This window comes from Sander lucioperca, chromosome 2 (genome assembly GCF_008315115.2).
Source record: "Sander lucioperca isolate FBNREF2018 chromosome 2, SLUC_FBN_1.2, whole genome shotgun sequence".
Lineage (NCBI taxonomy): Eukaryota > Metazoa > Chordata > Actinopteri > Perciformes > Percidae > Sander > Sander lucioperca.
Genome location: NC_050174.1, coordinates 43,738,743 through 43,799,690, shown reverse-complemented (window position 1 = coordinate 43,799,690; position 60,948 = coordinate 43,738,743). Strand labels below are relative to the sequence as shown.

The 60,948-nt window shown below is 39.3% G+C and overlaps 1 protein-coding gene across 2 annotated transcripts; it reads right to left on the bottom strand.

The window, feature by feature from the left end:
* Positions 1–269: 269 nt before the first annotated feature.
* LOC116050630 (nuclear receptor subfamily 5 group A member 2-like) lies at positions 270–31,131 on the bottom strand. Of its 2 annotated transcripts, none has more exons than XM_031300852.2 (7): positions 30,898–31,131; positions 27,673–27,791; positions 26,746–26,887; positions 24,884–25,539; positions 5,939–6,058; positions 4,745–4,892; positions 270–1,796 (listed from the first exon to the last, which is right to left on the bottom strand). In XM_031300852.2, exons 1-7 carry the CDS (start codon positions 30,917–30,919, stop codon positions 1,543–1,545), a joined length of 1,461 nt encoding a protein of 486 aa, XP_031156712.1. In that variant the 5' UTR covers positions 30,920–31,131; the 3' UTR covers positions 270–1,542. The 2 variants fall into 2 exon arrangements, with proteins under 2 accessions (XP_031156712.1, XP_031156713.1); XM_031300853.2 differs by having other exon boundaries at positions 24,884–25,527.
* Between the last annotated feature and the right edge of the window lie 29,817 nt (positions 31,132–60,948).

The following is a 60,948-nucleotide window of genomic DNA, read 5'->3' as shown; positions in this document are numbered from 1 at the left end:
TCAGTCGGATCAGTCGATCTAGTCCACATACAGTAGAGTGTGTTGAAAAGTGACACAAATGTGAGTGTGAACATGACACCTTCGGGTTGTTTTTTTTGAAGATCCATTGTTTCTTAAGGCATTGACCAATAAACAAAATCAAATTTTATAAAGAAACTTGAAACCAATGTTACCATATGCATCTTTGCCCTTCCCTGTGCAGTGTCTGGCTCCTCGGTAAAAAACAAACTGAAGGGCAAACACTGATGGATGCTGCCTTTTGTTACTCGCATCTTTACTTAAAGAAAGACAAATGCTGTCTTTGTCATTCATCTCTCCCTTATCATTTGCACATAGATGTGTCTTTTTCCCCTCCTCTTTATGCTTCGCTCTGCTTTTTTTTTCATCCATAAGGCATTGCTGTGTGCAGTTTCCTCTCTTTTGCCTTCCCTTTTTTTTTATCTCCCCCTTTCTTTGTCCGTGTCCCTCTTTCTTACCTGTCTCTCTCTCCCTTTCATTTACTCTTTCTTTTTGAGGGTTTGATGAATAACTAAATAAGAATACGTTTTTGTTAACATGTCTGGCTTCTATATATCAATATATTAACATCTAAATAGATTAAAACCAAACTATATTGAATCCCATAGAGCTTTCATATTTCATTTCTTTTTTTAACACTGGCGGCAAAACGAACAAGTGTAGAGATAAGAGCAGTCTAGTCTGACGAGACCACAGTGTGTCATGTTATCCTGAAGTCTGTCTTCATCTAAAATAAGAATAAGAATAATCTAGGGACAGTGTTGGTCAACTTGGAATCATAAAGTTGCAACTGACATTTTCGATCAAAAATGACTCATTTATCACTAAAATCGAATTTCTGAAAAGAAGCTACAAAATCTGTCTTCACACACACAGTCCCATTTTTGTGATGTGTCAGTTCAACATGCCACCCAGCGCCAGATTTCACAATAGAATTCCTAAGTTGGCGTTGGAAACAGTTTTACAGTGATATCAGAACGACATTTAGGTGTGGATGTTTCAAAAATGATGCAGGTTGCAGCTTCGGACAGATATCTCAACAGTCCTCTTGACACCGTGTATTCATGACTGTTCAGCACTGATGCAGGCTAAAGATTCCTCCTCTGAGTCTAAATGTTTGCTGGGCAGCTCTTGTGGGATGTAGAAAATCTTTGTCTGTGATTTTGGAATCATGTGATATTTAGTCAAAGAGGATATAATGTAACACTACAGGCAGATCTAATTTTAGATGTTTGCAAACAGGGTAGCAAATCCAGTTTATAAAGGTCACGTTAATGTAGCTCTGCAGGATATGAAAACATCACCATTCAAAATCTGAAAACTACCTCGAGATACAGATGGAGCTTTATAATTCCAAACTCTAAAGAACATTTTTCTCCTCTCCAGCTCAAACAAAAGACCTCGCAAAGATGACCCACCTGTCTATCTTCATTTGATTTTTCATCTCGCTCACACTTTCCCTCCCATACACAGTCTCCGCTAGAGAAACAAACACATTGCGACGGAGCACCCTGCGTGCACCTCTCACACACACGCTCGCTTGGCGTGCAGCATCTCGATGAGCAGGTTGTTGCAGGGCACCTCGCCGCTCAGATGCATGTAGCACAGGTAGTCCTCCGCCTGCGTGCTGAGGGAACGCAGCTCCGGCAGCCGCACAACCAGCTGGCTGAACTTCTCCTGGAACTGAGGGTAGGTGGACAGGGTGTACTCCAGCAGAGCCCCATTCACCTGCTCCTGGACGCCCTCCACGAATGCCTGGTCCTCCAGCAGCTTCACATCTGCACACACACACACACACACACACACACACACACACACACACACACAGAGGACAAACACAGATCATGACTCAGTGAGGGAAAATTTGAAACTGTTGATGTGTCCGGAAAAGAAATACCATGGATAAAAGGGCCATGGAACATGGTTTGCCGTGGCCATTTGATTAGTACAAAAAAAAAATCCACGACGATTCATTTATCGTCGGAGGTTCCGCCGGATGTTCCGCCGGATGTCCCTCATTTTTTCGATTTCTGAGGACTATGGTTAACTGCTCTTCAGATCTCTGCAGGGTAAATCCAGAAAGCTAGCTCTGTCGAATCAAAGTTTTCTCTTACACGACTAAAACAACCTTTGAACGTACACGTTCCACCAAAACAAGTTCCTTCCCGAGGCTATTTTGCAAAGGCACCGTGGCTCCGTCCAGCGCTTAACGCCGCCCAAGACGATTGTGATTGGTTTAAAGAAATGCCAATAAACCAGAGCATGTTTTTCTCCCATCCCAGAATGCTGTGTGGACTAGCCAGACCCACCTCCGAAGCGCTGTGGAGGAAGGTCTGGCAATGCGAGACATATACAGTATGTACATTTCTATCCATTTTATTTCTATGGCCAGCCCACACCACCTTGTTTACTCTTACTAATAAACTTACATTTATCCAACTTTGTTCCCTTCTTCATATTTCTTCCCCAGCCGGGGTTGTAACTCGTCCAGGATATAATTTCAGATGTTGGTTGCTCCCCTAGGTTTTGGTCGCTTTCTACTTTGTTTGGTTTTCTAGTGTCATGTGGTGGTAAGCAGCCTGTTTGTTGCGCAGTGGGGCATGTTATTTCTGAGTTTAAAAGAAAATCCTGGTAGGTTAGGTACCAAGTGAATCCAAGGAAGGGTTCAAATCAAGGGCAAATGAACTTGGTTAAAGGTGCTTTGAAGACGTTTTGTCTCTCATCCGGGAGACTTCTTCAGTTCTAAATAGCTGGGTTTCCCTACCGTTCAGTCAGAACTGAAGAAGTCTCTCAGATGATGGACGAAACGTACAGGTAAGGTACTAGCCTTCTAGAAGATTCCTGTTTTTCTTTGCAGATTCTTTTAACAAGTTGCAACATTTACACATATTTGAATGGAAGCTAGTTAGGTTCCGGCCAGAAAGCGGTTTTTGAAGGCTTACGTAGATAATATATTTGCACTCAAGCTACTGAAAGCCAATATTGAGTTTACAATGTGACCATTTTCATTTAGAGAAAAACTAGCTTGCTCTAGTATGTTAGTATTGTAATGTTATATAAGTTAGTTTATATCAGAAAGAAGAAATAAAACTGTGTGGGTGTGTGCACGCGTGTGTGTGCGTGTGTGCGTGTGTGTGTGTGTGTGTGTGTGTGTTTGTGTGTGTATGCGTGTGTGTGTGTGTGTGTGTACGTGTGCGTGTGCGTGCGTGTGTGTGACAATAGCCAAGCCCTCCGTTGGACCGGCATTCAGCATCAGCTGAGCCCATCTTGGAGAATCCATTCACACAGTAATTAAATGTTTTGAATCAATGTACTGAATCATCTTTTCAAACTGCTTAAGGGCAATTAAATTACCCCCGACAAACCTGACTCTAAAGATGAGGGAGAGCGAGAGTGCGAGCAAAGAAGCCGCAGGCAGACACACTAAATATTTTCTGTCTATGACAAGTGCTCTCCCCATTCAAAAGCTTTTTGTTCCCCGCTTGCCAGCGCTAAACAGCAAACACTTCTGAGAATCTAGGCAAGCCACATCTATGCTCTCTCCATCTGCGAAAGCCGCTACATGAATGTCGGACCCATCAAATGATAGACCCATCCATTACGCTTCTTTTGAATGCCATTTGTGGACAATGGAGGAGGATGTCTTTGTTAATATTTGTTTTGTCAACCCTAGAAATTTAATTAAGTGAATTTATTGGAGAGAAAAAGGCCAGTTTGGAAAACACTTGTAACCTTACAGATGAAAAGGTATTGCAGATAATTTTTTCATTAAAATGTTTGTGTTGCTATTCAAATTCCGCCAAAGGACAGCATCAGTATGGCCCTGCAGCCCCAACAAATTGATTGATTTATACCCACCACTCTTCTGAAAACACCCAATCTACAGACTACACGCGTAAGCTCAGGCCTATGTTCAAGATCACATTTATTTTCAGATAGGTCAATCAAAGGGTCAATCTTTTAATCTCTTATTTATACTAATGTTTAAAGAGATACTGTTTTCCCATTTGAGCTGTTTAAGCCTAACAAACTGATATTACCTTATCAAAAACATCACAATTAGCAGCCTTGTCTCCTAAAAATTAAGTTCCCATACAACTACAACATTCTTTATTACGTTTCGAGGGAAACATATTTTCTTCCCGGATTACGTTTGTTCTTGACGTATCTTTTTACATGTTTATATGTATACGACAACATTGATTTTTTTTGTGGGGCATTTTAGCCATTAATAGACAGGACAGCTGTAGACAGGAAAGGGGGGAGAGAGGGGGAAGACATGCAGCAAATGGCTGCAGGTCGGACTCGAACCCTGAGCCGCTGCGTCGAGGACTGAGCCTCTGCATATGGGGGCATGGGTAGCTCATGTAAGTTAACTTACGTCACGTAACAGCCTACGTTATGTAACGAACATACAGTACTTATTTTAAACCAAACCGTGATCTTTGCCTGGACTTAACCAATCCACAGCGTTAAATACGTAAATACGTTGCCAAAATGTATACGAAATATAATTGAGAATGCAGTTTAGTTGTATGGGAACGCAATTCTTTAGGAGACAGGGCTGCAAAAAAATCAGATACAAGCTATGATGACAGCATCTCTTTTCTCAAAATATTTCTGCCAGATGATGACCACTGACTAGCAGTCATTATTGGGTTTTTTTCATTCAACACTATCTGCACATTTATCACAGCGATGAAGCACAAACGTGCAGCGGACTCACTGGGATTGAACAGGAGGAGGAATTTCAGACAGGCGATCTCTCTGCGATCTAGCTGCAGCGCCCGCAGCCTCGCCGCCAGCTCCTGACCTCTCTGGACCATGCTGGACAGAGTCGCCTCAGCTTGGGACAGGATGAACGGCAGCTCCACCTGAAAACACAGGCTACTGGTTATTTTTCTCACTACAGTACATGGGCGTAAATATTATCCAACAGATGGGGAGGACAATAAACACAAAATGTCTTAAGAGCAATAATTGAAAGGGACACAACTAATAGCTTACATACAAAATTTACTACGTAAGTAGGCTGGCAAGGCTATTTCATTCACTTGAAACATCTGATGAAGTGACTCTTTTCTCCTATACAGATATGCTGAGATGAACTGAGAACTGAGCCTCCTAGCAAGCAAGCTAACTAACTAGCTAGCCAGCCGGCCACTAGATTAGTACAGTTTAACAACTTAATTTTTCATTCACACACTCTTGTCACAGCGTAGAAAAGCACAGCGCTCGCACCAGTGACACTTTGTTCGGCTCATTTTCAATAACCAGTGTGTAGCATGAAAGCATGGTGGGTGGAAATAGCAAGCTAGCTAACTAACTATCCAACAAGCTACCAAACAAGCTAAGTAACTTTATAACTGCTAGCATAGCGTGGAAATAACTCGTGCAATTTTTTTGACATGACTAATTTATTAATGACTCAGCATCATCTGTATTAGAGAAAAGAATTACTTCATCCAATTTTGCTTATATCCGTTGTCGCTCATTTCCGTTGTTGCTTTTGCGTTTGTGTTGTAGCTTTTGCATTTGTCTTGTGGTTTTTGCATTTGTGTTGTGGTTTTTGCATTTGTGTTGTAGCTTTTGCATTTGTGTTGTGGCTTTTGCATGCGTGTTGTAGCTTTTTTTATTTGTGTTGTAGCGTTTGCATTTTTGTTGAACCGTCTCGGCCACTGTATTCAAGCCTTACAAATGACTGTACATTGGCGAAAACCAAAAGATTCCAAATGTATCTGGTTTTACAACTGCTCCATTTCATAGATGTACCAAACGCATTGGACTCCACACAGGAACTACAGTCCAAAGATTTGGAAAAAAGCCCAATCCTTAACCACATTTTGAATGTAGTGCAGTGGAAGTGAATGAAGCAGACTGTGCATTGTGCTGATGGGAAGTTGTGTGAGGGAGTTGTTACCTCCTGGCCGGTCACCAGCAGGATACTGTCTTCCTGTCCATGTTGCACTTGTCTGAAAATGTGATCCAGGACCAGAAGTTCAGACCAGCAGTTATGGAGCAGCTTCATTTGATCTCCCACCTTCAGGAAACACACACACACACAAATACACACACACACACACACACACACACACACACACACACACAGACGGACACAAAGGGAGAGTTAAAGACAGAGACAGAGCGACATTATCTTAAAGGGCAACTATTATATAGCATTTTCAGGTTCATACTTGTATTTAGAGTTTGAACTAGGACATGTTTACATGCTTTAATGTTCAAAACACACTTTATCTTTCTCATACTGCCCATCACTGCTGCACCTGTTTTCACCCTCTGTATGAGACAAAAAAACTGTTGAAACTGGCGCGTTTTAGCTCATGGGAATTTTTCTAAAATATGTTTACCTCATTATTTGAATGCTACGTTTAACATTAAAATCCAACATTATAACATTGGACATATGACAGAAAATATGGAAAAGCAAAATATGTCCACTTTAAAGCAAGTCCACAGTGTATGCTCACTCAGTAAATACATGTATACACAGTAGCTTTTTCTCTTCTCTTTGTTATATAAACTCATAATCCTGATCGATATTCTGCAAAGCCTGTCAATAGTCCTGATTATTTCATTGTCACTGTCTCCCACAGCCTCTACGTTCATGTTGTATAGAAGTGAAAATCAATATCCTCTTTTTAAATTGTGTTTTCTATAATATTGTGTTTTGTTTATGAGGGTTTATGAAACCATCGCACATGGCTGATCTTCTTTTGATGTGTAACCTCACTCGGCCATTCAATTTGATTCTGATTCAAAACAAATACAAGCATATAATCCAGAGCCGCATTTCACCGAAATATGTGACAAAAACTGATAGTGAAAGTGAAAAATGGGAAGACCATTAAAAACAAGGAGAAAAAAGAAGAGATGCTTGTTGGTATTTGTGTGTCAGTGTGTGTGCTCATGCGTTGGGTGTTTGTGTTACTGTTATATGTCCCACGTTGTGTATTTACGAGCGTTGTCTGAGACCTCTTCAACCTGCTCACCTCTCCCTAACCCACCCCCACCTCTCCTCAGTCACATCTGTTCTGCACTGGGGGATGGGTGTGTTTTCAGATTGAACCCCCCCCTTTTGCTGCAATAGTGTCTGTAAACTGAAGGACACGGCAGTCAGTAATTCTGCAGCCGCAGCTGCTAATAGGCCCCAACACACATCCATCTGACACCGAGCTGACAGAATTACTGTCCATCTGAATGAAACTATATATCAGTCGCAGAGAAGAGGGTCCAATCTTGTTGGTCGCATCTGGAACGGTGCAGTGGTTGGGGGTTCTGGATGTACAGTGATCAAGGAAGGGGTTAAGGAAGCAAGAGGTCTCGGTGACCTCCCGCGCTTCCTCTCCGAGAGGAGTTGGACACTCAGCTGCAGCCAAAAAAAAAAAAAAAAAAAATCTCAAACTTTGCTGAACGTGGGGAGAATGGCTCTGTTATCTCCCACATGGATTCTCAATGTTTCTGTCTGTCCATGTAATAGCGTGGAACTGGGTTCGACTGATTCCTCAGGTTATAGTATACCTGTCAAGTTTTATGTTTTACCTGTGAGAGACACATTTTATCTCACAGCCATAATGAATGAATGAATGAATGATATTTCATTTACATGTCCTGCCACTAAGTGGCCCATCTCACACGGAATTACATGACACCAATACGAAAGTAATTTCATCCACAGCTTCTTGTCCAATGCCCCACACACAACATACTCTGCTTTGCACAAAATAAAGAATAAAGAAAACATATTACAGCAGCCACAACATGATTGTGTAACCCATAAATGTGATTGTGTAACTACATTTCATACATAAAACAAAACTACAGCCACAGAAAAGTAATTAAATACAACAGGGAATGTCACTTCCAGAAAGAGAATCATCGATACAAAGCCGTCTTCCTTTTAGACAAAAAGACCAAAAGTTAAAATGTCTGGGATTGTCACATGGAATCGTAATCCTGTGAACCTAACGGTATGGCTGCTGCCAGCTGGCCAGCAGAAAGGGAAGAGCTACCAGAGGGCGTCATGATAAAAGCAGAAAGTATTAAAGAGTGTTGGTCCTGAGCACTTCTTTTAAGGTTTACTTCATTTTTATTTCTCTTCACCCTTTAATATTATATTATTATTCCCATAACTGAACTCTATATTAGCAGCATTTTTGCATTTCATCACATAGGCATGTAAGACCAATCAACACTATTAGAGGCCTCCATATAAACCCTCGCTCCCACACCGACCAATGTATTTGGACCATTTTAAATATTTGTACTTTTTAAAAGTTTTGCAAATAGGACAGCTTCTATAATCTTTTTACTGCCATTTCAGCTTTCTAAGAAACCTTAAAACATTAGGTCAGACAACAAAACAGTTTAAACCAATTTTTACATTTGGGAAGTTAAAGTTGAACCGTTCTTATATTGTAATAATTTAGTAAAGACTTTAGTACCTACAATACTTGGTGGGTCTTACTAAGTCAATGCATTCACAGGTTAATATGATATCGTACAAAAAGTTGTGCACAACAATTCCAATGGTATCCTACGGAATTACGGCAACCGCTGGTTGATCACGTGACGACCGGTTAACATGACATTCAAGTTTAGTGGTCTTTACAGTTAAATTTAGAGAGAAATCACCAGAAAATGTGACTGTGAGCTGGGTCAAGAGCACCGTGAGGTGCCCGTCGTTTCAGAGCCTGTTACAGTTTAGTTTAGCCAACAAAAGGTGAGAGTCATGCAGCGACCACCAAAATGACAAATGTGGTTTGGATTTAAACGCCAGTGCCCTTAAGAAGTACTCCTGGGAAACAAACACGTGTTTCCTGGGTGACAGTCTTGTGTTTTCCCCATAGACTGTATAATATTAATGGACAAAGCATCCGGTTCGGCGAACTTCTGCAAATGCAATGCCTTAAACCTGCATTCTATCTGAATTCTAGCAGGGGGGCGACGCGTGCAGTTGCAAAAGGAGGTCCAGTTCTGTAGAAGTCTATGAGAAAGTGGCCCACTTCTCACTTGATTTATTACCTCAGTAAACATTTTCATAATGAGTTTATGGTCTCAATCGCTAGTTTTAAGTCTTCTGCAATACAGAATGATGTTAATTTTTTCATCGCCGATAAAGCAGGGGCTGTTTTATGGCGTGGCTATGATGTGATTGTCAGTGAAAGTGTGTAACGTAACATAGAGTGTAAGCAGCTCCTCCCTCACTCCTCCCTCTCATCTAAAATCGTCACATCCGCAAAAAGGATGTCTGCGCCCTTAACGGTAAACTCGACGACTCATAGCAGATCTCCACAAACCAATGGGTGACATCAGACGTGTTCTGTCCATTAATATTATACAGTCTATGGTTTTCCCCGGGACATGAACTCCGCTCCACTGCTTTAAGGCCCAATGTTTTATGCCCCCACCCCCCCTCCCATCTACCACAACCTCCTCCCTATGCAGACCAGAGCGCTCGTATACAGCGGCAGTCAATGTGGTGCATACAGCAATGGAATACATACGAATAACAGTGCATTACTTTTCGTAGCTATATGTTTGAATGGTTCATGAGAACAGCCTGTACTAGTTGGCTATATTTGGCCATTTCTTTTTGTGTTTGGTGCTATGCTTACGGTGTGAGAATATGCAGAATTGTTCACATTATGGTTCCTTTGGTTAAACATATTAAGTTAAAGTACTAGATTAAAATAGGAGTGTAAGAGACAAAACAAAAGTCATACATTGTTACTGACAATCCACAAGCTTCCACAGGTGGCAGACTGACAGTTTTCAATTTTGAGCAACAGAGGCTGATGTTGTTACAGACATTTCATATCAGCAAAAATGTCTGGCATTAGCAACATTGGCACAAGTTATATTAGTATCAAACTTTAAAAATCAGTTCTGGTAAAAATAAAGTAGCAACCCTGTCTGCAACAAAACCAGGAACAACCATTCAACAAGTTTGGATTTAGCTTGTTTTGAGCAAATAGAAGTATTAGACATCTATCATGCTTGCCAATCGAATCAGTTCGATTTGGGGTGAATTGGGGTGGCTGGTGGCTCGGAGGTTGGCGGTTTAATCCCAGGCTCCTCCAACCACATGTCAAAGTGTCCCTGAGCAAGACATTGAACCCCAAGTTGCTCCTCGGATGCTGTCTGTATTGTCCACTGCTCCTAGTACTAGGATGGGTTAAGAATGCAGGAATAACATGGCACTACATTGTACTGTGTGTATGTGACTAGTAATAAATAAAGTTAGCTTTTGTTTTGTTTTTCTTTATATTTTGAGGAATTAGCAGTTGAGGATAAATATTTGCAGTGAGTGGGATTGCAGATATGTAGGACAAGAAGTGTCTCCTCACCGTGTAGCTGTTGTAGAAGCCACATATTCCTCCTGTGTGTTTGTTTATGGTCTCATTTATATTATTCATTGATCAGTATATTATGCACTGATATTGTAGGTGGTGGGCGTGTTCACCGGGGTTTGGGCAGAAGTGATAACAGTCTATTTGTTTGCTTCACCTTTTCGCCTGGTTTTTGGGCTTTGACAGAGAGGGGGTGAGCCTGGGAGCGAACACTTTCTGTTGACCCCACTCACGCACTTATTCACATCACAAAGCAACTTCACATTTTGTAACTGCAGTACTAGTTCTATTTTACATGTGGAGGAATAAATCATTGAAACTGGATCTTGAGCGCGCAGCGTCACAGTGTATTTTTCACCTCTCAGTATTTAGTCCCTTGCAGCAGCACTTTTTTGGACTGCTTACAGCCGCAACAGCTGTGTTGTAACCCTAACCCCCTAACGCTAACCGTATTAGAAACTATCTTAACTTGGGGTTGCCCTGCAGAAATATAGGACAGGAGAACATGCAACAGTGATGCGAGTATAAGTATAAACATACTTATAATGCATTCTAATCTGCTTATAGCACTGTATAAGTATAGCTATAAGCACTCATAACTAATAGTACTGATTTATAACAATAATATGACACACAAAGCATGTTATAATGACATATAAGATCAAGTATCATAATACTTAATAACTGCTGGTCACCCGCTGACATTATTTTTGCAAGGATATGATCCTTGCAAAAATAATTTTTAAAAGGTATTATACTTCTCTATAGTTGTAATACGTTGTAAAATCAATGTTGTGTTTAGAGTGAGTAAAGGGGGGAGGGGGGAAACATCACATTAGTAAAATGTAAATGTCCATCTTTCAGTTGTGTCAAATTGAAGCACCTTACCAGCACTCCCAGTACAGTACGTATTGTCTGTTATGATCTGTTTCTTTTTTTTTTACAACTACAGGCAAAGTAGAAATTGTTTTGGGCTTTATCTATAATTGGAGTCAATTGAGTCTTTAGATTAAGTTTTTTGGGGAAACATTACATTGGTGAAATGTCCATCAGTCAGTACTCAATTTCTGTTATGACCCGTTAAACAAATACATAGATTTTACATAGTTTTCTGTGTTGTTCTTGCATAGATTTAATTATAATGTAATATAATATAATAATTTAGTTTTTTTTTTCACTTTACTTAAAGCAAACAATGACCACTTATAGTTACTTATAACTTCCTTGTATTTTTATTGCTTTACTTAAAGCCCTCAATAAGCACTATCACATTAATGCATTATAACAGTGAGTGTTATGTATTACCATGTATTATGTATGATCCTTGCAAAAATAATATCAGTGACTGACCAGCAATTATGAAGTATTATGATACTTGACCTTATACTGTAAGTCCTTATAAAATGCGTTATAATGTGTCATGATTGTTGTTATAAAACATTATATATAATGAATATTTAGAGTGCTTATAACTAAAGTTATACAGTGCTATGAGCAGATTATAACGCATTATAAGTGTGTTTATGATGCATAATAGACATGGGCGTCATAGAAGATGTTACTAAAATAGCTTCTATAACGGTTGCTCCAATTTCCAATACTGTTACACAATTTTGTAGCTCATCTATTTTCAAACCTCCTTGAACATGTTACTTTTAAATTGAATGTGTTGTGTGCTGCCTTTAGTAGCTGAACATTTATTATGTACATTGTGTTCACTCCCTCAGCAACATCTTCCATGTTCAACAGGTGAATGGAAGGTCAAACACAAGACACGACAAAGACTACCTCTGGGGGAACTGCAGAAATCAATAGCTTCCATTCTGCTCGCGATTTAGTAACAATGTAGACGAGTGCAGCGAGAGCAGAGCAGTGCATAGGAGACATTTCGCCGTTATCGCCTGAATGGAATGTAATTATCCAGCCGAGGGAAACAGCTCTTTCTGTGCACGGCTTTCTTGGCAAAAATATGCACCGCTTTGTTCTCACTGTCCATGTTGGCTGTCCACTGTACATAAGAATGGTCTGACTGTCAACAGAAATGTACATCAGATGCGTATAATACAAGGTTTTGAGGAGGCAAAATAAGGCTGCACAGTTGTTATGGGGAGAAAAACTGTCATATGTGAAAAAACGTAAAACTGACGATGTGACCTTATTGCACAATAGGCTGCCATAGCCTGCCTGTGTTTTCCTATAAGGGGATTCATTAATGCAAACTAAAAGATCACTTTATTTGACAGAATATTAACCTTAATTTATATTTTCTGACATCTGAGAATGGTAAATACATTTTCCACGCTAATATGCCACCATTTTCCTCATCCACAAATTGTCACTATCTTGCTTATGAGCACAGTGATATCATTCAGTAAGTCTCTCAGAACCTAAACAGCAATTTATATTGTGTATTGTACATGATTAGTCATTAATCACAAGTAAATGAATAGTGTTGACTGATTATTTTTTGTGTCTACTAGAAATAACACTAGTTCTCAACAGCATAATGAGGAAAGCTTTTTAATGAACATCTCTGCCAAGTCTCAAAATGTTCTTATTGAACATATCTTCATAGTTTTCCTACAACATCCACCTTTGCAATACAACATCTGCTCATAGCAACTACAGCATTATGTGTGTTATGGTTTTGTTCAGGCACTCTCAGCTCTCGGTGAATGTTAGGTTTAAGGTTAGCAAAAGATGATAGTAGAAGCATAGAAAAGAATCTGACAAAGACTTTTGAGACGGGATGTGTTTACTGTAGTGACATTTAAATGTATAATATGTAATTTTCCTCCAGGGCGGACCGGGGGCCTTTGGTTGGTCGCTGTGGCGGCTCAATTTCAGCCAGACACAGCCCCCATGGGTTCTGACAACCCGTTCTCACTCCCAATACGGACACTTGAGCAGTGGCTCTCAGCGTCGGGTATGACGCAAAAAGCACCCTTCAGTTTCTGTATGGAACTCCGCTGCGCATTAAGATGATGTAGTATTAGTATTAGTATTAGTATGACAGCCCAAAATGCTGCGTAGGTACACCCAGGAGACCGGGGTTTGTTTATTTTATTGTTATTTTTGTTCGAAATAAAAACTAAATTAATAAAATAATAAAGACTACCTAGACAGCTGATGTTACGTGGAGAATTTAAATGGTGATTAGCCTAGTGCTGTTAAGCGCGGTCAAAACAGTCTAAAAATAACTTTATGACCGCGTCAAACATTGTTTTAACATTATAACGTTAACGTACGGTCTAGCCACCAAGCATTAGCATGGGCCACTTGTCAATGTAGCACATCGATAGTTGGATCGACATTGAAATATCGTATCAATAAATTAGGTCTCTACTGTACTACTGTGTTGCAAAATGGCATGTAATTAACAAAAATGATTGTGTGGCAGAAAGAAAATAAGCATTACTATTTCTAAGTACAATTTTGTGAGATTGTAACGCTGTTCAGCCCTGACAAAACATAGAAAACCTTTATTTAAACTGAAATGGCGGTTGTATGAACATCCTGTTGTGTGCGCAAGCACCCTGCATTTTTCCAAAATCTCAAATTTACATACACGTCGCTGCTGATTGGGTAACACCTCTGACACACCCACCAAATGAGGAAAAAAAACACACCTCAAAGCCCATTGCACACCGCTTCGAGAAAACATGTCTTTTAACTCGGAAACCGTTGCATAACGGTGCACACACACATTTGGGATAATGTAAGTACACAAGTAAACAAAATATATAACATAGGTATAGTCGTTTTAGACATTTAAAGCTATAGTGCGTAGGCTCTTTCTCCCCCATGAGGAATTCTAAGTAATGACAACAAAACTGTTGGCGCATCCACATGATACAAGCTTTCCGCAATCGCACACCACCCCCACCCCTCTTCCACACAGTTGCTTGTAGCCAAGGAGGACATGGAGGATTAAAAAAACATGATGGACTCTTCAGAAGAGGTAATTATGTCTGCTCGGTTTTCTGCGCGTGAAAGTCGCTGGACGACACAATTTTCTGAACATTGCCATGCTGAGAAATACAGAGAGAGTTGTGTCGAGCTGATAGTCTTAATAAGCTTTGTAGCAACTCATTTAGCAATGGCTTGAATGTAACGCACGTTCATTAATATCAAAAAGTTACGCACTAAAGCTTTAATGCACAACTATTGCATTTAAAATGAGATCTTTAAATTAAATTACCATCCTTCACTGACCTTAACCAACGCATATTAAAAACTTCAACAATCATGAAGGCATTTTTTTATAAACTATAATATTCTCAGTAGTTGTACAATGGGTTAGGAAAAGAATGCATCCACAGACAATGGTTCATTACTGATTCCCCTACAACAGATGCATGTGTTTAGTTGTTGCTTCAGTTATGTGTGAATGAATGTATGAATGTAAAGGGACCCACTGAGACTGCATATGTGCGAGGTTCAGAATTTTGTGCTACACTTCTAGTCATTTGTATATGACAATATGAAAACAACAGAAAGTACAAACACGTTTGCACAAACTACATGTTGAACAACCTGATAACAAGCAGTGGCTGAAATGTACCAAAAGGTGCCGGTACCCTAATTCAGCAGTTGCATGACATGATCATCGCATGTGTTTTGGATATATTTACATTCATATCATAGTAAAATATCCCTTCAAATGTATTTTTCTATGCATTTCATTACATACATTCAGTGCTTGACATTAACTCTTTTGCTCATCAGTCACTGTGGCTAGGGGTTTTCCAAAGATAGCCACACAGCATTTTCACTAGCCACTATTTTGTGGGAAATAACATTTTATTTGATTAAGGTTAACTGTGGTGTGATACAATTTACTTAAATAACTAGATTTACAACCCTTTTAGATGTAAATGACCCTCCCAAATCAAGACTACATAAACTGAAGGCTATAACACTGCAGTGTTGTAATATTCAGCTCTGACAAGGTTGGTTGTGTGCAAACCTAAAGATTTGGTGACCGACAGGCCAGACGGGCCACCATGGTCTGGTCGGGCAGTGGCACAGTAGCTTACAGCGACCAGTGCTACAATAATATATTTATCCAATATCCATATTAACAAGGACATTTTCAACGTTTTCTCAGCGTTAAGCTGCTATGTGAGAGATGCAGCTACAAAGGTATTTAGGGGTTAAGGCGTGCCTCTTCACCACAGGAGGTGGCGGTACGCGATAAGAAGTAAAGGTTGTCAGGGTCCAAAATCTGCTACATCTACCAGCCAAATGTTGGTAAAATATGCAAGTAGCTGGTAGATTTGCTTCACTCAACAGCCAAAAAAAAAAAAGTAATCTATTGAGTAAAATTTGAATATTCACTAGCGGGTGGAAACGACTTCTGTTGCAGGTGAGGGTTGGCCTCTGCCACCAATCCTGTTTGTAATATTTATGGACAGGATATGGAGGCGTAGTCGGGGTGGGGAGTGGTTGCAGTTCGGTGGGCTGGGGATCTCATCGCTGCTCTTTGCAGATGATGTGGTCCTGATGGCATCGTCGGCCTGTGACCTTCAGCACTCACTGGATCGGTTCGCAGCCGAGTGTGAAGCGGCTGGGATGAGGATTAGCACCTCTAAATCTGAGGCCATGGTTCTCAGCAGGAAACCGATGGAGTGCCTACTCCGGGTAGGGAATGAGTCCTTACCCCAAATGAAGGAGTTTAAATAACTCGGGGTCTTGTTCGCGAGTGAGGGGACAATGGAGCGGGAGATTGGTCGGAGAATTGGCGCAGCAGGGGCGGTATTACATTCAATGTAATGGTCATAAAGGTTGGATCATGACCAAAAGAACGAGATCCAGGGTACAAGCGGCCGAAATGGGTTCTCCTCAGGAGATAGGGTGAGAAGCACAGTCATCCGTGAGGAGCTCAGAGTAGAGCCGCTGCTCCTTTGAGTCGAAAGGAGCCAGTTGAGGTGGACTCGGGCATCTGGTAAGGATGCCCCCTGGGCGCCTCGCTAGGGAGGTGTTCCAGGCACGTCCAGCTGGGAGGAGGCCTCGGGGAAAACCCAGGACTAGGTGGAGGGATTATATCTCTAATCTGGCCTAGGAACGCCTCGGGATCCCCCAGTCGGAGCTGGTTAATGTGGCTCGGGAAAGGGAAGTTTGGGGTTCCCTGCTGGAGCTGCTGCCCCCGCGACCCGACCCCGGATAAGCGGATGAAGATGGACTAGCGGGTGGACAAAAAAGTAATTTTTGGACCCTGACTCGTGGACAAAAATAAGAATTACCGGTACCTGCCAATTTTGGACACCGATGACAAGGCTGTAACATACTGTACATGAAGTAGGAATTATATCAATGCTTTGATGCATCACCTCCTATGCATCAGAGGATTTCTCAAATGAAAATCTGTGATTTTGACAGAGAATGTACAAACATGTGGACAAGCTTTAGTGTGGTCAGCAGAGGGCCACAGGTCTGGAATGAGGTTGATATACTCTACAAATGTCTTTGTCTGTGTCTGCTTTCAAAAATGAGACTACAACAGAAACAGTTACTACTAAAAGATGCTATTAAAGCTTGAATACTCTAAAAGGCTGGGGATTTCTAAACTAGGGACTCTAGTAGTAGAGTAAGCAACTGTTATTCTCACATGTTATTATGTGTATGTTGATTGCCTCTTATGCTTAGACTGATGGAATAAATACTTGGGACCACTTAGGCAGGGTTAGGGTAGTTAGAGTTTTTTGTGTTCCTTTTTATCCAAACAATATGAAAGTATTTATAATATGTATTTTTTGCTAGTGTCTGAGCCTCCATACACCGGGGTGTCCCTTTTCACATATCTGCATTATGTCCTACGATTGTACTTGTCTTTTAACTTATGTGAAAAATGAATAAAATGAGAAAAAAATGTTAATAAATATTTTACTTTCTTATACAGTATATTGTACATAAGGAATATGAATATTCTGGTAAGGATTGAATAGTAATGTGTTATTCCTATGCATGTTTTATTTAACAATTCCATGATAATGAAAGAGGAGTAACTTTTGTGCTTCTCTCCTGTATCAGTAATGCATTTCAGCCAAGTATCCCTCTTACACAGGCAGTGTAAAGATACCTTGTTGTTGTTAGTCTGAGAAGATACAACAAACCTCATCAGCACCACAATGTGGTCTTTGTTTCTGAGACAAGGGAAGGTACAAAAGTAACAACAAAAAATTCAAACTCTTTCTGGATGTTCTCAGCAACGACGCAGTCAATCGACGCCTTTAGTCATTTTTATACACTGAGAGCAAATGAAATGTTGTAAAATCAGTTGTACAAGATCACTATCATTGGAGGAACACAAAGTGCCAGGATGCACTGATGTTTAAAGCTTATTTGTTGTCAGATTACTTTGCTGTATAAGTGGCGTTGTGTGAATGATCGTATCGTTTTAAAATAGTGTTAACACAGAAAATGCAACAGTCTGATTAACCAGTAAAAGAGTTCATGCACCCAAATTCTAAAAGAACAACAAAAAAATCCTATTTTCTCACACATATCTTGCCATGCAAAGAGTTTTGGTCGTAATTGCCCAGAATCTGAGATACTGTATCCATGGAGATATCATAACACAGTGTCAGCTAATTTTATAGGATTTACTCTCGACTGAAGAAGGAAAGCTTTGACAGTGTGATGTTGAGAAACTGAGAAACTGTTTCAGGAACGAGAGATGTTGCTGTTGAAAGTTTTAAATGTTACAAAACTAAATTCCATTCACCTACATTCTGGTGGGGAGACAGAAAGCTCAGAGGCAGATATCTCAAAACCTGGACAAATAAAACCAAACTAACTGCATGGTTAGACAGCATTTGGCGATGTGTGAGAAAATGTTTGCAGGAAAGACAGCAGCCATTGTCTGTGTTAACATTCTTTTATAGAAATAAATCGTGCCTCACCCAAAGTTGTAGGAAACAGATTATTCGAGCTACGTTTCAATCAGTTTTAGATTACGGGGATATCATTTTGATGCATTCGGCTTCCTCTACATTGAAGCCACTTGATGCAGTTTATCACTCTGCCCTTAGATTTATATCTGGTGATGGATTCAGTACTTATAACTGTCTCCTTTATCAAAATGTAGGCTGGACTTCTTTGGCTCTAAGAAGGGAGCAACACTGCATTTTATTTATTTACAAAGCATTGCCTAAAAAACTTGCCTCTATATTTAACAAGCTTGCTGAATTTTAAATCGTATCACTATGGCACTCGCACTATTGATTCCTTGGTCCTAAATATTCCATTTGTTAGACAGAAATATATATATATATTATTATATATAATATAATGCAAAACTGCATTTGAGTATTATGCTCCGTATAAATGGAGATTCTAATGAAATTAAACAGCCTGATTCCATTTAATCACTTTAAATGTCTTCTTAATGAGTCCATGTATTCTGAATGTACATGTGCACTTTGAGTTGTTTAACATTCTGTACTTGTTGTATGTGTGTACTGTGTATTGCAACTGTATATTATATATTAATTACTATGTTCAGTAATTTTTATATGTATTGTAAATTTATATGGCATGTAATCGGGCATCATTGGAAATGAGAGCTTGCTCTCAATTAGCCCTCCCTGAATAAATAAAGGTGATATATATATATATATATATATATATATATATATATATATATATATATATATATATATATATATATATATATATAAAAACACTTTTATAGATTATTATGATTTGGTCACATTCACACAACGCCACTAATTCAGCTGAAGACTTCTGGTGGTCCATGCATGACAAGAAAAGAACATTGAATCAGAGTGTCTATGTTAATAACATCACTTATGCAGTAACGTTGCCCTATCTTCCATAATTTATCTGCTGCTCTTTTTTTTCTTGCTTTTATTGTAATTTTAGGTGAACCAACCCTTTAATATGACTGAATGTAGCATGGATAAAGTATAAGCAAGTGGGACTCTTACTGTAGAACAGGGGTCTGCAACGTTTTTTAGGCCAAAGACCCCTTAGCTGAAAGAGAGACGGAGCTGGGACCCCCACTGTGTATTGTATAATATTGAATTGCATGTTAAACTGGACCTACAATAACGTCTAGGGCAGCCTAAAGCCCTCACATGAACATACCTTATGGTGCATACAATATTAAGCTATTAAAGTAATAATTATTGACATATTGATATATTTATATATTATGTTGTAATGTTAAACATACATGTAGCACAGTGGATCCTTGAAGTTTAACTATTTCTGTGGATGGCTAACTTAGTGGCTACCTTACCTCATAAACGTGTAAAAAAATTAAATAAAAAATAAAAATTCACAAATTAGCCGATTTATCTTGGCTATTAATATGTTGGACTTCCGTTTATTTAACTTTCCAGACATATTTTGGAAATATGTCTAGTTTCTTCACTCCTCCCCTCTGTCCAATCTGAGTTTTTTGTTGCACGACTAAAACAACTTTAGAACGTACACGTTCCACCAAAACAACTTCCTTCCCGAGGCTATTTTGCAGAGGTACCGTGGCTCCCTCTGGCGCTTAGCACCACCCAAAACGATTGTGATTGGTTTAAAGAAATGGCAATAAACCAGAGCACGTTCTTTTCCTATCCCATCCAGAATGTTGTGTGGACTAGCCAGACCTTCCTCCACAGCGCGGTGGAGGAAGGTCTGGCAAAGCGAAATTAGTTGCAGCCCTATAATATTGTCTTCCTTGTTAGTAACTGAGCTGATTTGTGAGAAAATAATTATAATCCCCCATTTACACTTGGAGCAGTAAGCGTATTCAGCCGTCAGCAGCATCACAGTTAACCACAACAACAGTATTGATTTCTCCAGCATGGGACTTCAATTGGACTGTGTTACTAAATCCTCTTAAGTGTCAATACTGCAGTGTGTCTGTGGCACAGCGCACAAAGACAACACAGTGCTGGAGATGATGGAGTGAGACACTGATGTATGTCCAATCATTAACCCTAAGATGTGTTTGTGTGTGGACAGCTACTGTTCAGCACTGAGGAATCACAGTATGCCGCCGCAGTACTCATTCCTCATTCCTCATTCCTCATTCCTCATTCATCATTACTGTAACTTTGTATTTTTAGAGCTGCGACATCATTAACATATACATCTTATAAAACACGTGTTGAAATACGGCCCCTCGCAGATATTGATCGGGCCCGCATATCAATTTAGGTCATTTAGGTTTATTCAATGTTTTTGGAGCTTTTTCCAATGGTTTTGATGCTTTTTCCAATGTTTTTGGTGCTATTTTAGACAATTTTGAAGCTTTTTCCAATGTTGTTTTTTTCCCACCTTTTTTGTGCTTTTTTATTTATTTTTATTTTTTTAAATTGTCGCTTTTTCAATAATGGCTAGGACCTTTTTTTCCGACTTTTTTAGGGCTTCATGAGGTCCAAACTGTAAGTGAGAAAGCTTTATGAGACATGCAATTACACAGTCAACATATTTGACTTTTTCTCTCAAACAAAAGCATGTCAATAAACTCTACATGTCTCTAATCTCTTGACGTGATTCTCATTTTCCAGTTTAGTCCTTACTTAGTGAAATTAAGTTTGACCCCCCTGTTCTAAAACTACCAAGATGGTGTGGTGCTAGTCAAATGTTAGTGTTGGTGCGCCTACCTGTTCTGCCCTAATAAGAAATATTTATCGATGCATGTGCAGGATTTCGGTATCAGAAAACAGAATTATACGGGCTTAAGCCCGCACTGATAGGTTAGGTTCTCATCCAGACTGTGGAGACAATGGCGCTCCTGTTTATGTATTACAGGTAAAGGTTTATACTGTCTTCTTTTTGTATTGTACCTACCATGGACCTGCTACTGTGTCCTGAATAAAGTCATTATTATTATTATTATTATTATCATTATTATTACATTAAGGATTACGCTGTGTTATCTGGAAAAGTTACCCTGAATAGAAATAAGGAAGAAAGTACAAACATCTGGTTTTGTATATTTCCATTGAACACGGTGTGTTTTTATGTATAATACGGCATACAAGAGTATACCATGGCCCCACAGAATCTCTGTACGCAAAATTCTGTCAAATTTTCTGCAGATTTAAATTTTAATCTCAGAATGTAAACACATCTTCACCACAAGCCGAAAAACAGTCCACTAAATTCCGTAGATTTTCACTCCGGATCACTGCTGTAAACTGTAATAAAAAGAAACAATTATATATAACCTACATCAAGCACATCAAATTTTGATGCAACATTATCTTATAATATGTGATATAGTTAATTCATAAAGCTTCATTTATCATATAGCAAAATCATGAAGTAAATAAGAAGTGTGTGTGTGTGTGTGTGTGTGTGTGTGTGTGTGTGTGTGTGTGTGTGTGTGTGTGTGTGTGTGTGTGTGTGTGTGTGCTTTAGCCATGTTTTAGTTCAAATCATATAGCCTACAATGTACTCCACATTATTATTGTCGAGTTTTTCCCTTCCGGTCTCTTTACCTAAAGCATGAAAATCATCTTGCCAGGACTAAGGTAGTTAGGCAGTCCATCAGTGAACAATAAGTTTGACAAATATCAAATCTGATGACAGTAACATGAAATACCTCAAGCAGATCTCCAGTCTCTGCAAGCTGCTTTTCATAACAAACAAAAATCAGCTGTTGCCAACTGTGGTTTGTGCTCGTAAAGTCCATTCTGAGTGGATGTGAGTGAACCGTGGGCGTACAAGTCCACATCATGAACTTTGCATGCATTTCATGTATTTTGTCATAGTAAAACAAAAGGCCTGTGAGCCTGTGAACTCTAATGCAGACCAACAACATGTCACCTCATCTTAAAAATAACCTTTCTTATTCCTTTTTGGCAAAGCTATGTGTATGTGTATCCCTCGTGTTGTCCTCGGGTCAAATTTGACCCATTTTCAAAAAAAAGTTTCTATTAGGGATGTCCCGATCAGGTTTTTTTGCCCTCGAGTCCGAGTCCGAGTCATTTGATTTTGAGTATCTACCGATACCGAGTCCCGATCCGATACTTCTATAATAATTCAACTTTATAATACCTCCAGACCGCAGATATACTCGCGCTTTCCGCTTCAAGCTGCTTCCGTGTTCTACTTTGCCGGCATTTAACCAATAGCGTCTCTGCAACAAAGTGATGTTATGCCGCACGCGTTGCTGTTTCTGTGTGGAGTCAAAAGGGTCTAACTCTGTGCCACCGCATAACTATAGATGTGTTAAAAAATAATGAGAATATATATACATATATATCCGAGTCCTAATCGGGAGGTAACGTCCGATTCCGATCGAGTCTAAAACCACGTGATCGGGCCCGATTTCCGATCAACGTGATCGGATCTGGACATCCCTAGTTTCTATATCAGAAATTTGTGTTTCTTTCAATCAAATTGTCAAAAAGAATAACATGGATGGTTCCATGCAACGCTCTTAACAAGTAAAATGAATGATCAGTTCACTACTTTCATTGAATTTATAAAAGAACATGGAAAAAAGTGACAAAAATGACGGAAAAAGCTTCAAAAACGCGGGAAAAAAACGTAAAAAAAAAGCGCAGAAAACTCGGCAAACATCAGAAAAAGTGACGAAAAAACATTGGGACAAGCGACAAAAGTGTCGAAAAAAAGGTTTTCATTTAAATTTGGACCCAGAAAAACTAAAAGGTGCATGGTCGACAAGAAGGCAAAATAAGGGACATATATATATATATATATATATATATATATATATATATATATATATATATGCGATCAGTTTACCAAAATGACCGCATGATACTCTCGCTGTTTCACTGCCTGCCTGGCTGTCTGAACGCACGCAACTCACGTGAAAATAGATCTGGCGCGTATCTTTAGCGGAGCGGAGAGCCACTTCACGCACGCTTCTGGGACGCCCCGTGGTGCAGCTGGTGAAATATTCAAGCACTGACTTGAATGGCCGCGATTGCTTGCGGGGGCCGCAACGCACCCGGATCGCAGCGCAGACACGCCCAGTGGAAATCAGAAATTAGGGGTCATATCAAGGGTTTCAATTTGTGTCTCAACTTCTTTCTACTTCAATCATGTTGTATTTCCACTACATCTATGTATACATATATGTGTGTTTTATGCTTGTATACGGTATGTTTTTGTCTTTGTGAAGCACTTCGGTGCAAACTTGTGTGCTTTTAAAATGCTATATAAATAAAACATACGAAACTTATGTCACCATATTTGTCGTTCATTTTGTGCCATTAACACATTATGTTGTAAAAGAAAAAGTAACAAATAGGAAACAGGATGACAAGTCCTTGCTACAGCTTGGGAGTAATATTGTAATTCGGCATCCACGATGGCCAAAAGAACATCAGCTGTCGCTGTCATTCAAGAACAACCATTAATAATCTTCAGAAATAAACACAGCTTTTCATAAGTAGTGTTAAAAGTTTTGACTTGTACTGGAGCTGGGCGATACGGAGAAAATCAAATATCAGGAGATTTTTGACCAAATACATCGATGTCGATATTGCGTCGATATTGTAGGGTTGACTATTGGTGCTTTCACAAAATATTTTTACAATGAGAGTTTTGATAAATAATCATCAGTAATGTGGATATAATGACTAAGTGGGTAAAGGAAAATAACAGAGCAGCTAGAACAGTCTGGTAAGTTCAGAAAATGACATCACAGCCTGAAAAACCAGGAAGACTTATTTCATATCACGATATTACGATATCCAAAATTTAAGAGGATATCTAGCCTCATGTAATATTGATACATTGCCCAACCCTAACTTGTACTATATTGCCAGTGTTCATAAGTTTATTTCAGGCATTAAATGAGACAGGTAATAAGGTTGACTTCAATGTTCATTTTCTTTCCATTCGGTAGCTTGTTTTTGATTTCCTACGTTTGATGGGAGAAGGTATTCAAAAAATGCAACCAGTGTTAGAAAGTCCAGCTTTTTTCTGAGTGCTTGTTAGGGGACACTTCTGGCTTTTGGTCGTTTTTGAATTTCAAATTTCAGTTTTAATTTGTACATTCCTAAACAGATGGACACACATTATGATTGTCGGGCCAATTACAGCTGCTGCAGGAGGTACAAATGATGCTATAATGATGAATGGATTTAGTGATGGATTCTAAACATTTGAAATGCAAGCTAGCATTTACGTGTTTTTTCAGTTACAAGAATGTTGTTTAGCCGAAACAGGCGCAGCATTGTACCTCTCTATATAGGCTTTTTTTTTAATACCAAAAATATTTTGTGCTGGACAAAAAAGTTCGAGAACCACTGGTGTACAATGTGTATGAAACCGGGTTAATGGAAGAGAGACAAACCAAAGCTGTGTTGAAATAAGACAGTGCTAAAGACTATTGCATAAAAGAAGTGTGTCGTGTTCAGCTGTAAAACGTGACATTATCCTCCACCATTTGGAGCGCCCGCATATGTGCCTGTGTGAGCATGAGGATATATATATATATATATATATATATATATATATATAGGATAAAGGGATTCAGGACTCACCCTGAGCTCCTTGAAGAAGATGCAGCTCCGAGCCCACTCCACGATGGAGAAGAGCGTCTGGTCTGCCATGCGACACATGAGGCTGAAGGTGCTTGGCTTTTCCAGTCGGCCACGGCCGCTCTGCTCCTGCTGCAGATGAGCCACGATCTTATTCTGCACTGCCAGCTCGTCCGGATCGCAGCGCAGCAGCTCCAGCACCAGCGGCGGCAGGCTGGGCGGCTGCGGCGAAGCCGACGGGTACATGTCTGGGTACGGGTATCCTGTCAGAGACTCGGGGGAGCTGGTGTAGTCGGGGCACTCGGCTTTAATGGCCCTCTCGGGGAAGGCTGTGTACTGGTACTGAGCGGCAAGGGGCACGTGGGACTGCATGGCCATGCCCAGGGACGGGGGTCCGTAGAGGTTGGCCTCGTAGTCTGTAGGCGTGATGGAGCTCGGGGTGGAGGGGAGCAGACTTTTGGAGATGGCGGGCAGGCTGTGCAGGGAGCCGGGGAAGCCGTAGTCGGCCTGCAGAGGAGAGGCCGGCGGAGGCACCGCGCTCTCCAGCTTGAAGCCATTGGATCGTATCAAAGCCTTCTTCTGCTGCTTCAAGGCCCTGTCTCTCTTGTACATGGGGCCAAATTTATTCCTCCCCCCACGCATGCGGTCTGCGCGCACCGCTGTCACACAAGAGACAAGAGGTGAAAAACAGATTTACAGATGAACACACCGACTCTACTGAATTCTTCAGCGCTGCCAAGATCCACCCTTTTTCAAAAACTCCTTGATGAGCATTGAACTGTAACAGCAGGGAGGCAAATCAGAACTTGCATTTCACCAGTATCCCCAACTATCCCCTAAATAACAGACATGTTGGTCATTTAGACTTCCCTTTTTAGGGCTGAGAAGAATCCCCAGAGTCTGTGCAGCTCCACTCCTTCTTGTAGTCTAAATAGAGCGTTTGATTTAAAACAGGGGAGTCTCGGGGGTTTTATCAGTAAGTCAAGAATGTGTCCTTTTTCTGCTACGGAAGCAGGTGCTTTCCTGCATTGCTGTCTGGGAATGAATCCCATCCCATGTGTATAGGAAACAACATGAGAGCCACCGGCACACAAATCACAAAAATAGGCTAAGTAAAGGCTTTTTTTTAATGATATAATCATTTAATAATCATTAAATTGTAAAAATGACTTTCAAAATGAATACACACACAATAAGTGCACACAGGTACATTATTGAAATTACTGTTGGAATTAAAATACCATGAACTGCACAATGAAAAATGTGCAACAGTGGCAAAAACATAAATCCCTACGATTTTATTTTGCTCCCAAATAATGGCATAAATATAGTGATACCGTCTATTTTTATTAGTATTATTAGTGACCTATCATTATTAATATCATTATGTTTAAATGCTGTGGCAAGCAAATATCCGTTGTTAAGATGTGCATAATTCCTAAAAGAAAAAAATCCCAAAATATGTGTAAGGTTTTGAATCTGCAGAAAGTTTTGAACAATAAAACAGATAAATTAATTAATATTAATAATATTAACATGAATAAAGCATGCAGAAAAGGCACACATTGTTGCAGAAAGTTGTTGCCAGTGCAACCACCCTCCCAAATATCTAATAATAATAATTTCCTTTACATAATTAAAGACATTTGCACCATCAATTTAATGCAGAAAAGGCACAAAAAGTCAACAGAATGGAGGAAATGAAGTGTCTGATATGCTCAAAATTTCAATTTTGCTCCAAGGTGGAGAACCCAAAGTTAAGCTCTTGAATATTAATATTATTGTTATTATTAGCCAATGAATATTATCATATTACGGTGAAAAGACAAACTAATATATTATAATTCCGGGTGTGTAAAGTGTACCTTCTAGCCGCATCCCGACATTGAGGCACTTCTGGAAGCGACAGAAAGGACATCTCTTCCTCTGCGTTTTGTCTATTTTACACTCCTGGTTCTCCGCGCACGTGTACCTCTTGTTGTTCTGCACCGTCCTCTTGAAGAAGCCCTGAAACACAGAGACACGTTAGTAACAGCAGGGCAGAGCAGGCCTGGCCTGCATGCATGCTATTAAAACATTTTAAACTTAAAGCCCTCAAAATAAAACGACTGGGCAAGTTATTATATTGACCATAATGGCAACAGCCATTTAAAGAGCAAATACTAGTTAGTTAGTTAGTTAGTTAGTTAGTTAGTTAGTTAGTTTTATTTTATTTCTGTGTCATGCCAAACATTTAGCCCATCCCATATGGGATTGCAAGACAGCACCAGCCTATTCAACAGACATCTTCCGGTCTCGCATGTACAAATCATGTGGAGGAATACATGAATAACAGAAGAAAAAAATAAAAAATTAAAATAAATAATATATTTTATATATATATATATATATATATATATATATGACATACAGTAAATGATAACAACAAACAAATATTAAATAAAAAAGACAAACAGTATATGCAAACAAATATCTACAAATCATCTCTTCTCATCATCTCAGCTTGTTTTCTCTTCTCCCAGATTTTCTCAAGTTAACTGGCTAATTTATGTTTGACATGTGAACAGCCAAAATCAATATCTGTTTGTGCCTTACTAATTAAAGCATCGAGCTGTTCACAATAAAAAGGACAGTAGAAAACGAAAAGTAAACAACGCATCGGACAGATCCGTTTTCCCCCTTCTACATTAACATATCATCCAGTCTATAACAGGTGTTGGTGTTCAGTAATAGGCTGTCTAATTCGATTTGTTCAAGGTGAGAATGATTTTTTTTTTTTTTTGACGTGTTACCTTGCAGCTCTCGCACGTGAGCAGGCCATAGTGGTATCCGGACACTTTGTCTCCACACACAGGACACAGCTCCTCCAGGTCGTCATCATATGTGTATTCCATAACCTTCAAAGTGACACCTGGGACACAAGTGCACACGCACACACACACACACACACACACACACACACACACACACACACACACAAAATTGCCCAGCTGAATTTTAATAAGTTATTCAATGAATGAATGGTCATTTTAAACATCACTTTCAATATGGAAATCAATTTATTTATATAGGCCCTAGTCACACACACACGCACGCACGCACGCACGCACGCACGCACACACACAAAATGAAAAATTGCCAAGCTGAATTTTGTTATTCATTTTGTAATCAATGAATGAATGGTGATTTTAAACGCAACTTTCAGTATGTAAATCAATTTATTTATATAATCACACACACATATACACATATACACACACACGCGCACCCGCACGCGCGCGCGTACACACACACACACACACACACACAGGCACATGCATCAACTACCTAGCATGCACAATTATCTGTAGGTGATGTATATAGAAAAATATCAATATAAAAAAAAAACAAAAAAAAACGAAGCCATACAGTTCAGGCGTAAATGTGTAAAGTAGAGTGTAACATTTACTTTTTTTGTCCACCAGCCAAATGGCTAGTGAATGTTCAAATTTTACCAGTCACTCAATCTACCAACCATTTGCATATTTACCGGAATTTGGTTGGTGGCTGGTACTAATTTTGAGGCCTCGTTACAATGCTGGCATTTAATCTGATCGTGTTTCACATGTCTCACATCAGTTTCTTCTATTCGCAGACTTAATAATGCGCCGTCTTCTTTAAACTGAAATTACATTTCTTAGTGATTTGCCTCATTCATTTAAATGCAGTTTAAACAATGTGAAATAGTTTCAGTGCTGTCGAGTTGTTGTTGCTGTGTCACATTTAATGCAATTTAATCTGACATTAAAAATGAACAAATAAAGGCAATAAGAAAAGAAAATAGATAATTTATCTATATATTTATTTGATCGAAATTATATGCCTAATCATTAGGCTATAATAATAATAATAATAATAATAATAATAATAATAATAATAATAAAGCCATGCAATGTGTAGATGCTATATATAGACAACTGTATATTTGCTTTATATAATAAAGCCTAATAGCAATCCTGTTCACATAATAATATATAGATTATAGGCTATGTAGGCTATATATCTATCTATAATATAGAATATGTTTATACTTAAAATATCTAAATATCTAAATTAATTGAGCAGCTTTAATACTATAGGCTACATTATCTGAGTTGATATAGATATAGAATATTTGCTGTGTGGGCCTACATTATGAAAATGGTCCTTTTTCAGTAAACTTCCTCAGTTCATGACTGTAGCAAATATGCTGTAGGCTTTACACGGGCTGACAGATGACGTTACAACTATTATCAAAACAAGATAATAAATAACCTATGGTTTATCCTCTCGAACTAGTAACCGGCTATAGCCTATAGCCTAACACAACAAACCTTTTTTTTATTTCCATCAGTTTGAAACCGCTCCACACAGGCATGCATTTCCTTTAGACTGGATTTATCACGGCGGGCAAACTATTCTCCAAAGTCAAATATAGCCTAGCTAAAGATGGCCGCATTAGCACACGCCATGTATCGTGTGTTTAAAGACGTATTCAGACTCTGACTCCACTCTGTGGAAGTGGACGCCACGGCCACCGACCTAAAGGCCTATAGGTGACAGAGGAAGCCAACTGCTATGATTATTATGAATCATATTTCTGTACATGTAGTGTCTCTGTGTCCCAACCCGCAGCGGCAGATAGCCGCCCACCAAGAGCCTGGGTCTGTCCGACGTTTCTGTCTGTTTAAAGGACGTTTTTCCTCGCCACTGTCGCACCAAATGCTCGCTCTTAGGGCGGGAAATTGCTGGGTCTCTGTAAATGATAGAGGGGTCTCTATAGGCCTACTCTATCTGTAAAGTGTCCTGAGATAACTCCTGTGATTTGACACTAAAATTAAATTGAAATGTATCCGCGAGTGTATAAAGTTAAATGAAATGAATCACTCACTCACTCAGTAGCATATGTTAATTGATAGTTATGATTTGGAAAAAAACAAAAATCTCGCAGTCGGAGTTCCGTCGACGGAGCGGTGAACAGAACAGCCTGTGTGCAGTAGCCTAACACACAGTGACATGGGAAATATTCTGTATTAGCTAATAGACAAAACGCCATATTAAAATACGAAAGAAAGAGTGGAAGTGAAGTGGATAACAGGGAGCGCGCGGGGGAATCAGCTGCAGATGAACAGGCCTGAAACAGAGGCGTCTCGCGAGCCGGGAAGCAGTCCGGGGGACACGCGCGCTACAAGGGCTCTCCTTAGGGGCGCGCGCCATCAGCACCAGGCATCAGACAGGCCTAATAATAATAATAATATTAATAATAGGCTAATAATTACAACTTCGTATTTTATATTTTCATAATAATATATAATTACATATAATATAGTCTATATTATTATTATTATTATTATTATTATTATTATTATTATTATTATTATAGCCACGATTTTTTTTACATTTTTAAATAATTAACCTATGTATTTCTTTTTATTTCGTTGTTTCGCTACATTATTAGGATTCCAAGAGATTCTATAGGCACAGTCAGAAGGTTTTAAGTTGAGTAACTATAGGCTACTGATTATTATAGAGGCTACTATTATTCTATTTTATTATTTTGTATTTAATTTTTTGTTAATTGCTATCCTTAACATTTGACAATTGATGGTAGAATTTGTAAATTAAATTAAAAAATTTTTTTTTTTTAATTCACCTCCATTCTTACTGTAGCTGGGTTGTTGGTTCAGTTAATTGTTGTTCTATAACGGGGCTAAAACGTTGTTTGGCTAGGCTATAAAGCATTGCTGTAATTTCCTTATCAGACAATTATTCATCCTAATAATTACCCAACGGATTATAGGGATCTGTGGATGCCCTGGAGTTATGGCATGCAGGTTTCAGGCCATGGAGCTTTTGCTCCAACATTTACCTGAATGTATTGGGTTTAAGTTGGTTTGTTCTTGACTCGAATAAAAAAAAAAAAAGTCATAGGCCTATCTATTATGGATAATGAATCTGTGAATGCAGAACACAGCCTGTAGAATAATAGACAGACTTACCGTGAGCCTTGTCTCCTAACATTGGAACAGCAGCAAGCCAGTTAGTGATGATTGTCTGAGAATTAAAAGCTGGATGTGTTGCTGCAGCCTTGCATGAGCATGCGGAGGGGAACAAAATGAGAATAAAAAAGACCAATAGGAATCCGTATGGTCAGTGAATGTAACACTGCTGCTTAAAGAGCCAGTAGAAGTGCGTGTTGATGCAGACCATTAAAGATCTCCGAGTGAAACTCCTTCAGTGCGCTCGCTCTTTACTGCGCTTCCCTTATCGCAAAAGTTAGACTGCCGCGCAGCCATTGGTGGAGGCCGAGTCACGTGACGGACAGACGCTCGCTGCCTCCTCCGTGGAAATGCCTGGACAGGAAAACGGAGCGCTGCTGATGGAGGAGACACACTTCATATGCAATCTGCCAAAATGATTCAAACGTTCTTAAAGACTATTTCATTTAGGGGCTGAGTCTGGGATCAGAGCTTTAGGGGGTGCCTGGAACCGTTTTAACGTAAATTCTTTAAAACATTATTCTACTGTGCTTAACTCTGCATTTTAACATCATTTTGGACCATCATGATTGGGGAAACACTGAATTATGTAGGCCTAACTAGAAAGACACCGACAATTCTGAGAAAACTTCCTTTAATGCTGAGCAACAGGGCCATTACTGCAAAGGTGAGGTGTTGTTACAATGAATGGACATTGGATATGTATCTATGGAAGAGCAGACATTTCCAAAATGCAGTATCAATGACTTTTGAAAATTTGAGATTGATGTGATTTTGACTAATGGCTGACAAGCGCTATTTTATGAAAATGGCTCAGAATTCTTTTCTGAATTAACCTTGGCATCTAGATTCTGGATTTAGTTTCACAGTGTTGTGATATTCCCAGAGCAGAACTCCTTAGCTCACAAAAGACACAGACTTTTGTTTTTTTTGCAATAATTTTTTTAGAGGTGCTGGCATAGGCGTAAATTACAGGGGGGGGACTAGTAACTAAAGCTGTCAGATGAATGTAGTGGAGTAAAAAGTACAATATTTCTCTCTGAAATGTAGCGGAGTAGAAGTAGAAAGTGGTGTGAAAAGAAAAGACTCAAGTAAAGTACAAGTACTTCAAATGTGTGCTTGAGTACAGTACTTGAGTAAATGTAGACTACTTAGTTACATTCCACCACTGCTACTGAGTACTGGCACTTCTGATTTTTGTCCACATGAGTACCCTTACTTCTAATTGTTATTAAAAGTATCATAATTAGGCAGATATTTATACCAAAAAAGGCTAAATATATATTCAGTTCAATTCAATTTTATTTATAGTATCAAATCATAACAGGAGTTATCTCGAGACACTTTACAGATAGAGTAGGTCTAGACCACACTCTATAGTTTACAAAGTCCCAACAATTCTAGTAATTCCCCCATATATCATGATTTCTTAGGAAAAAAACAAGCAATTCTACGTAAAAATCAGATATTTGGCAACCCAAATGATCCTTTGTTTCATAACACTTTGAGAAACTTTGACTGTGAGATTGGTCGAATCAAGCACCTTAGATAAAATTGTTGAATCAGTCGACTATTCGGGCTCACCCCTACAAGATATATAAATATACATTTTGGTCCAATTCAGGCAATTACTTTTAATTCGAGATGACTGAATACCCGGACGTGCACAGGTACGGGCTATTGTTGCCCGGGCAACAGCCCATTTGCCCTGATTGGCTCAGATGCACCTCTGTAGAAAGAGCCTAAAAAAACGTTTTCTTTCTTCTTTTTATTTTGTATTTCATGTTGTGGCTGCATCAATACGATAAGTAGTACGACCATTAGTAAATCATTAAATCTTGTGTTCATTTATTTTGCCCTCAGCGATGCCCTGTGCCCCCAGTCACGTGACGTTGGTTATACTCTCACACACGGAGCACCCAAGGGGGTAAGCGTCTCCTCACAACCCATACCTCCTATGGCGCCATTTTGATGCTAATAAGCACTCACCCCCGTTAGCATTCCATTGACTGCCATTCATTTTGACGTCACTTTGACAGCAAATAACTTAACATCTGAAGAATTTAAAGACTTTATTTGTCCATTGTTTATTTCTAAAGAAACACGACAATGTATAAAAGGCTCCATTACCTTGTACCTCACGTTACGTTTTTGTAAAAATAGGCTAACGATTTTGTCATAACCACGCGACTTACTGTCGCATAGTAGAGGAATAACCGTACAGTACAGGAGAAGCTCGTAGGCAATTTCGACTTACATTAGCTGTTTAAGTTTAATTACTAATATTAACTAGCATTTTAGTTAGCAATAATTAGCCTGTGTCCATGTTATCTCCTTACATATACCTACGCTCTCCGTCTCTGCAAGATTGGGAATGATTGAGATTTCTTCTTGGCACAGCTGCCAGAAGACTTCCAACTTTCAGACATGTTGCTCACTTCACATTTACGTCGTCTCTCTCAGTTGGAGGCTGCGCAGTAACGCTCGGCGCTAACCGGAAAAGTGCTTCTAATATCCTTCACTGGTCTCCGTCCAGAGCAACGGGATCTGTTGGTCCATTATATATATGTCAATGGGAGCACCGCATATGACAAAGAGAGGGAAAGCCCGTCTGCCTTCACATGAGTTTTTAAAGTTATGGAGATAATGACAAATGCCCTGTGAATAGTTTTTAAAAAATCCACTTGAGCTCCTGATAACGTGCAGCTTTAGCTTGCAACGTTTGCGTCACGTTGCACAGCATTGCCTAATATTAACGTATAATGCTACGTTATCAACCAAAGCTAATGACAGCCTATGTAGCAGCAGCAGGCTAACGTAGCTACGTTACGACCGTTACTTTAGTGTGTGCTCTGTGGAGAAGAGAGAGGCTCATGTTAGATTATACATTGTCTACAGTCAATATTTGACGTGACTTTTTAACCAACAATCAGATGTTAGTGAGTCAACTTATCTTAGTTTGTTACGATATGATAAAATAATGTCCCAATTGGTTTGCAATTTAGAGCAATAGCCTCTGCGTCTGTGCATGTCCCTGAGTTCTGCCGTGCCAACTGTGTGTAGATTCAAGATTTAGGATTCAAGATTCAAAATCCTTTATTAATCCCACAATGGGGATATTCACAATGTTGCAGCAGCGAGGGATATTGCAAAATGTACAAAAAGACACAAAAAAGATTAACAAACAATACATAAATATAAGTAAAGAGAATAGAATAGCATGCAAATGCATTATTGTTGTTTTTATAGGATTATCATTAATAGCATTGATTGGGATATATTTGAGATGTTATGCTAATTAGGCTCTGGACATATCGTTCGTTTGATAAGGGTGTAACTTTGGGTTTAACATTGGGGGTGGGGGGATTTTGAGCATATCTTACACTTAATTTTCTGCATTTTGGTAAACTTAATTTGCAACAATTTGCGCCTTTTCTGCATCACTTTAAAGGTCTTTATTTATTTAAAGGAAATTGTAACAGGTTTCTTTATGGGGTTTGCACTGGCCAGTTTTCATTACTGCGCCTATTATAGACCACACATAAATACTATGTTGCACTTAATCATATAGAGATACTATGTTCATTTCAGTTTACTTTTACACCGGCTATTGAAACAATGTGATTATGTACATTTCTATATTTATCGTGGCTGACGTGCTGAACACTCGCAGCACTTGTGTTTCAGCAGCAGAATTGAACACATTGGCATTAATATTAATTGCCTCTGACAGGGCATTTTGCTTGGTAAGCGCTCTGGAAAGTCAAACTGTCTATTGTTAGCGGAGGCAGGAAGCAGTGGGCGGCTGCTGACGGCCATTGTGTGGAAACACGCACAGTGCTGAGGGTCCCCAGCTGTAGACCCATGCCTTTGCCATTTTAGCTCCAACCCTTTGGAATCTTCTCCCTCAGTCTGTCTGTCTGTCTCTGCTACAAAAAGTTAAGCACTGTAATTCGTGAGCAAATGTTTTAACAGCAGTGATGTTGTGTATTGTTTAGGGTCCTTGCCACAACGAGACAAATCGGCATTGCAAATTGTAAACATGTAGCTTGAATTGAATGGCCTTCTTTTGACTGAAAGTACTGCCAAACCACTTCTGCTCACGAGTTCCATTTTCACTTTCTCACAGCCTACTGCATTGAACGGTCCACCTACGTAAACACCTTCCCGTAATCAACGGCGGCGTCATTACGTCGACCAGTGTAGTGCAAGCGTAGGGTTCGGTTCGGTGGAAAAAAATTCTAAGGTTCGGCAGAAACCGAACCCCGTTAAAAAGCCCAATATTCGTTGGAGGTCTGTAGCCACGTCGCGAAGCTCTGTAGCGGCTTAAACAGCTGGCAACTGCCGCTTGGCGTCATGGAACTTGTAGCTAACCGGCAGTCTCCTAATTTCGTAAGATATCATACGTTTTGGTGTGCATACATTTTCGTAAGATATCATACGGACCCGTTCATGAGAATGCGTTGTTTTATTATAGGCAAAATGCAGGTTATTTTCTGCTATAACGCCACCTAGTGGCAGAAGTGTGTCAACTAACATCCTGCTTTATTTCTTTTATTTTTTTGTTTTTCAACATATTGCTGAACAAGTGTGTGTGTGTGTGTGTGTGTGTGTGTGTGTGTGTGTGTGTGTGTGTGTGCGTGTGTGTGTGTGCGTGTGTGTGTGTGTGTGTGTGTGTGTGTGTGTGTTTGTGTGTCACAATGTGCATTATATTGATGTAAGGTTTGTGATCTGTCTTGTTTTGTTAGATCTTGTCATGTTTTTACTGTTAGATAGCCTAGGGACTGCAGATGTAAATTAGCTTAAGGCTAACTCTGGTACAATGCATCAAATGGCAACATTTATGTTAAAAATTGTACATGGTCCCTAACAAATAAAATGAATAAATAAAAAATGTTTGTTGTTGCTGGGTTCTGGACCAGTCCTGAAAATGGCACCGCCCCACCATGCACAGTTTAGGGTGTAGCGACACTTTTAGTGGCGGAAAATTTAAAGAATAATAATAATCATCTTTGCAATTACAGTAGGGTTCCCAGCACCGCTGGTATTGGGATCCGCGTTGCCTTGCACATGCGAGATCCCAACCCCCTCGAGCTTGGACGCTTAATTAAGAAATGATGGTATAGTAACTTGATCTATTAATTGATCTGCTGTTTTTTTTAATTTTCACAATGTTTTCGGTTATAGGGTTGTATGGTTGTTTTATTAAAAAACAATAGATTGAAGACACTTTGATAATGGTATGGACATTTCCATAAAGGGTATAGGACCCGAAAAGCATTTTGCTTCTTCCTACTGCTTTTCAGACAAGAGTATTTATTTATTCTGCTTATTCTTGCTTTTTCTTGAAGTGAAATATTTGTCTTGTTTTTTGTTTTGTTTTATGTTGTTTGAAATAAAACTATTCATTTATTCAATCATTCAATCTCTGGACTGTTTAAAGCATAAGGGCTGCACTTTATGCTGTATTTTAAAATACATTTTTATTTTGTATTTCTTCATATGTATTGTGCATGTGTGTGAAGCACTTTGTAACTGCATGTTTTTAAAAGTGCTATGTAAATTAAGTGTAACTTAATTACTTACTGTGTTATAAGGCCATAACTTGTTGAGATCTCTACCTGTCTAGCGAAAATGTTTATTTCAACATTAGGGGGGACACATTATAACCAGGGATTTTTAGATAATAATTCTAATCGACATAATCGATAATCGGATAATTTAGGAATAACGCAAATCTTAACAACGAATATTTTCTTCCCACAGCGTTTAAACTCATTAACTTCATTACCCCGGCAAGTTTTAATTATTGGGGGGGCGGTAGTCTATATCCACAATGTTCCACCCCAGGGATTGCTCCGTTGCCGCTGGAAATTCCACCGGGTGTCCCTCTTTTCGCCAATGTCCGAATGTAGACTATGTGTCCAACCTGAGTTTTCTGTTGCACGACTAAAATAACTTTTGAACGTACACGTTTCACCAAAACAAGTTCCTCTCCAAGGTTATTTTGCAGAGGCACCGTTGCTCAGTCCAGCGCTTAGCTCCGCCCAAGACAATTGTAAAGAAATGCCAATAAACCAGAGTACGTTATTCTCCCATCCCGGAATGCTGTGTGGACTAGCCAGACCCTCCTCCACAACGCTATGGAGGAAAGTCTGGCAATGCAAGACAAGGGGGGGTTGAAGACAGGAAACAGAGAGATGACTGAAGTCAACCTGAAACGTCCAAATCAATTCACTGTCTTTGATTCCTGTCAGCTGGGTTCAGTCTCTGCAGTAAAGTGAAGGTTTCTCTATCTTTGGGCTCCGCTCCCTCCTGATCTCATGACCATCACTCTCCAATTTTTCCAGACCCCCCCTGACTGTCCTTGAGGAGGTGGGGTCCTGCGAATGTCCATTCATCTCTCCTGTAATTCACCAGAAATGTCCCAATTAGACAATAAGAATGACAGTTTCACTTTTTCTCCTCAGAGTTAAGCCAGTTCTATAAGTCATACAGTAATACACAACTTTATTGTTTAGATCAGAGATCTTCAACGGGGGGTCTGGGACCCTCAGAGTTACTGCAGAGGGGGCACCAAATTATAATTTTTTCAAAAAGTAAAATGTCGTAACATGAATCCAACATATTATTAGGAAATATAAATCATCTATTTGTGACAAGAAAACATTAATCAAAGGCTTACTGGCCCATAGGTAATGTAGTTACTAAGGCAGCTGTCCACAGATAAGGATTCACTGTGACACATGTATGTTTACATTAAAACATGATTTTAATAAAATATAAATATAAATAAATCATGCCAACAATTTCTTATTTTGTATTTTAATTGCTTAGTATTCTATGAACTAAAAAGTTATAAAGGCTTTAGGCCGCCCTACATGTTATTGTAGGCCCAGTTTAATATGCAACTTAATATTACACAATATACATGTATGTAGTAAGGGGTCCCTGCTCCATCTCTCTCTCTCAGTTAAGGGGTCCTTGGCTTAAAAAACGTTGAAGACCTAGAAGTTCTAGATAACCCTTTCATAACCTTAAAATGTCTTATATATGCACATATTATATATTATTTGCACATGCTGCACTCAACCCGTTCAGCCTCTTCTTCCTTATGCAACAGTTATTTTGTATATATTTGTTTCTGTATTTATTGTTTATTTCATATTAATGTTTAATATGTTTGTTTGTTTGTGTACCTTTCACCAAGGCAAATTCCACATAAGTGTAACTTATTGTGGCAATAAAACCTTTTCTGATTCTGATTCTGATCTTACCAGTGGTGGAATGTAACTGAGTACATTTACTCGAGTACTCTACTTAAGTAGAAATGTTGAGGTACTTTACTTGAGTCTTTTCTTTTTATGCCACTTTCTACTTCTACCCCACTACATTTCAGAGAGAAATATTGTACTTTTTACTCCACTACATTCATCTGACAGCTTTAGTTACACATTAAGATTTTTGCACACAAAACACATGTAGTTTATAAAATCTGACGTTTTATTATAAATGAAACTACCCAACTATATACAGGGCTACAAATCCAGCTGAAATGATTAGACCATTAAACACACAACTGTTTTGATCCTTGGCTTTTTCTTTACTTTAACTACATTTTCCTGATGATACTTAGGTACATACTTTTACTTAAGTAACATTTTGAATGCAGGACTTTTACTTGTAACACAGTATTTCTACAGTATGGTATTAGTACTTTTACTTAATTAAAGGATCTAAACACTTCTTCCACCACTGTATCTTACACATACAAACCTTTGTTTGTTTGAGTATATTTTTATTCACAATCCCACTTCAAACATTACAATAATACAGTTGGGGTACAAGATCAATTGGGTAGAGTGAATGGGTCCCCCAAAGAAGCTAGGAAAGCTTATAGGTGGGGGCCCATGATTCATGAAAGGGTAGTGGTACAGACGATGGTATACACAGTTACCACCTGTAACCAGATGATGAGTAAATGCACGCAAAAAGCACACCAGTACATACATAACATTACATACACATACAATCATACACATACATCCCAGTAGTCCATGAGAGATCAGTTTTATATTAGATATAGGTTAATAGGAAATTATTTTTTAGTTGTCTTTTGAAGTTGGAGATAGAGGGCAACACCTTGAGGCCATCATCAATCGCATTCCAGATCTGCGGCCCCCTACAAACAACACTAATACTGGCATGCACATGTTGGCGACATTTTCCTGATATAAGTGGTTTGATTCTCGTTTGGTATGTATGCCGGGGGCTGGAGATGGGAACAAGACTACTCAATCTAGAGTTCAGCCTGTTGACAATCTGGGATTACATAAAGACATTGACACGGCGATAGCTGCAAGCACACTCGGAACAACCAAACACACGCACATACACACATCACACACACAAAGAAGTATTCTGGTACCATTGTGTAAGCAATTTGTACCACTCCGCAGTCATCACCGCCAGCTCGCAAAAAATGTAGTCTCTTGAAAATGAAAAGAATGTCTCTCACCTTTCCGCACTGTCTCTCACCTTTGGCACTTTTTAGCCTGGAAAAAAGGTTCGAGCCTCCGGTAAAGGGGAGCAGGCTATTGGAAACATTAAGTCATGATAGAGAGACTGTCTTCCGTAATCAATAAAAGATAGAGACAAACAGATCACCGCTGTCAATGGAAAACAGAATGAAATAGAAACTCCACTCCGAACGACAGTAAGCCTACTGGCCTGCCATCCTCGTCGCATGGATTTGGGCAAACTATGATCTTAGGTGTTCCACGGTGGCAAGAAAGCAATGAAGGCTTCAGCCTCAGCTACCGTGGGAAAGTGTTTCCTACCTCCCGACTCCAGCTTGATGTAAAGCCTGGCCGGGTACAGCAGAGCTGGCTTGAGCTTACCTGGAACCTGAGGAGACGAATGATGACCGGTCTTGGTCGCTGGTTGGGTGGGGGTTTAAGTGCCAGGGCTCTATGAGCCCGTTCACACTCCACAGGCAAATCGAAGACCCCTCCAAAGACCTCTTCGAGCATCCCGGCGAAGAAAGCCGTCGGCACAGGCCCCTCCATGGATTCAGGTACACCGATAACCCTGATGTTGTTGCGCCGGCTCTGTGACTCAAGGTCGACAACTTTAGTTGCTAGTTTAGCATGGTCTGTCTGGAGCTTGGTGATAGCTTCCTTGGCAGCCTTCAGGCATACCTCTCGCGCATCACCTTCACTCTCAAGTATTTCGAGTTTCTCAGCATGTTCTGTTACAGTAGTTAAGACACCGTTCAACTTGGTCTTGAGAGCTGAGAGAGTTTGTTTAAAGTCCTTGGAGATGGCGGTTCGATGAGACTCAAGCAGGTGGGGGAGGGACACCATGGTGACCGCCTCGGCGTTTGCGTTGGTCTGCACCGCTTTAGTTTTCGGCATGGTCACAGCAGCTCAATAGCAGATCAGCAAGTTAGTAAATCTACTACTTTGGATAAGTTTAGGAGAGAGTTAGGATACAAACGGTGAGTTTAGAGATAAGCAAACATTAGCAAGAGCGTGCTTCGTTTGTTACCACATCACGTGAGGGGGAAGTTTACTTTGCGTCCATTGTACCAATGGACGCTTAACCTACTGTAAATAATACCTCAATTATGCCTCACAGAGGATGGGCCTCTGAAGTGTATCTTCCATTACTTACTGGCCTATACTGTGCGTAATATCAGTGTTTTCCCTAGCTTTGCGGAAGACTTAGGTGCGCTTATTTAGCACAGTGTTTAGGCGTCCTTCCTCAAGAAAATGTTACCTTTTTCAATAAATAATGCTATTTCCCCATACATTTTGTCTCTCTTTGTGGGTTTTTGTGTCTCTGTGTAGCCTTGTTGTGTCTCTTTTTGGTCATGTCTGTTTCCTTTGGGGTTGTTTTTGGGTCTCTGTGGTCATGTGGCGTCTCTTTGTAGTCGCTCTGTGCCCTTTTGTGGTAGTTTTGCATCTGTTTTTCACATTGTTTTGGACTGTTATTATCACACTGTCTGTGTCTGTGTCTGAAACGTTGAAAAGCTAGAGCACATCATAAATACAGCACTCAAAAAGCTTGAAGTGACTATATGTAACTTTTAAATGTTTCTGAAACTGTGTAATTTTCCATCTGATGATCATAAATGACCTGTAACAGCAAACAAGACTACACGTGAAAAGAGCGCTACTTTTATATAGTTTTTATTAATGCCTCTGCCCGTGTCCAATTTTTCCCGCAAAGTCACAAAATGATTTGCGGCAGGTAGACGGCGCTACAGTAACACCTTCTGACGGGTCACAGATTTCCTTGTAACACAGGAAAAGCCTGTGTTAGTGTATCCAGTCAGGTATGTAATATGTCTTTTTCATTCATGAAATAACTTTACAATGCACGATGTGGTTGTACGTCAGTAGCCGACATTGAATGACGCCCCCCTTCCATTTAGCGCGGACGTTTTATTCCTTTTACTCCGTGTTTGTTTTGGCTTACTATTTTCTTTTCCCTTGTCCCCCTGTGCTTGTGTAAAGCGTCCATGGGTTTCATGGAATGCACTATATTAATCTAAGTTATTATTACGTTGGTTGCTACAACAAACTCTTAATCCTTTGGCTCGTGACACAGTGACACTGTTACCAGGTTTAGCCCACGAGACATCCAAAGTAGGCGAAGTTACCGTATGCAACAATTGAAATGCAACGATGCATCTGCAACGTATTCTCTTATTGTAAATTCATGATTTTCTGTCTAAGCAAAACATTCATCGCGTCTATATGACCTCCCGGGAACACTAACTCAGTAATCTACAGTGGGCAATACAGCACCATAAAGAAAAGACCTTTACGACAGCAGGTGTGGTAAAAACACTAGCGCTTTTGTCCAAAGGGGCCGCTGAAATAAACACAAACTGAGAGTTACATATAGCCACTTTAAAGACAAAACTTGCCAAAGAAGTCTTACTACAGTCATTAGATCTGAGAAAAGTCTTTTTAGTTACATTCATTTGGCTTAGGTGCTGCCCAAAACGGCTCGTGTGCCGTACCTAAACCTTACAATGGCGGGGAAAACCCTGAAGGTAGTTGCTATGGTAGCCATCCACAGATACAGTTAATAAAAATATTCACTGTGCCACATGTATGTTTAACATTAAAACATTAAAACAACTATTATTATGTTAATAGTAGTGCTGTCAGTTAAACGCATTATTAACGCTGTTAACGCAAACCCATTTTAACGGCGTCAATTTTTTTTACTCGTGAGATTAAAGTTCTTTTTGGCCTAGCAAACTTTGTAGTTTTTTTCACATGCTGTTGCAACAACTAGTAACGTTAGAAAAACTACAACACCACACCGGATCTAGCTAGACCAGAAACAAAACAACAGGCACGCCACACACACTTGCGAGCCGGCCAAAGAGTAGTAGGCTAACGTTACATTTTGAGTGGATGGCGAGCGTGAGATGCCGAAATGGGTGCCAATAAGATTCTAAATGGAAAGTTTACTTTTAAAAAGTTGCCAAATGGTTCCAGTGACAAGACCAAAGTGATCTGTGTGTTTTGTTGTTGTGAACTGAGCTATCATTGCAGCACGTCCAGTCTGAAATACCACTTGATGGCCAAGCACACAGCTGATGCGAATTCTCCGCCCCCTCGTCAAAGCCGTTACATTGTGTGAGAGATTATTTGCTCCAAGTGAAAATGTTAGTGTGAAATTGAACACTACAGTATGCCAATGTTGTTTTCAATAAAAAAAACATTTGCACAATGCAAGCCGATCCACTTTTCCATGTTGATAAGAGCATTAAAATGAGAAAAAATAATAGGACAAAAAGAAATCAAGGGACATTTAGAATAGATAAAAATGTGTGATTAATTGCGATTAATTGCAAGTTAACTATGACATTAATGCGATTAATCCCGATTCAATATTTTAATCGTTTGACAGCACTAGTTAATAGCTTAGTATATTATAAACTAAAAAGGTATAAAGGCTTTAGGCAGCCCACACATTATTGTAGGCCCAGTTTAATATGCAACTCAATTTTATAAAATATATGTAGTAGAGGGTTCCTGTTCCGTCTCTCTTTCACTTAAGGGGTCCTTGGTTTTTTTTAAAAAAAACATTAAAGACCCCTGCTATAGGCAACTCAAACTGCTTTATTAACGTTAGAGATGGATTGACAGTGGATAAGAGATGCCAAAGGAGCTCATTTATCAAATCTGACCTCTTCTCTAAAACCTTTTATTGGAGGAATAAAATTGTTATGCTACTTCCTGGTATGTTGCTGAAATTTCTCAGAAATCTCTAGGTCGTTTTGCTGTTATTCTGAAACTGAGGACAGATTAAATTGCCTTTAAGGATCAAATTCAGTTCCTCTAACCATTTACTCCAGCATTCATTTCACCACAATGTTAGGAGGAAAAGTTGAAGGGGTTCATTCCCCTCATCTCTTGTCACTTCTCTACTTGGTTATCCAATAAAAAAAAACATAAAGTGCCCTAACAGATCATTTTTTTTAAATCAACTAAACAACTAAAGTCCCTCCACAGGCCCCTGGGTAATAATTTAAATCAACCAGGGAAGTGTTTACAACTTCCCATATGAGAAATTTGCACTAAAAAGATATTCTTAAATCCCTCTCACAGTACTTGACAAAGATGCTGAAGATACATGAATCTGTCAGGGTGGACAAAGTTGTAAATGGGTAAGACCCAGGCCTTGGCAACAATTACCATGTGACACATGCCTTGATGTTGACTGTAAAGGCAAAAAACACACACATAATGACTCTGCACCCCATTTCTCACATTTTATCGTATTTTATTATTGTTCTTACATTCATTTTATTGATGTGTGCAATATAGTTTCGTTTAAGCACCGCTGGCAGGGGCAGTCACAATTTTGTTGTTGTCATTGTAATGTAATGTAACATTACAGGCTTCTTATCTTATCTTATCTTATCAAACAAGACAATAAAATCAAAAAGCTAAGTGATATTTCAAGATAGAACTTCATTTATCCTGAGGGAAATTGCTGTGCAGCAGTTGCAATGCAAAGTAGGAAAGAGCTGCAATCTAAAAATGAGAATACAATGCAAATCCAAAATATATACAATATGCAATGGCAAAGATCAGGTTAGCAGCATGGATCATAAATATAAACAGCTTAACAATAAGGGTCTTGCAAATAGATTTGTATGTGCAATATCAGGTCAGAAGTAGAGGTAAGTGCAAGTGTGCATGCTTTATACAAGAAGAAAAAAGAACATTCTGAATTTGGCACCCCCTGTTGGTGAATAGGCCTCATCACTGGGACTGTCTCATTACAAAAACCTATGACTTATTAGAAAGATTTGAAATAAATGCTATAATCCCATGAATGGTTTTGTGTGCATGTGGGTCCTGCTTTTAAGGGTCCATGAGGCCTTTCTGCAGCAGTCTGTGTATGCATCATGCTACGTACAGTAATTGATATGTGGCATCATTACCAATAATCATGAGTGTTGGCTATATATTTAGGTTATGCACTTATCCTGAGAGAGTACATGTATTTCCTATGATATTATCAATTTAAATGAATGATGACTGTACATTTAAAATACAATAATGTCCTGTCAGTTATTAATAATCAGTCATTGATTCATTTCCAACATTGACACATTTATTTATACAACTTCTATAATTGTGCCTCTTGGACAATACAAATCTGGTTTTAAATCTGCAAACTTATACTTTTAACTGCTGTACATACTTGTATTTTCTTTTTTGCATCCCTATTATCCTAATTTATTTATCAAATATTTTTTCAATTCTGAATGTTTTATTGTCTCTCTGTATTTCTTGTGATTGTACTTTCTGTGTTGTAGTTCTGTTTCTGTATTTGTCTCAGTAAGCTGACTCGATGGCATTGAAAATCAGGGTCGCCCCTCAATGATCTCTCGAGGATAAATCAAGTTTGAATGAATATTTATCATAGGCTATATTTGGGTAGTTATAACCCAATAATAAGATTAGCAATCTAAGTGAACCCATTCCCCTGTCAAAGTTGCCCCGCCTCTGGAAAAAAAAAACTTGTGCAGCACATCTCTGCCATCAGATTGTTTGCACAGCAGAGAGTGCATACAGGGAGAGCTTCTATCTATCAATATGTCCCACCCCTGACCTCCCATAGTCACTGCAAGGTCCTCCATTAGCTTATGTGTGTTCATCTGACTATTAGGGAGCACAGGCCAGACCACAAGCCAGGCTGACTGGATCAGGAGGCCCCCGCTGAGCCGGGGCCCCTCTGTCACTGGGGCCAAGAAATATGGCCTATCTGCTGTTTGTCTCTGGCACGGTTTTGTTTTGCGAGTGTGCTGTGGCTACAGGTCAGTGAAGCCCCAGCATCAGACAAGCTCTGTCTCTGTCTTTCAGATATATTTGTAAAATAAATAAAGGGGAAGGGCTTAGGCCTGGCTCGTGTTTTGACTTCATCATTTATATTTTGTTCATTTTGACCCCCCCCCTCCCCACACGACAACCATTTTCTGCTGGCGTGGCAGGATCTTTGTGGATAAAAGAAGATAGCGCTGCAATCACTCTGGGTGAAAGCTACAGGATTATGAGTTTCTATGCTGTGCAGAATGTGTCCACAATTTGTAAGATTAAGCTTGACGATCCCTTGCTGCTGCCGTCTTCTCTCCTGTGAATAATACAGAAATGTTAAATTTTAAATAATCATAAACTGAACTATAAAGAGACATGGCCTATCTAATATCACACTTACGCAGAAGCACAGCTTCCACAACAATGTTAAATAATTTATGCAAACAGGCTGAGATGCTCTGGAGACAGAATTATAATAATATTAAATACATTTGTAGTCTTACCTGATGATAGTGCTCTACTTAGATCAGAATTACACAGTGAATCACCCAATGACATATTGAAACTAATGGCCTTGTGCAATGTAAAAAAAAAAAATTGTGCAGACATCATAAAGAATTAACACAGAACTCTACAGCTCTATGGAGCTTTTAGCCTCTTGTACACTGTACACAGTACATTTACAGTAATATACTGGCAGCAGTTTTGCCAATAAACTACTGTTTATTTACAGTTGGCATGCTGTTTTTAAATGTTAAGCACATTAACATTTAAGGACATAATGACATAAGGATGTCTACTGTTAATAGACAAATCATTTCTTACTGTATTATTTGAATTTACAGTAATGTACTGGCTGCAGTGTAATTCCCGATGCATTGGTATTAACAGTAAATACCTGTAATCTGTAACATCCGCAGATAGTGTTGTAATATTTTTATTTTCTCCCAGAATGCATTGCCATTTACAGTATGGTCCTGTATAACATTAAATGAGTAAGATACTGTGAAATGTACATTTACATTGGTTTAGGTTTTGCCCATGCACATTACTGTTCTGTCTCACTGCTTGTAGCAATTGCCACAGACTGTCCTGTCTGTCTACATGCCAAAAGTGTCTTTGAGCAAGACACTGATACCCGGTGTGTGTATATAAATGTGCTATATCCCATTATTATATTACCATTAACCAAAGTTAGCAACAACCGAGGGAAGAAAGTAGACTATCAAGCAGAAAACAGCCACATCTTTTTCCCAGGAGTTGGTGGAGACAAACCAGAGCTAAAAGTGAATATTGGACTTCAACAAGGGGGCTTTAAATAATCTTTTTTGATCACTAGCCAACATGGCTAGTAGATTTTTAAAGTTACCAGCCAATAAGATTTTCCACTAGCCAAATTTTGTTTTTCCTAACTAACTTTACTTTTCAGCTCCTCTGGTTTGTTTCGCTCGATGGTGTTTTAAGCCCCTAATGTCTCCTTCCAGGCAGCGCTGCGAACGTTGACTTCAAGGCACCTAACCCTAACCTTAAACCTAACCATAACCATAACCATCGCCTAATCCTAGGCAGCGCTGCCTGGAAGGAGACGTTGGGGGCTTAAAACACAGATAAACATTTGTTTCGCGCCATTCCGTTTGTCTCGCGCCATTCCGTTTGTCTCCTCCGGTACAGCGTAGCTCGTAATCAATACTGCGCACGCTAGGCACATAGCCAACGGTAATATGAAACGCCAGAACATAATGTTCATGGGAAATGTAGGATTAGTACTACGAGCACTGTTGCCAGATAAAGATTGCGTTTTCCAAGTCAAACATACCCAAATTCATGGCAGAAAAAAAGACACTGACAACACTGACTTGTTTTCTGCAGCCTGCCATTCAAACAAACGCAGTGTTGTTCGCTTCATTCATTACCAGCCAAATTGGCTTGTAAGTTTACAATGTTACCTGCCAAAGTTTTGGTAATTTGGGGGGGTTGGCGGGTGTCAATTTAAAGCCCTGTTCATCAAGAAACCCAACCCCAAATGAATGCTGATGCTGACATTGACCCACGTCAGCTCGTCAGGATATGCCGCTGGTATACTGTACTTCTTTTGTTGCTATGTGTCAACTCTCCAGAAAAGCAGCCATTTTATCACCTTCACTCCCTGGATCAGCACATCCTGGCTACTAGTTCTTCTCTCTGTATGATGCATTCAGTGTGTGTGCCACAGCCATCAATTGATGCCCTGCGACCCGGCTGATGTGTGTTCCCTGCTTAGCACGCCGCACAGCAAACTCCACATTTGTGATGACACACAGCCTTTTTCTCACCCACTGAGTGGACATCCAGTCTGAAATGGTTAATTAGAAGACATCAGCCCAAAATTGTCCTATTTTCCAAAACATTTTACCCTAGTTTACAGCCAATTCTGTTGTGTCATGTTGTCTTCCTACCCCCTGCAATGAGTGTTTATTCATGCCACCTTTTGTTTACAAAAATTACTACTAAACCATAGCAGCACAACTCCTCAATCTATATGGTAAAGAATTACAAATTAGAAACCCAGTATTTGTTAAAAGTTCTGTTTTTTTTTTCCATCGCCATCTTAATGATAAAATTTACCATGACATTAAAAATGAAAAAGAATCAGCCCTCCTGTGATATGAAGTCCACAATGAATGCAGTAATCAGTAGTGAAAACAGATAGATAAAAGCTCCCCAAAAGTTCATACTTGGACAAGGTTGTTGCTATTTAAACAATCTATTCTGCCTCCTACAGACGTCACAAAACTGAAAAATGAAAGCAGGAAAAATGCAACTAAAGTCCGATTTCCATATTAGAAGCTTTCTCAACACTGTTTTCTAGGATGAATTTCTCTGACAACACAAAAACAAAGCTGTATGCATATATTTCTTTAGATTATTTTGTAATTAACATCTCAAATACTGATATATGTACTATTTTAAATATACATTTTGTTTACCGCAATACATGACTGCCAGCCCAGTGGAGTGTTCTTGTACACAAGCAAACATTATGTTTCTAGTAAGTGTTTCTCACCAAAATATATTTTGAATTATTGTGTGTATCCTTGGCCTAACAAACATGCTTAATCTCATAAAACAAATATTTTAAACCATCCATTGTTTACATCTGTGTTTGTTTGCTTGCAAGCAGTCTTCTTTTTCACTGCCTTTGTTGGCACACGGCTAAGTGTCGATGCGTTACTGTCACCAACTGTCAATCAGTGGTATAGCGTGAAACTCCACAGGCTACCTTTAAAATGTTTTCTGTAGGAAAAATAAATTATTTGCATTTAACTCTTCTAAAATTCTATATTACAAATATGGGTTTCTTTTTAACAACCTATTTTTGAAACCCAAAACTAACATGGATGATTCCATACAATGGCGTCACAAGTACAACAAAAGATTGGATCTCTACTTTCATTGAATTTTAGGGTGTTTTATAAAAAATGTTAGCATTTGAAAAAAAAATTGAAACAGTATTCCGACTGAACGTTGACATATATGTGATTATCCCTCCTTTAATATTAGTCTAAATAATTAATTTTTTTAACTCAAGAACTAGGTATAATTCCCTATAAATTATGTTTATTGACCATTAATCCAAAAAGAAGTGTAACACTAGTGGTAATAAGTTGGTATTAGTGGTGTAAGAGCCAATTAGTGCTTTTGGTATAAATAGGAACCAATCTTTGGTTCCTCAGGTGCAACCCGGAAGCACATACAGTTTTTGTCGAAAAAAAGAGACTTAAACGTCAGAAAAAGGTTTGATTTTTTTTGACCCGGGAGGACAACAAGTGAGTGGTCGAACGGAAGACAACACAAAGGTTAGAGCTAAGTTCATCAATGATAAAACTATTGAGCAAGTATATTGGAAATGAAAATGAAAAAGTACTCAATCCGCTTGATTTGAAAGGAAGCGGGGGCCGGATCTTTGGTTCCAATCATGAAAGGACAGAATTGTGAGTGAGTGTAAGAGATATGTTGTTTCTACCAGAGAGAGATTTGAGCAAGCAGTGTGGCTCCCTTAGTGCTCTAGTTCTGGTAGTTTGGGTTCATTCTATGCAGACTTAGGGACCATTCGGAATTTATGGAATGGACCACCGGAGGAAAATAGGGGAGGGTCATATCTTTTTATTTTTTGCTGAGGGGAGGGTCACCCAACATTTTTCAGTCCAGATGGGGTGGGGAGGGCACCCAACTTTTGTATTCATGAAACAGCAACATTTCAAAGTGGCTTGTTTGGTGCATATTTTTCCATGTAGCTCCATGTAGCTCTCAGTCTCTGCCCTCCTTCGCTACCAGATGGTCTGACCCATGAGTTTGCTGTGAGGCAGGGGGAGCTGCCCCCCTGGTGGCTGAAACGGATAATTGCATTGTTTAAAAAATGAGTGGAATTATAACGTCTGGCATGATCAGATATGTTATAAATATCTTAAATAACACAAAATAACTAAATGGTGGTAGGTAATGCATCAGATTTCATATACTGCTTTAGTAAAAAAAAAATATTACCTGGCTGACGATGGGAGCAGCAGGACGTAAAAAACGAAAGTTACTGTTGCACTAGTCTGGACATCTTACCGTGCCAACCTTGCAATAAAGGTTTCCTAAATGCCACATTTGATGTCAGCTTACTAATTGATTGCGGGATTTGTGTAGATTTTGACTTTTATACGTTTATTCCACTTTGTTTAAACGGTGAAGTGGAGAGGCCTAGTGACGAGCAACCAGTTTGTGTGTTGAACGTTACCCAGAGTGCCTTGCTGAATGGTCTCAATATTTTATTGTTTTATTTCATGTGAATACTAGTTTACTAGATGAGTAACTTAGTATTTGAAGTAATGCAGTAATGCAGGAAGTGTGCATTTAGTTTCCATGCTTATTGTGTTTCCACAACAATGTTAGTGAGTAAATCTACTGAAATGGCCACCACACCATAACAGAGGAGTGGGATGCGTCAGATGAGAATGCAGAGGTTTAGGCATGTATGTCATGGCTGTAAAAAAACAATGGGAATTTGTATATATTTGCGAAGTGCAAACCAGTACAGAAGATATCAATAAATTGCTGGGGGAGGGTCATGCCTTTTTTCCAATATTGTTTTGGAGGGTCATAGAAATTTTTTTACTGGTGAGGGGAGGGTTATGTCTTTTTTGGCTAAAGTTCCCAAAACTCCTTCGATGGCCCCTTAAATAAATAACGAACAGTTTCTACAGGTTTTGACCTTTGAGTGAAATGTCATTCTGTTGGAACCTGCCTGCCTTGCAGAGTCAGGCTACTTCCCAGCATGGTCCTGAGACTTTCTCATTTGCCATGCATGACTGTAAAAAAACACAGTATTACATAACAGTAGTATGACCTCCAAGGCTGATTTATGCTTCCGCAAAAAATGTCGTATGACACTATCATTACACTTTGATTTTTTGGTTCATCAATGGCACTATAACCTATTTTAAACAAAGCACGCATGAAATCAGGGTTCTGTCTTCAAAACCTGGCTTGTGATATGGATCTGTCCCTGTGTGCTTTTGACTAAAGATTGATTAACGTTTATGGCATTTCCAATCATTTTGACAGTAATAATCTTCCATATCAATCCCCTCATATCATTGAAAACATAACCAAATACCATTGATCCCATTATTGGCCTTACCAATAAAACAATTTTAAAATCCTCCAGAAAGGCATGGCTTCCAACTATGATACACAGCCACAACCTTTATATTTCACTAATTGGTTAATTTATACCTCCGAACAGAGCTGTGTGAACAGGTGAGAGCGCCGGGGCATCATGTCACAATGAGAAAAGAAGAATAGTGAGATTTTGTGCTAAACAGCCTGCATTCAGTGTCCTCATGTCTGTCCTTGAGCAAGCCGGGGCGCAACCACAACAAACCACTTAGAAAAGGGAAATTAAATAGAACGACTACAATGGAACGGAGAGAAAGCAGACATGGCAGGGGGTTTTCCTTAGTGTCGTCCTACAAGGTCAAAACAGAAAAAAATATCCTTATCTATCTCTCTGATCCATATACAGTAATATACAGCTTCTTAAAATGTACTGAAGAAAATGAATTCATCAACTGACCTGGCTTAGCATTGCACTGAATGATGGATTGTTTGAAGAGGGTAATAAATCATATCTTTGAATTGTCTTATTGACTCGTGCCCCCTGCTGGTATGTTTTAACGACTGACTGACACTGTGGTGTCTTTTTTAAATGATTGAACCACAAGGTATTACAAATTCAGGCAATGTACTGTACTGTACAGTACAGTACCAGTCAAAGGTTTGGACACGCTTTTCCATTCAATTGAATGAGAATGCGTGTCCAAACTTTTGCATACCATGTAAAAACAGAAGTAAGTCGGGCTGGGTATCGTTCAAAAAGTTCCAATACCGGTACCAACACCAATACTATGACTTTGATACCGGTTCCTGTTCGATACTTTTTTTCAATACCAATTTTATAAAAATAAAATAAAAAAGAAATTACAACATTCCGGCACAAATCCTTTATTTATTTTCAGCTCCTACTACGTGAGCCCCATCTCTGTGTAACGTAGAGTTTTCCCCCCGTATCTCTACGACGTGTAAGGTCAGCCAATCAGCAGCATTATTAGATCTTGGTAGAAGCATGCTTCATGCTTATTAGCTCCTTAGTTATTGATATTGGGTATTGAATGACGAGGCATTTTTCGATACTCGATACTGTGGAGGCAATTCAGTCGGTGCCTAAAAAGTATTGAATTATGTACCCAGCCCTAGAAGTAAGTGCTACTCATTACACACAATAGTAGACTCCCCAGTATCATCTCTTCAGCAGGAATAGAAATGCAGCCAAATCAGGCTGGGAAAATGTATATTTGTGGGTTACAATGTTGTTAATATAACTATAATATAGCTAATTCTGACCTACAAGGCAGGTGGTGCAGGAACAATATAGTCCGCAACGCGTCACAAGGAATCTAATATTAGTACTGTGGGCTAATAATAACAGTGCTGGCAGTGACTTTGTTTTTCCCCTCATGAATTGCTGTTGAGCAAGTTTTTATGCTTATTGCCCCCCGACAATAAAAAGAAAAATGTAATCAATTAATGAATGGTTATGTTAACCATAACTTTTAGTTTGAATATCAATGTATTCATATAAACACACACACACACACACACACACACACACACACACACACACACACACACACAGTCTCATAGCAGCATTCCAAAAACATGATAATGATGAGCTCATAATACAACACATTAGAACATTCTGTGTCAGAAATCCCAAACACTAAACAATCGCAGAAGTGTTGGCTCGCTCTCCAAGTAATCGTGTTTACACCTTGTTCATCATCCACATGGATTGTGAGAAAAAACTCTTCATTCTCCAGCTTCTGGGAGAAAAGCTGCAGTTCCACATGAAGTTAATCCCACTGGTGGCGAGATCCTTAAGTAAAAATATAAATGTAAATATGACTGCTGTGGACTGCCACCTGTCCACAGCAGCACATTGCTTAGCTTCCTGATGGTACTCCTGTCTGCTTCTCCAAAGCCGACAGCCATCTACTATAGACTGACTATGGATAAGTACCTCATAAAACCTCACTTCAAAATATCCAAACTATCCTTTGTCATTAAAGGATCTGAGTACTTCTTTTACCGCTGTCTATTATAATAATGTATTACAAGATCATTATATGTTTTGTGTAAAATCTTTATAAGGAAACTAACTAGTTTATGGCTGTCACATAAATGTAGTAGAGTAGCAGTATAAAGTAGTATAAAATGGAAATACTTGAGGCCAGTAAATTAATAAACATAGAGGTAACAGCAGCAGCACAGAGCCCAGTGATGTCACGACCAGGAGCGGAAAGAGAAAGATCAGTGCTGACCAAGACGCACCACAGAAGAGGAAGAGGGTCTCTGAGTCTGACTCTGGAAGAACAGGGACCAGAAGAAGAGACGAAGAGGGCTGAGGAAGAGGCAGAGGACCTCTGAGCTTGGAGGATGTTGTTAGAGTAAAATGGAAAATGGAGACATACCTAGAAAGAGATGTCATCTGTAAAGGTGTCACTCAGAAAAGGAGGATGTTCCCTCTTGAGGTGGCTGTCATGATAAAGATGGCCGGTGGAGCAGAAGGATCAGTCGGGAAATCTGCAGCCATTTCTCTACTGGATTATAATTAGTGCATTCTATTTGTGCTCGGAGGTCGGATTTTCCGAGGTCAAATTTGGGAACCGGCGCCCTTAACTTGGATTTCCGAGTTGGAAAGTCGGACAACCTCGCAGTACCCCAAGCTCAAAATCCATGCGTCAACAGTAGTGAAAGCTGCAGTAGCATACAGCCATTAGCACTTTTGTCTTATATGTGTCTCACTAAATCAGTCTTACACACAGTCCTGTCCAACTTCTTTCTATGGACATGTTGTTACGCTGTTTGTATGCACAAAAAACTGCATAATGTGTTGTTATTAACTGCTATTGCTAACAATGGCTAACCTGGCTAGAGCTAACCCCACAATGAAAAATACGACTTGTAAATGAAGCGCATTCAACTCTGGCGTGACGTCATTCCAAGCTCCAGCATCCGAGTTCCGAGGTAAATGGAACGCATAAAATGATCTGGACCAGGAGCGCATCCTGGTCTTGGAACGTCCATTCCTCTCCATTGTCCTCCTTAAATACATGGAGGTGAAAGAGGAGGCCAGACCTTTTCTGAGCAGCTGATGGAAGCAGCCAGGGAGCTGCAATCAAAAAACATCTTTCACTGAGACAAGGTGGAAAACATCTTGATTGAAAACAGCGCTGATGTCTCATGCTTGCGACTTTTTGACTTCGGCCTCAGCTGCTTTATTGTAGCAGGGTTGGACCTACAGGGCCGGTCCCACCACAGTATGGCAACTGGGAGTGGTCCTGTACGACATGCTGCACAGGCACACACAATCTGACTCTTGGTGTCACTAATTGACGTTCTCGGGACTCGCGTCTAGCCCTTTGGCGTCATATTTAGACGTGCTTGGTTGGGACTCTTGCCGTCACTTTTTGACACTCTGGGTCGGGACGTACATTTATCTGACCTGCGGCACAAGAACGGGACAGTTAGGCAGTGTTGTAGGTCTCGAGATCGTTCTAGGTCTCAAGACCGTTCTTGAGACCAATTTTTGAAGGTCTCAAACTTGGGTCACTTCGGTGAAAGTCCTGTGTTGTTTGATTCTGAGAGCCACTGACCAAGCAGCAGTATTTTACGAGTTGGGAGTGAGAACGGGTTGGTTGCACCTGTGTCTGGCTGCAGATCCTCAGCAGCGTCCCTCTCTGGAGCAGCCCCGGCTTTACCCCTGGCTCACATAAGCCAGCCCTTCACCCTCTGGACCCCCTTGCGCCTTATCACCCAAAACCTCTTTCATGCCACCAACCCCAATCTGTAGACGGATTGAGGTCGACCCCTACGGTGGCCGACAGGGGCAAACGCCCTGCAACTTAAGAAAACACACGTATATAGACAAAACACAAGCAAATTAAGAAAACAACCTCATTAATTTGACAACACATGCACGGCATTCAGCAAACGCACTGCAAATACACACAACACAACCAAATACATAAACGCACTGCAAATACACACAGCACAACCAAATAGATAAACGCACTGCAAATACACACAACACAACCAAATACATAAACGCACTGCAAATACACACAGCACAACCAAATAGATAAACGCGCTGCAAATATGAAACGATGCAAAAAGAAAAGCACACAAACCCAGAAAACAAATGCAACAAAAAAACGCAGCATCCAGATTACACAACGGAAGTTCTCCAGACCTCTAGAGGGAGCAGCTAGTGGAACAGCTGGATGTATTATGTATTTGGTTGTGTTGTGTGTATTTGCAGTGCGTTTATGTATTTGGTTGTGTTGTATGTATTTGCAGTGCGTTTGCTGAATGCCGCGCATGTGTTGTCAAATTAATGAAGTTGTTTTTCTTTTTGCATCGCTTCTTTTTTCGGGGTTTGCGTGCTTTTCTTTTTGCATCGTTTTTCGGAGGGAGGGGGAGAGAGAGAGAGAGAGAGAGAGAGAGAGAGAGAGAGAGAGAAACTGCATAGACTGTAAATATTAAGTCTATGTTTGAGATATGTTTTCTCTCGTTTGGTGGGTGTGTCTCGGCTCAGGTCACAGCTGATACTCAATCAGCAGAGACGTCTGTAAACTCGTGGTGATAAAACATTTAAAACTGCATCAGCGTTTAACGTTGACGTTTGTTTAAACCACATGAGAGGGTTTAATTTCGTGGTCCGAAATTACTGAAGTGTAGGCCTCCTCAAGTGTAACATTGTGATTATACAACAACGGTTACTAACAAAATAAGTGATCAATCTGTATTCATATTGTGGAGCAATTCGCTCTTGAAATACAAAAAACAGACAGGATTTATAGTCCCTCCCTGTTAGTAAACCAGCCAATTTACCGTGGGATTTATCAAACTGAATAAATCCCGCTCGCACATAAACACAAAACTGCTTTGCTAACTCCATCGTGTTGTAAGTAAGACATCTGCTGAAAAAGTTATTGTATTCATCAGCATGATTGCCGTACTATTTAGTTCACAAACATCCGACACACCAAAGTACAAACACATAGCGGACCAGACGCGAGCTTTTATTTTGAAAAGCCGAAGCTCGGGGACGGCACCAGCCGGGAGGACATGAGACGGGAGCATAGACTGTATATTAATAATATATTATGTTATTATTAATAATAATAATAATAATAATAATAATAATATGAATTTAATATTGGTTAATAACGGTCGAAAATCAAGCTGTTCCACTAGCTGCTCCCTCTAGAGGCCTGGAGAACTTCCGTTGTGTAATCTGGATGCTGCGTTTTTTTGTTGCATTTGTTTTCTGGGTTTGTGTGCTTTTCTTTTTGCATCGTTTCATATTTGTAGCGCGTTTATCTATTTGGTTGTGTTGTGTGTTTTTGCAGTGCGTTTATGTATTTGGTTGTGTTGTGTGTATTTGCAGTGCGTTTGCTGAATGCTGCACATGTGTTGTCAAATTAATGAAGTTGTTTTCTTAATTTGCTTGTGTTTTGTCTATTTGCGTGTGTTTTCTTAAGTTGCAGGGCGTCTGCTCCTGTCGGCCACCGTAGACCACAGAGGTCGGGTGAATGGATAAACAAAACTTTGAGACTTTAACATGGGATATTGCTGATTGTTTCTTGTATCCTATTAACAGTCAACTTAACCCAAACCATGATCTTTCCCTAACTGTAACCAGGTTGTTTTTGTACATGAATCCTAACCAGCCTTCATTGCAAATTGATTAGTGATTTGTACCAGTTTTGGAAGGCATAGGATGTTGTCCTGTTGATAGGGGCTTCAGAACACTTATAAATGTTGTTTTGGAGGGCATATTTTGATGTTTAATGTTGTTGTTGTTGTTGTTGTTTGAGTGTTGCTTCCATTAGATGGGCCCAGGTCAGCATCTGTAAACTCTACTCCAGCAAAGTACAACACAAATTGGTTTCAAGAATAGTAATGCTGTTTCAACAAATTCCTACAATACTTAAAAAATAGTAACATCAGACAATTTAGCCTATTTATAGGTAGTTGTGCTCTGGTTTCAGAACAATAAAAACAGTTTGACAACAATTAGATACAAAGTAAGTTTTTTTTTTACTTGGCAACTTTCATGTTTTTCCATAATGATGGATGGACAGATTTTAAGGCATTCTATTGTCTGAAATGGCTTGGAAAATAGTGCATATAGCTGCTGAAAAGCAGAAATGCCCCCTGACCCCCCTAGGTTTGGGCTAAGCCCTGAATGTTTACAACTTCTGGCTCTGCCACCTGAAAATGATATGTGTTAAGTAGGTAATTAAATACGTAAGTAAATATGATTCATAAAAATGATTTGGGTAAGTTTGAAATAGAAAAAAAATAGATTTTCAGTAATTAGATAAGCAGAGGTAAATACACGGATACAACAACAATCAGATATGACATTTCTTCACATATGTGTATTATATGCAATAATTTAAGAGCATTTCTAACATTATCTAATCTCAAGTAACATTTTACTGTGGCAGAAATTTCACTCTAATTGGAATGTGATGTATTTATCTGGGAAGCGTTTGAAACCTAAAAAAAAGCCATTGTTTTATAAATTGGTAGCAAACATTTTAAAAAGGCATTTTTCAATGTTCGGGACAGTGAATGCCAAATGAATAACAGCACAAAAACATCATCTTAGTAGTCTATGCGCTGTGACGCAGGGCACTTGTTAAAAGCTGTACAGCATTGATGCAGTGGGTGGGGGTTGGAGTAACGGCGTACAAAACAAATCACCACCTCTTCTTGCCCTTGACAGGTTCCTGATTTTGAACAGCTTATTGTTGATAGTGCTCCTCTTAGAACTTGCCTTTTGTGTTCAGTTAACAATAGGAAAACGTTGTTAGTTAAGGCTAAACTCAATTGCAACCTTGCTCACTCTTAAATATATCTCCTGTGTTGTAATCCCTCACGGAGCGAAGCAGCTCTTGAGTGGACCACTTGGTTTGCATGAATTCACCTTTCGCCTGTGCTCAGTGCTTAAAGATATATTGATTATAAAGGAACTAATGAGTGGATTAATGGAAACCTTGACTCAAGGAAAAAGAGTAAATTCTTCAGACATTAAATTCTATAAGTCATTTTCACTGCAGAGCTGTTTATTTGCTAAACTGTCTGTGCCTCTCTTTTGTAGGAGTGTGCTAACCAAGGAAGCAGAAGCAGAAAGAAAACTAAAAACATAGAGGTTTCGAAACATATAAAACAGACTTACAATGATTGAGATAAAATACATAAATAATCAACATTCACAAAGCACATAATACCAAAAGGATGAAATAAAATTGAGAAAATAGACCATAACATAGGTAAAGTAATGCAACAGAATTGCAATAGATGTAAAGCTGGGGAAGACAATTTTTTTTGTTGCATCGTTGGGCAGAAATTCCATAATAACCTTTCAGCATTTAGTAATTCAAGTATTCTAAGAGAAAAACTAGACTTCTGCACCACCTCCAGAGATGGAGAGACAATTATGCAAATAGGTTAGCCTACTGCAAATCATAGCCAAATTCAAATTCATGTTTATGTAGCTAGCTAGAGCCTTGAATAACAGTATGTCATCTCACAGGGTCACAAGATTGCAAAGGAACAAAGAAAAAAGAAAACAGAACTGTAATTCTCATAGAATTACCACTATATAACTGCATCGGGATCACATCACGAGTGGATGATTGAAATAAATGACTAGTACACGTACAGGGCTTGGGCGTAGGAAGCATTGAAAATGTGTGTCACCAGAATTTTTTCAACAGAGTAGATGTCATTTCCTGTAGGCTATTCTGGTGCCTTACGTACATATGTAAGGCAACTTCAAGCTCTACAAACTTTTTTCTAATCTAAACGAGTCATTTTTGTGCCTAAACTTGACGGCTACACTTAACTGTAACGGCGGCTCTCACAACCGTCACCTCACAGTGCCCGGTACCTGGCTCACAGTCACCTTGTGTCGGCTAAACTTAACTGTAAAGACCACTAAACTTAACTGTAATGTGTACATTAATGATCTTTTAATGCATGTTACTAACTTATCTACTTGCCCGGAGTCCTTGTGCTTTTCTCGCCTCACAGATGTCCTTGGATTGTGGTGGCAACTGCATCGTGGTTGCAGCTGCTGACGTGGTCCTGCACTATGCCCTGCTACGCCCTGCACTGCTACTTCTGTATTACTCATCATAGTTCTTTAATCTTTATTGTTACTATAATTGCCATTGTTCATCATGCCCACTTCATTATTATGAATCATGTTTCTGTATATCTGTATCAGTTTCTCTGTTGCTCGCTCTCTTTTTCTCTCTCCCCCCGAACTACCAGCGTCAGCTGGCCGCCCACCAAGAGTCAGTTTCTGTGTGAATTTTCTGCCAGCTAAAGGACGTTTATGCATGTAAATGCATGCTCCTGGGGGGAAATGTTGGGTTTGGGTCTCTGTAAATTATAGAGCGTGATCTAGATACTCTATTTCGAAAATGTCCTAAGATTACTTCTGTTATGATTTGACACTACAAATAAAATTGAATTGAATCGGTCGGCTGAACTTTGTCACGTAACCGGCTAAACTTTGTCACAGTGGCCGTAATTTCATAAGACATTATATGAATTGTTGTGCATTAGTTTTCATACGATATCATACAAACCTAATCTTATATCTTGCAAGGGAATAGGTTCCTGATAGTTAATGTCTGACAGAAATTTTCCAATCAGAAAAAGCTACATACACAGACAAGACTGGTGTTATGATGTATTTTCCATGTTGCAAACAAACTGCATGAAAACAATATAAAATCCAACAATGTGTTCATCCATCTCAAAATACTTTCTGAACTCGATACCCTATCTGTGGCTCTCAGCCCAAGGCCTGTTTTTTCCAACAAAGATGGACTGGCCATCTCAAATAATGAAGCTTTCCCAATGGACCGGTTCATAATTCGGCTGTAAAGAAAAAAATGATTTCCTTTGCAAAGCTTCTTTTTTACACAAGGATTCAATAAAGGAAAAAAAGGGACTAACTTGTAATGATGTTTCTCCTGTACTGTGTAGTTGAATTATATTACTCTGTAGTAATACTTGTAGTTAGTATACAGTGGGCACAACATGAAAAATACAAACACCTGTACAATTTAATGCAAAGCAAATGACATTGCAATACATACTTGTTACCTTACTTAAAGCTACATTGTGTAAGAATTTCTCCCATCTAGCGGTGAAATTGTATATGAGCTGTTCTAGCCACTCCAATATTAACTTTGGTCTTCTTGCTTTGCCTGTCGCGTTGTCGTTTTAATTCTCTTTTTCGCTTCCCTGGCAAGTAATCTCCCTCTGGCATTCGTCGGGTGCCACTGAGTGTAAAAGGGCGAAAGGCGGAGGTATGTCCCTCTTTGGCAAATTTATTTTAAAGATGGAGGTGCAACATGCCGGCCGTCATTCAAGCGACTTGCCCGTATGTATTCTGAATGATTCTGAATGGCAGATTCTACGCTTACGAGAATATTTTGATTAGTTGGTGGAAGTAATTACACATGAATTAGCACATATTTGTGAATCAACTCCAAAAATTACCTAATGAAGGTTTAAATGACCATGATACAGATGATAAAATTCTAATGGGATGTTCAGCTGTTGTTGGTGCTACTCATTTACCAGTAGTTATTTGTTGACTCAGTTATATGGCCATTTTTGAAAATGTACTTTGTAGTGGTAGTGATGTAGTAAAACATGGTTAACATTAAATATATACTGTAGTTCTCTATTGACAAAATACACAAAATACACACAATGCCATGTGCTATATTAACTGGTTGGAGTGCTGGGCTACATTTCCATTGCATTCAGAATAAAAGTGTGTGAGGTTAAAACCTTTGTGTGGTACAAGCTGTGAACTTTTCTTAAACTTGTGTTTTGACTGGGACAAGTCAACACGTCTGCTGTGAATCAGCAGATATCTTCAATAGTTTATATCAGAATTAGCATTATCAATAAAATGAAAAAGCCAAAAACAAATTGAAGACATACTTTATCAACCCATTGAGGGGAAATTACTCTGTAAAACACATACATGTTACACACAGGCCTGAAAAAT

Bases quoted from the DNA above. Each gene is read 5' to 3' on its own strand.
- LOC116050630 (XM_031300852.2), bottom strand. From the start codon at position 30,919: ATGTTAGGAGACAAGGCTCACG. The intron at 4,893-5,938 runs GTAACAACTCCC...CTGTGTTTTCAG, and splicing joins TGCTGGTGACCGGCCAGGAG to GTGGAGCTGCCGTTCATCCT. The intron at 1,797-4,744 runs GTGAGTCCGCTG...GTGTGTGTGCAG, and splicing joins CCTCCTCCTGTTCAATCCCA to ATGTGAAGCTGCTGGAGGAC.